The sequence below is a fragment of the Meriones unguiculatus genome, chromosome X (genome assembly GCF_030254825.1).
Source record: "Meriones unguiculatus strain TT.TT164.6M chromosome X, Bangor_MerUng_6.1, whole genome shotgun sequence".
In the NCBI taxonomy this organism is placed as follows: Eukaryota; Metazoa; Chordata; class Mammalia; order Rodentia; family Muridae; genus Meriones; species Meriones unguiculatus.
The window spans coordinates 65,636,296-65,708,384 of record NC_083369.1 but is presented as its reverse complement, the minus strand read 5'-3'; positions in this window follow the sequence as shown (position 1 = coordinate 65,708,384).

Genomic DNA, 72,089 nt, shown 5'->3' with positions numbered 1-72,089 from the left:
AAAGCCCCGTTCTTCTCCTTTTTCTACTCAGCATAAACCAGCCTCAATTCTTCTCTTGTGGGAGGTGGCCTGCATGGATGGCTTAGTTAGGGTGCACGTTCCCTTCTCATTAACTGAACTTTCTCAAGTAGAAAAAAAGACTAGGATCCTATACCTTTAATCCTTCTATTTCCAGTAAAGAATTTCAGTATTCTCACTCAGTCTTACCTTCCATTATATATATATATACACATGGAGCTTGAGTTATAGGCTTTTAAGCTCGTATGTTTCTGTAATAAAACTTAGCCTACTAATTCCTTAGATAATGGTTCAAATTGGCTGATTGATGGCACATTGAATCCCAATATTTTACAGGATCTTTTTAATTACTGTTAGTGATCTGGTAAATGGAAGGAGGTTTCCTATGTTCAAACTTTCTCTCTTCTCTGCTCTAAACCTTTTCTCTGTTCTTCCAGAATCATATATATATATGATTCTTACCAACAACCTATTACGTGACGAACACAGAGGAGTCTGGGAATAGGCTAGAATGCATGTTGATGAGGTTCACCAAACAAACACAACACACCTGGCTGGGGCTGAGGTGGTATTTTACCAGGATCCACAATGGAATTATAATATTCTGGAAGGCATTTTAGCTAGAGGTCAGTTCATGACGTGCCTCCTGGCTGGTCTCTGCAAGACTGCCCTCAAGCCTGTTAATTATGAGAAGCTCCAGGACATCATTCAGGACAAAGAATGAAAAATTGTCTCAATTCATAGAGTGTCTTACAAAGGTCATTTTACAGCAAACTAATCTAGTCCCTAAAAGTACAGAGCGTAAGCAACTCCTGATGACCTATTTTTTTTCTCTCAGAGTTACCCCAACATCAGGGCTAAGTTTAAGTGCTTGGAGAGAGGACCTCTGACTCTACAGGCAAAAGTATTAGTGCTAGCCTTTAAGGTTTAACATGGGAGAGATGAGAAAGCCCAGAAGAAAAAAATACTAAACGTTGGCCAAAGCCATCTGATTGGCTTCAGCAGCTACCCAGGCTCCCTTGCCTCCTTTGGCATGAGGACCATGGGGTCCCTGCTTCAAATGTGGTCAAGAAGGTCACTGGGCCCAGTTTTGTTCCACAAGCTACCAGGGCCATGTCCAAAATGCCACCAAGAGGGACATTGGGGTGTTGACTGTCACCATTTCTCCCATGATATGGGGGCATTATTCCTAGATCATCTTCCTGCCCATATCCTAGCTCTGGCTACAGAAAACTGAAAATGCCTGGGTTCCCTTGACCCAAACACTGCCATCATTAACAGGGAGCCACAATTAGTTATCATGGTAGGCTGCCTACCTCCTTCTTTGTGGACATCAGAGCCATTTACTCAGTCCTGATGGAGTATTGGGCACAAACCCCTCCTTCTAGTTCCTCTGTTGTCAGAGTAAGGGTACAGTCTTGCTGGACTCCACCACTTAATTGTATTTTCAGGGGTGTTCCTTGACTCATTCCTTTTTAGTGATGCCAATCTGTCCAGTCGCCTTACTGGGAAGGGACTTTTTAGACAAAGTGGGAGCCTTTATTTCTTTACTCAACCCATTTGCCTGACCCCAAGCTCACAGAATTCCCTCTCCTCCTTCTCCTAGCTACCCTAACCAAAAGTTGTGACACATCACTTTCTTTACCAGAGGACTCCCAAGACTGGGATGTCAAAAACTCCTCTGTCACTAGGCACCAGTCCCCTGGTCATTCAGCTACAGGATCCCACTCAGTATATCATCCAAGCTCAATACCCACTTCCTTTTGAGAGTTTCAGGGGATTTAAGCCTATTAGTTCTTATAAAAGAAAAAAGAATCCTTTGCCTCACTTCCTCTCCTTTTAACCCGCCTATATTTGCAGTTACAAATACCAATAGAAACCATCACTTGAATGAAGACGCCCAGCTTCTCAACTCTGCAGTTGTCCCCCTCCACCCTGTTGTAGCTAACCCCTATAGTCTCCTCTCTACTATCCCCTCAGGTACCTCCCATTTCTCAGTTCTGGGTCTGAAGGATGCATTCTTCTCTATTCTCCTGGATGCTCAGTCACAAAATATCTTTACCCTCACCTGGTCTGACCCTGACACTCTTGTTTCTACCCAGCTTACCAGGACTGTCCTATCCCAGGGATTCCCAGACAGCCCACACCTGTTTGGGCAAGCCCTAGCCTCTGATCTACTCTCCTTATCTCTCCCTAAATCTAAACTTATGCAGTATGTAGATGACCTTCTCCTCTGCAGCCCACCCCTACAAGTTAGCCAAGCTAACACCTCTGCTCTTCTAAATTTCCTATCACTCTCCAAGGTCCAATTGTCCACCTCTGAGGTCACTTACCTGGGACTAACAATAATCCCAACCCACAAGGAAATAACCCTTGATAGAAAAGACCAAATAGGTCTCTGGAAGTTCCCTCTTTAGGTGTACAGATTTTAGTATGCTTACTCTATATTATATGTCTAATATCCACTTACAAGTGAGTGTATACCATGTGTGTCTTTCTGCTTCTGGGATACCTCACTCAGAATGATCTTTTCTAGTTCCCACCATTTGCCTGAAAAATTTCATGGTTTCTTTCTTTTTAATTACTGAGTAGTATTCCATTGTGTAAATGTACCACAATTTCTGTATCCATTCCTCAACTGAGGGACATCTGGGTTGTTTCCAGATTCTGGCTATTACAAATAAAGCTGCTATGAACATGGTTGAGCAAATGTCCTTGTTGTATACTTGAAGATCTTTTGGATATATGTCTAGGAGTTGTATAGCTGGATCTTGAGGAAGCACTATTTATAATTATCTCAAAAAGTGCCAGATTAATATTCAAAGTTGTTTTCCAAGTTTACATTCCTACCATCAATGGAGGACTGTTTCTCTTTCTCCACATCCTTCACAGCATGTATTGTCACTTGAGTTTTTTATTTTATCCATTGTGATGTGTGTAAGATGCAATCTCAGGGTCATTTTGATTTGCATTTCCCTGATGACTAAAGATGTTGAGCATTTCTTTAACCGTTTCTGTGCCATTCGATATTCCTCTATTGAGAATTCTCTATTTAGCTCTGTGCCCCATTTTTTTTAATTGGACTACTTGATTTATTGCTGTTTAACTTCTTGAGTTCCTTATATATTCTGAATATTAGCCCTGTTCAGATATATGGTTGGTGAAGATCCTTTCCCAATCTGTAGGCTGTCATTTTGTTCTGATGACAGTGTCCTTTGCTTTACAGACATTTTTCAGTTTCATGAAGCCCCATTTATTGCTTGTTGATCTTAGAGCCTGTGCTGTTGGTGTTCTGTTCAGGAAGTTGTCTCCTGTACCAATGAGTTCAAGGTTCTTACCCACTTTTGCTTCTAAGAGGTTTAGTGTATCTGGTCTTATGTTGTGGTCTTTGGTCCACTTAGACTTTAGTTTTGTGCAGGGTGATATATATGGATCTTGTTAAACTTTTCTCCATGTAGACATCTAGTTAGACTAGCACCATTTGTTGAAGATGCTTTCTTTTTTCCATTATATGGTTTTGGCTTCTTTCTCAAATATCGAGTATCTGTAGGTGTGTGGGTTTATTTCTGGGTCTTCTGTTCGATTCCATTGATCCACCATTATGTTTCTATGGCTGTACCACACAGTTTTTATTACTATTGCTGTGCAGTACTGCTTGAGATCTGGGATGGAGATACCTCCAGATGATATGTTGTTGTACAGGATTGTTTTAACAATTCTGTTTTGTTTGTTTGTTTGTTTTTCCACATGTAATTGAGAATTGTTCTTTCAAGGTCTGTAAAGAATTGTGTTGGTATTTTGATGGGAATTGCATTGAATCTGTAGATTGCTTTTGGCAGGATGGCCATTTTCACTATATTAATTCTTCCAATCCATGAGCATGGGAGATGTATCCATCTTCTGATATTTCCTTCAATTAATTTCTTCAAAGACTTGAAGTTTTTTTTTTTTTTTTTTTTTTTTTTCCAAAAAGGTCTTTCACTTGCTTAGATAGAGTCACACCAAGGTACTTTATATTATTAGTGGCTATTGTGAAGTGTCTTGTTTCCCTAATTTCTTGCTCAGCCCATTTGTCTTCCATATACAGGAGGGCTACTGATTTTTTTTTTTTGAGTTAATTTTGTATCTAGCCACTTTGCTGAAGGTGTTTATCAGCTTAAGGAGTTCTCTGGTTGAATTTTAGAGTTCACTCATGTATACTATCATATCATCTGCAAATTGTGATACTTTTATTTCTTCTTCTCATATTTATATCTCTTTTATCCCTTTAGTTGTCTTATTGATCTATCTGGGACTTCAGGTACTATGTTGAAGAGATAAGGAGAGAGTCTGCAGCCTTGCCTTGTCTCTGATTTCAGTGGGATTGTGTTAAGTTTCTCTCTGTTTGGTTTGATGTTAGCTATAGGCTTGCTGCATATTGTCTTTACTATGTTTAGGATGTGCCTTGTATCCCTGATCTCTCCAATACTTTAAACATGAATGGGTGTTGTGTATTGTCAAATGCTTTTTCGGCATCTAAGGAGATGATCATGTGTTTTTTCTCCTTCCTCTTGTTTATATGGTGGATCGCATTATTGGATTTCTTTATCTTGAACCACGCCTGCATGCCTGGGATGAAGCGTACTTAGTCATGGTGGATGATATCTTTAATGTGTTCTTATATTCGGTTTGCAAGTGTTTTTATTGAGTATTTTTGCATCAATGTTCATAACAGAATTATGTCTGAAGTTCTCTTTTTTTGGTTGGGTCTTGGTGTGGTATCAAGGTGACTGTGTCTTCATAGAATGAGTTTGGTAATGTACCTTTTGTTTCTATTTTGTGGAATAATTTGAAGAGAATTGGAGTTATCTTTTCTCTGAAGGTTTGGTAGAATTCTGTGCTTTAACCACCTGGCCCTGGGCTCTTTTTCTTTTCTTTTTTACTTTTCTTTTTTTTTTTTTTTTTTTTTTTTTGGAAGGGAGACTTTTGATGACTGCTTCTATTTCCTTGGAAGATATAGAGCTATTTAATCTATTTACTTGATCTTGATTTAATTTTGGTAAATGGAATCTATCAAGAAAATTGTTCATTTCATTTACATTTTCAAATTTGGTGGCTTATAATCTTTTGTAGTAAGACTTAATGATTATTTGGATTTTCTCAGTGTCTGTAGTTATTTCCCCCTTTCTTTTCTGATTTTGCTAGTTTCTCTATACCTTTTATTTAAGTTTGCTAAGGGTTTAGTTTCATTATTTCTAATTACCTACTCCTCTTGGGCGTGTCTGGTTCTTTTTGTTCCCCTAGGGCTTTTAGGTATGCTGTTAAGTTGCTTCTTTGAGATGTCACAAACTTCTTTCTGGAGGCACTTAGTGCTATGGACTTTCCTCTTAGCACCGCTTTTGTGTCCCATAAGTTTGGGTAAGTTGTGCCTTAATTTTCATTGAATTTTAGGTAGTCTCTAATTTCCTTTTTCATTTCTTCCCTGACCAAGCTGTCATTGAGTAGAGAGTTGTTTAGTTTCCACATGTATGTAGGCTTTTTGCCATTCTATTGTTGTTGAGGCCTAATTTTAGACCATGGTTGTCTGATATAATACAAGGGATTATTTTGATCTTCTTTTATCTCTTCAGGCTTGCTTTCTGCCAGACTATAAGATTGATGTTTGAGAAGGTTCCATGAGGAGCTGAAAAGAAGTTATACTATTTTGAATTTGGGTGAAAAGTTATGTAGACATCTGTTAGGACCATTTGATTTAGGACCTCTGTATGTGTCATTTTTTCCCCTACTTAGCTTCTGTCTAGATATTCTGTCCCTTGGTGGGAGTGGAGTGTTGAAGTCTCTTACTATTAAGGTGTTGGGATCATTGTGTGATTTAAGCTTTAATAATGTTTCATTTACAACTGCAAGTGCTCTTGTATTTGGGGCATAGAAGTTCAGGATTGTGATGTCCTCCTGGTGGATTTTTCCTTTGATAAGAATGAACTGCCCCTTCTCATCATTTTTGATCAATTTTGGTTGAAGTTCTATTTTATTAGCTATTAGGATACCTACCCCAGCTTGTTTTCTGGGTCCATATGCTTGAAAACATATTCCAGCCCTTTACTCTGAGGTAGTGTTTATCTTTGTTGCAGAGGTGTGTTTCTTGCATGCAGCAGAATGTTAGACCCTGTTTCTACAACCATTCTGTTGGTCTGTATCTTTTTATTGGAAAGTTGAGTCTGTTGATGTTGATAGATAATAGTGACCAATGAATGTTTACGGTGGACTTGGTGATGTTACTTTGTTTCTATGCTTGTTCTCTTTTAATTCTTTGTTGTGAATATATCTATATCCTGTGTTTTTTTTGGGGGGGTGTAGTTAATTTTGATAGATTTGAATTTTCCTTTTAGTATCTTCTGTACAGCTGTGTTGCTGAGTAGATATTGTTTAAGTTCAATTTTTGTCCTGAAATATTTTGTTTTCTCCATCTATGTTGACTGAAAGCTTTGTTGGGTGTAGTAGTCTGGATTTGTATCTGTGGTCTCTTGCCGGGGCCAGCCGGGCAGAGTCGAACGGTTCTTGAGTTGGGTGTGAGGATTAAAATTAATAAAATAAACACACAGCACACAGGAAACTTTTTAAAGGTCCAGACTCTACAGCTTTTGCAAAAGGCAGATTGCTGCACCAAGCAGCAAGTCTCAAGTGCTGCCTCATCCTCTGCCTCCAGCCTTCTGACCACTTTATTATTTGAGGAGTTACTTTAGCCAGTAAAACATCTCAGAACAATAGGTTAATTTGCACAAGGAGCCTGAGGAAGAGGTGTAACCCTCACAAGCTATCCCATCTGTTGTCACAAACAAAAGGAGATGGACTTGCAAGTTCTCCTCTGCCATTAGAAAAGGCCTGCTAAAAACCATCTCTCTGCTGAGATTTAAATAACAAAGCAGGCTGCTGAGTCATGGCTCCCGACAGTCTCTTTGAGTCTGCATGACATCTGCTCATGCCTTGGTGGCTTTCATAGTTTCTGTTGAGAAGTCTGGTGTGTATCTGATAGGTCTACCTTTATATGTTATTTGGCCTTTTTCCTTGCTGCTTTTAATATTTTGTCTTTGTTCTTCAGATTTAGTGTTTTGACTATTATGTGATATGAGGAATTTCTTTTCTGGTCTAGTCTATTTGGTGTTCTGTAGGCCCCTTGTATGTCTTTCTTTAACTTGGGAAAATTTTCTTCTGATTTTCTTGAAAATATTTTCCGGACCTTGGTGTCTGGAATCTTCCTTTTCTTCTATTCCTGTGAAAGACTCCCAGGAGCCTATCTAGACGGGGAGACCCCGCTTCCCAAGGAACAGCGAGACCAGCCTTCGGATGCAAGCCGCAAGAGGTTTATTTTGATACACGGGTACCCGGGCGACCAAGCCTATCGGAGGACTTGCGCGCCTCTCGGTTGGGGTGACGGGTTTTTATAGGGCTCGGGAGCAGGAGGCGCGGTTACAGAAGCGAGAAGCATAGTTACAGGGGTCTGATTGGGTGGTTTGAACAAAGCCGTAGTTAAGTCACGTACCCAGAACAGGGAAGGCGGGAAGGCAGATTGTGAGCAGAGTCACGTACCCACCCGGAACCGGAAGGCGGGAAAGAATGCAGCGAGGTAGCTCTTGCTATACCACGCCTTCTCTACATAGTGTTAACAACCGCTGCTTATCTTTTGGTTTCTCATTTGATAATACAGCAAACACCATAATTTATGTTATCAGATGCAGGAATGAGAGACCAAAAGATAAGCAGCGATTGTTAACACTATGTAGAGAAGGCGCGGTATAGCAAGAGCTACCTCGCTGCATTCTTTCCCGCCTTCCGGTTCCGGGTGGGTACGTGACTCGGCTCACAATCTGCCTTCCCGCCTTCCCTGTTCTGGGTACGTGACTTAACTACGGCTTTGTTCAAACCACCCAATCAGACCCCTGTAACTATGCTTCTCGCTTCTGTAACCGCGCCTCCTGCTCCCGAGCCCTATAAAAACCCGTCACCCCAACCGAGAGGCGCGCAAGTCCTCCGATAGGCTTGGTCGCCCGGGTACCCGTGTATCAAAATAAACCTCTTGCGGCTTGCATCCGAAGGCTGGTCTCGCTGTTCCTTGGGAAGCGGGGTCTCCCCGTCTAGATAGGCTCCTGGGAGTCTTTCACCTGTTATTCTAGATTTTTCTAGAATCTTTTCTTGGTGTCCTTGATTTCTTGGATGTTTTGTGTTTGGAACTTTTCTGATTTTATTTTTTCTTTGAGAGATGTATCCATTTCTGCAAGTGTATCTACAGCACTTGAGATTCTCTCTTCCATCTCTTGCATTCTGTTGGTGATGCTTACCTTTGTGGTTCTTGATCTTTTCTCTAAGTTCTCCAACTTCAGGGTTTGCTCTGTTTGTATTTTCTTTATTGATTCTAATTCTGTTTTCATATCTTGCACCATTTCCTTCATTTGTTTGAATGTGGATTCCTGTCTTTCCATGGTGGCCATTTTTTTTTTTTTGTTAGTTTGTTTCCTCTCTATTTCGCAGTACATGTCCCTCTGTTTGTGTCTCTATTTGTTTGGCTATATTTACCTGTATTTCTTTGAGAGCTTTATTCGTTTCTACTTTATGTGTCTCTACTAATTGGATAAGCATAGCTTTAAAACCATTTTCCTGTTTTTCTGTTGGATTAAAATATCCATTTAATTTGGGGATTGCTGGTTAAGCCACACTGTCCTGATTTTTGTTGGATGTGTTCTTACACTGATCTTTAGCCATCTACTTTTCTGTAACCTTTGTTGTTTGTTCCTAGAGTCTGTACTTCAAACTGGGTTCATCTCTCTCTGGTGTCTGGACTATTCTTCAGGAATATGAGAGAGGTCCACCAGTTTGAGTGTGGAAGTTTGTGTTTCAGCTGTAGCTAAGGGAGGAAAGTCATAGGCACATATGTGCAAGCATGGGCGTGTGTGTGTAAGTGTGTCTTGATGGAGAGGGTGCTAGAACATGTTGATGCCTGGAGGGGTGGAGCTTAAGTGCAAGAGGAGGTGTGGATGCTGGTGTTGTTTCTGGGTGCAATGTACATGTGCAGGTGCCCTGGATACCTCAGTGGCCTACAGGCTCTTCCTACTGTCCTCCTGGTATTCAGATCTGTCTGGTCTCCAGAAACTGTTTGCCTGGACTCCACTGGTAGACCCACAGAACAGGGCCATCCATGTTGAGAATGCTGTCCCAAGAGTCCCTATGTTGCCCACAGTGGGGGTGTGGGTGGGAGGGATCTGATATCTGGCTGCTAGCATAGAGGGACCCTGGATCTGGGACTCTGCAAGCACTCATTTGAAGGCTTACTTGTTTGCTTGCAGGCCTGGAAAGCACAGGGGTTCCTCCTGTTCTCTCAGATTTGGGCTCACAAGGGCAAATGAGAGTGTCGGAGATCCATCAGCTCAGGCGTGTCTACTGTTTGGCTGCTGAACAGGAAGCCCCATGCTTTGGGCAATGGGAAGTACATGGGAGTTGAATATTTACCACTGTCAGTACCTGGAGACATCTATGGGTGACCTGGATTCAAACTGTCTCAGCTCACGGGATGTCCCCACTCTCTCAAGAAGCCTCAATGTGGATGTTCTGGCTTTTGCTGCCTTTCTACTCACCAATTTCTGAGTTTCGGTTCCTGTGCTTCTCAGATACGGTACATGCTAGTAGCTGCCATCTTGTAGCATCTTCTTATCTCAAGCTCTCAATATTCCTTGGAGATTTTATATCCCATACCTTCCCGTGTCCTCAGGAAAGACAGAGAGAACTAACTGATCCTTAAAAAAAATACTCTTGTTAAACTATCACAAGAACTTCACCTGGATTGGCTCAAACTTCTTCCCCTGGCCCATTTCAAGCTGCAATATCTCCCCAGAAAACTTCTGTCCATCTCACAGTTTGAGCTCATGTATGGAAGACATTCAACTAAATCTTCACCTCTCTCTGACCACCTACTTACCCCCTTATTCAGTCATCTCCATTCTATTCTATGGAACTTTACTGACCACTGTTTACCATGGCCACACACTAACCTGTCCATCTCCAATTAACATAGGAGACCATGTCCTTCTCTCCCTTCCAGACCAAAGCCCCTCATCTATTTCTCCTAAATGACAAAGCACTTTCAATGTGATTCTTGTTATTCCCACTGCTGCCAAGCTTGAGAGCTTTCCTCACTGGATACATCTATCTCACCTCAAGCCTTTTACCTCCCTTCTTCAAGATAATGCCCCCTCCTACATATAAACTCCAAGAGGACTTTGCTCTCTCAAGCACCAGAAGGTGCCAAGACCAACCACCTTTTCTCCAGTTTCAGAGGAATGAGTCCTCACTACAGCAGCTGTATTTGAAACTACTGGATTGGATATGTATTTCCCTCTTGTCTGTTTCTGTGCAAAGTAGTTCCTACATATAGAGATTAGAGGTTCAAGAAACCATCATTAATGATAAACAGTCTCTCCAAATATGGTTGAGAAATTGCTCTATAGGAGGGAGTCAAGAGCCGATTGAAATAGCCATCACCCCCACATCTGTCCTTTCTCCCTTATTTGACAGAATTTTTGTTTGCTTCCTCTTTGATCAAACAAAAGAGTATTGCAAAAAATGGCCAGACAGATATGGAGGCTGCCCATACTGGTCTTGCCAAATCCACGCACCAGCATAGAAGAAGCTCCTTCACCTGTATAAAAAGACTCTCTACTTCTACATGCAAGACCCTTGGGATCCCAGATGGGAAACAGGAATCCATGGAAAACTCTATTTCTGCTATACACCCAATTTACCGGTAAGCATTATCCATATCCAGAGAAATACGTCCCAATCCCTGCGGATGGGAAAATTAGAGAAGGTAATTAAACACTCCACTAAGGTCATTGCATCTCTGACATCTCCCCTCTTAAATAAATATAAACCTGTCATTTCGTCTCCTACTTTAGACTCTGACCTTGGCCTACATACTCCTTAATGTGATCCAACCCACACATTTTATAGCTTGTTGGCTGTGTGTACCACCTGAGACCAACTCAGAACTACTGCTGACAGCTTCTCCAGTGACCCTGTCAAGTAATCTTACTGCACCATTCACTAACTTCCCTGGCTCTGATGTTGCCACAACCTCCTGCCTTTTTCATTTCACCCTCTTTGGTGTGGCAAGCTGTTTTAAGGGATCCAGGACACACACTGTAGAAATGTTAAGTTCCTTAGACTGTAATAGAACTATAATCCTTGATACCTCATCTCAACCCCAATGGCCTACTTCTAGTCATACCTGGCTTCTTTGTGGTACTCAGGTCTGCCTGCTGGTCTGTCAGGAGTTTACAAGCTGGTGTCCCTCTTCCCCAAGCTGAGGATAATAAATGAAAAGGAGCCTTTACCAGTCCCAATGCCCAGCAGGATAAAAGGGCAATTCAAATCTTGCCCCTCTTTGCTGTTTCAGGAATCATAGCAGCTATCAGGACTGGGACAGCAGGACTAATGACTTCACTAGCTTTGCATTATCAGCTTTTCCCCTGTTCATCCAGGATCTCTAGCATGTGGCTCAGACAATACTAACTCTTCAAGGACAGATCGACTCACTGGCAACAGTAGTACTACAAAACTGATGAGGATTGAATCTCCTCAAGCTAAACAAGGTGGCCTTTGAATCTTTCTCCAAGAGGAATGCTGTTGGGTATGATGAAAGACAAAATCCAACAACTCCAGACAAATCTACAAAAATGAAGGGAACAGCTCGAGGCCTCTAATCCTTGGGCCTTTGAGAAGCCCACATGGAAATGGAGTCTACCCTTTCTCACACCTCTTCTTTTTGTATTTCTGCTTTTGCTTTTTGTATCCTGCTTTATTAACTTCTCTACATTCCTCCAACAACAAATGCAAAAATTCTCTAAACAACCCATTAATCAGTTACTCTTACATTATTATCAACCTCTGTCCACAGAACTGGATGACAATGACCTTCCAGTCAACTCTGATGGTGGTGACTAGCTATGCCCTGAGAATGACAATGCCCCTAATCAGCAGAAAGTAGCTTGAAGAGCAAAAGTCTCCCCTATGACCTCCCCACCATCACCCCATTCTTAGTTCCTCACTTTTTTAATTAAACAAAGATGGAGGAATGTTGGGATACTTAAGCAGGCATCTCTATGGTCAGCCTCCAGGGGACCTACCAAAGGGACACGAGGCATCCATGTGGCCACCTAGGGACCACCTTCATCTGCCCTCACATGCACTGGGTTACCTTATAAGAAGACTCTCTCCTTCTCTCTCCCTCTCTTACCTTGCCCATTGAGGGTCTCTGTGACCTCCTCTTCCCCTACTAAAACCTCCCACATGGAACCAGTTGAGTGGCTTAATTTATGGACTTGCCATATAACTTCGATGTTCAATGTTAACAATACTTTATTATACTTACTTACCTGATCTACAGAAGAACATATTTTTTAATTCTTTTTACTTTTTTAATGTTTTTATTAATTTCAATTTATTCACTTTGTATCCCAACTGTAGCCCCCTCCCTCATCCCCTCCAAACCCGACCCTTCCTCCCTCTTTTCCTCCCTTCCCCCTTTTCCAGTCCAGTGGTAGGGAAGGTCCTCTACCCCTTCCATCTGACCCTAGCCTATCAGGTCTCATCAGGACTGGATGTATTGTCTTTCTCTGTGGCCTGGTAAGGCTGCTCCCTGCTCAGGGGGAAGTGATCAAAGAGCAGGCCACTGAGTTCATGTCAGAGAGTCTCTGTTCCCCTTACTAGGGAATTCACTTGGAGACTGGGCTGCCATTGGGTACATCTGTGCAGGGGTTCTAGATTATCTCCATTTATGGTCCTTGGTTGGAGTATCAGTCTCAGAAAAGACCCCTGTGCCCAGTTTTTTTGTTTGTTTGTTTGTTTTTTTGTTTTTTGTTCTGTTGCTCTTCTTGTGGAACTCCTGTCCCCTCCAGGTCTTTCTATCTCCCCTTCTTTCATAAGATTCCCTGCACTCTGCCCAGTTTGGCTATGAGTCTCAGTATCTGCTTTGATATCCTGCTGGGTAGAGTCTTTCAGAGGCCCTCTATGGTAGGTAACAGGATAAACAGGAAAGCAATTTCTAATTGCTGACTGCTTTGATTACAACTTCCTTCTCAGAGTTATTCCCTGAGCCATCTCTCCAGCTCTATCTATTTAAATTTAACTTAATTAAAATTAAATATAAACTAAAATTCAATTCTTCAGCTGCACTAGCCTCATCTCAAGTGCTCAGTAGGTACATATAGCTCATGAGACTACCTTTATTTGAACAATGCAATTATAGAACATTTCACAGTCATAGAAAGTTCTATTAAATAGTAAGGATTTAAACCCTGTGGCTTCTTTTAGATATGTAGTCCCATGTTCTGAAAATATGTTGCAGTTCTGTTACACCTAATATAGATCTTAAATCGAACACTACACTATCATTTGTTTGAAGTCTTCTCATTTGCATAGTGCCAAGTTAACTTTGATCTACAAATTAATAATATAGACAGGAGTCAAGGAGATTGTTTAATGTACTTCAGAGATCTAAGATTTTTATGCACCATCAAATAACTCCAGAAACACTCACTTAGTTGCAAGGAATTGATATGATAATTAAATATCATTTCTATTTATTTTTTAAAATAGAGATCCCTTAAGGTGCCCTTGTAGAGAATAATGTGGTTAGCCTACTTATTTCTAGTAACCCTTTTGCTATTTCTAAATTCTATGTAAATAATTTTACACTACTGATTTTGCTCTTTTTGTTTGGAACATACAATATGTTGGTAGCAAAAAATACTTTTACACTGACAGTTTGACCAGCTCAAGAACCACTTCCAAACCCCTTACTTCTTCTTTTGTAACCCATGAAACCCCGGAAGGGTGTGGCTCCAGCATACAGCCTCTCTCACAACACAGGTTTTAGATAACTACCTGTTAATTGAGGGATAGGTCTTTCAAGATCCAATTTGTTCAGGTGGACTCTGATTTCCCCAACAGAATCTATGAAGCAAATGAACAATAGCTTCATGTTTGTTTCTTTCTTTTGTACCAGTCTTATGTGGCAGAATAAGGGCTTCTTTCTTATGAAAAAGAAATAACTTCTGGGCATTTGGAAAGGGCAAACAGAGTGTGATAACAAAGAATAAAGGACTCCAAGATGACCTAGGCTCGGTGGTGCATGCCCATAATCCCAGCCCATGGGGAAACAGAGACAGGAGATCTCTGTAAATTTGAGGCCATCCTGGTCTACAAAGAGAGTCAAAGATAGCCAGGGTTATACAGAAAAACCCTGTCCCAAAAAACCAAGGGGAGTATCAGTCTCAGAAAAGACCCCTGCACCCAGATATTTGGCTCTGTTGCTCTCCTTGTGGAGCTGCTGTCCCCTCCATGTCTTTCTTTTATTTAATTTTAATTTTATTTTTATTAATTATAGTTTATTCACTTTGTATCCCAGCTGTATCTCCCTCCCTTATACCCTCCCAATTCCACCCTCCCTCCTATGCCTTCTTCTCTTATGCCCCTCCCCTAGTCCAATGACTTCCATCTGACCCTAGTCTATCAGGTCTCATCAGGACTGGCTTCATTACCTTCTGCTGTGGACTGGCAAGGCTGCTCCCTCCTCAGGTGGAGGCCAACAAAGAACCAGACCATGGGTTCATGTCAGAGACAGTCCTTGTTCTTATTACTGGGGAACCCTCTTGGACACTGAGCTGCCACATGCTACCTCTGTGCGGGGATTCTAGGTCATCTCCATGCATGGTCCTTGTTTGGAGTGTCAGTCTCAATAAAAGACCCCTGTGCCCAGACTTTTTGGCATTGTTGCTCTCCTTGGGGAGCTCCTGTCCCTCCAGGTCATTCTATCTCTCCCTTCTTTCATAAGACTCCTTGCACTCTGCCCAAAGTTTGGTTATGAGTCTCAGCATCTGCTTTCGTACCCTGCTAGGTAGAGTCTTTCAGAGGCCCTCTGTGGTAGACTCCTGTCGTGTTCCCTGTTTTCTTGCTCTTCCAATGCCCATCCCATTTGCCCTTGGGAGTGAGATTTGTTCATCTCATCCAGGGTCCTTCTTCTTGCTTAGCTTCTTTAGTTGTACAGATTTTAGTATATTTATCCTATGCTATATGTTTAATATCCACTTATAAAGGAGTATATACCAGTGTGTCTTTCTGTTTCTGGGTTGTTCACTCAATAGAGAAAATGTCAAGAACACAAATCATTTACGACCTGGGGGAGATTTGGGTCAGTGGGTCAAGTGCTTGCCCAGCTAGTATGACCACCGAGTTTAGATGATCATTATGTAGAGAAAAGTCAGGCATGACAGTACTGTAACTTAGCACTGAGTGGAGGAGACATGCAGATCATGGGGAATTGGTATTCAGTCATTCTAACCTAAACTGTGATTTCCAGGTTAAGTGACACACACAGACACACACCCACTGTAAAGAAGGAAACTAAGAGGACCTGACAATATCAGCTTTTGTCTTTCACATGCACTCCAAATAGAAAGCACACCACACACACACACACACACACACACACACACACACAGAGAAATACATATAAAATACAAACACACCTTGCATATATAAACACTCTTACGTATGAAAATGTCAGGAAGAAACTCATTGCTTTATATTTTAACCTGTCAATTGTAAGAAAAATAATCAAGAAAATCACCTTTAAAAAGGAACAAAAAATCTCAAATAGAAGATACAGGGAAAAGCTTATTGTGGGGCCCAAGTTTCTGGATGCTCTCCCTGCCAGACAAACTGTCACCCTGTGAAGGGTAGAAAACCTAGAGGGAAAAGAGGGTCATTATTATCAAATGCGACTATGGTAAGTAAGACTTTTTTATTGCAGTTACTTAGTTACTTGGGGCTCACATAAATTATAATCATATGAGTGCTCTTTACTGATGTTGTTAAAGGGATTTTAGACTTCTTGGGCATTTAAGGAAAAATAAACACATGCAGAAGTGCTTTTCAAGTTTCATAATTCCTTCATAAGCTATTTAAATGTCATAAGGATATTGCAGAGATCCCAAGATAGACTACCTGTGTAAGAGGAGGATTTGAATGGTGAGCTATAGCATTTAGATAGTCTATTTAGACTACTGACTGTACAGCAGTGGGTGGAATGATACCACCTAGATATGAAGAAAAACCTGGGGAAGCTTAGAAAGATGCTGGAGCAGCCAGTGCCATGGAGAGCAAAGATGTCACTTTAGATGGGAACATTCAAGGACCACCCCTCCACTGGGAAGTCCTTTCTCTAACTGGAGCCTGGGCTAGCACACCCATTCTTTTTTTTTTTTTTTTTAATTTTATTTTTTCTTATCAGTTACATTTTATTAACTCTGTATCCTGGCCGTATCCTGCTCCCTCATTCCCTCCCCAATCCCACCCTCCCTCCCTCATCTCCTTCCTGCCCCTTTCCAAGTCCACTGATGGGGGGGGACCTCCTCCCCATTCATCCGATCCTGTTTTATCAGGTATCTTCAGGACTGGCTGCAAAGCCCTCCTCTGTGGCCTAACAGGACTGCTCCTCCCTTGGGGGGTGGGGAGGCCAAAGAGCCTGCCATTGAGTTTCTGTCAGAAATAGTCCTTGTTCCCCTCACTTTGGGAACCCAATTGGTTAATGAGTTACCACAGGCTACATCTGAGCGGAGGTTCTAGGTTGTATCCATACATGGTCCTTGGTTGAATGTCAGTCTCAGAAAAGACCCTGTGCCCAGATATATTTGGTCCTTGTGGAGCTCCTATCCTTTCCCCATCAGACTAACTCCCCTTCTTTCTTATGATTCCCTGTACTCTACCAAAGGTTTAGTCATGAGTCTTTGCTTTGAAAACACTGCTAGTTAGAATCTTTCAGATGCGCTCAGTAGACTCCTGTCATACGTTCAATGCACATCCCATCTGTCTTTCTAAACGAGGATTGGTCATCTTACCCCATGTCCCCTCAATTGATTATCTTTTTTAGGTGTATAGATTTCATTATGTTTATCATATCTTATAGGTCTATATAAGTGAGTATATCCCATGTTTGTCTTTCTCCTTCTGGGATATTTCACTCAGAATGATCTTTTCTAGATCCCACCATCTGCCTGCAGATTTCATGATTTCCTTGTTTTTAATAGCTGAGTAGTATTCCATTGTGTAAATGTACCACAATTTCTGTATCCATTCCTCCGTGGAGGGACATCTGGGTTGTTTCCAGATTTTGGCTATTACAAATAAAGCTGCTATGAACATGGTTGAGCAAATGTCTTTGTTGGATACTTGAGCCTCTTTTGGATATATGCCTAGGAGTGGTATAGCTGGATCTTGAGGAAACACTATTCCTAATTGTCTGAGGAAGCACCAGATTGATTTCCAGAGTGGTTGTACCAGTTTACATTCCCACCAGCAGTGGAGAAGGGTTCCCCTTTCTCCACAACCTCTCCAGCATGTGTTGTCACTTGAGTTTTTGATCTTAGCTATTCTGATGGGTGTAAGGTGAAATCTCAGGGTCGTTTTGATTTGCATTTCCCTGATGACTAAGTACCTTGAGCTTTTCTTTAAGTGTTTCTCTGCCATTCGTTATTCCTTTATTGAGAATTCTGTTTAGCTCTGTACCCATCTTTTTTTTTTTAATTGGATTGCTTGATTTGTTTCTGTTTAACTTCTTGAGTTCTTTATGTATACTGGATATTAGCCCTGTGTCAGATATAGGGTTGGTGAAGATCCTTTCCTAGTCTGTAGGCTCTCATTTTGTTCTGATGAGAGTGTTCTTTGCTTTACAGTTTTTCAGTTTCATGAGGTCCCATTTATTGATTGTTGATCTTAGAGCCTGTGCTGTTGGTGTTCTGTTCAGGAAGTTGCCTCCTGTGCTTTGGCACAGTTCAAGACTCAGAAGAGCATGTTGATTGAGGTCTTGAAGCATATCACAGAGCCAAGCCAAGAAAGACAACTCCCTTCCTAGAAGCTCTGAAACCATGGCAACTTTGGTTAGTTAGTCACATTCTCTGAAATACACTATTTAATGGTAATGTTAATTAAAAGGCTGTGGGGAGGCAGATTCTCAAGAAACCTATCATTTGACTCTCAACCCTGTGAGATAAGGTTTAATTGGTTTGAAAGACTTGGAGAAACAAAGTGACAGTCAATACACTAACAGTTACTAGGAAGGAAAATAGAACAAGGAAAAACACAGAAATGTATGAAGCAATATAAACATAAAGCAACAAAGAGTTTAATTATTCTTTCTGAATAAATATTTAATAGAAGCTTTACACTAGAAATTTCTTAAGCCATCAGGATCAGAAATGTCCTTTCCATTCTCCCAGAGCAGATGTTGCACAGTGACACAAATGAAACTTTTGATTGTCTTTTCATTAAAAGACGTATTTGTCTTGATCTTTATAAAAATCTTTCTTAAACAGGTCTTTTTGTTTGTTTGTTTGTTTGTTTTTTGAGACATGGTTTCCCTGTGTAGCCTTGACTGTCCTGGAACTCTCTCTGTAGGCCAGGCTGTCCTTGAACTCTCAGGGATCGGCCTGCCTCTGCTTCCCCTTTGCTGGAATCAAAGGCTTGCACCACTGCAGCCCACTTTTGAGTCATTCTAAATGACTTAGCTTTTAAAAAATGAACAAAATTTGCTAAAAAAAAAAAAAAAAAAAAAAAAAAAGAAAAGAAAATAGCTCTAAGAATTAACTGAATCACTGTTATAATTTTGCATGCCTGTCGTGAGACCTACTTACTGTTTTAGCTTGTCCTTGCCAATCTTCTAAGTGGTCTATAATTCTCAATGATGAGTATTTTGTAGACAGTAAATCTAATAACTCTGACATGTATAAAAGATATTCAGTTGGTAAGTTAAATGGAAAATGATGGTGCAGAAATTGAACCTGACTTGGGATAATGATAACACCATGACTATGAGTAAGCAAAAACATTGCACATGATAGTTTTTTTTAGCTCTGCTTCTATTTCAATATTATTGACATTTTTAAAAGAAAGAACATGTAAAATTGTATATGAATATTTATACATACTTATTCAATAGATTTCATTGTAACTTTAGCTGTAAACCCCAAAGAATAAAAATATGGCTCTAAGAAAAAAAAAAAAATTTGCTGAATAATGAATACAACTTTGAATATCTTTTTCCAGAAATTCACACTAATATATTTTCTGTATCAAAACCACCTATTAATCACCACTGCCAGTCAGCAGCTCAAGTATTTTCAACTTTGTAAGATTTCTAATAGATCTGGTTTTGTGTTCTCTGAGCTAATAATCTCTGGTGCTTTGTCGCTTTGTCAGTATTATTTTTTCTTTTAAATTAGGGAATCCTATATTTCCATCTGGACAAAAAAAAAATCTAATAGAGCCACTATTTTCTCTCAGGGCTTTCAGCCACACACATACCCATCCCATGGTGTGTGTGTGTGTGTGTCTGTGTGTGTGTGTGTGTGTGCCGTGCGTGCGCGCGCATGTGTATTTCCCTTTTGTTGGTTTTGCTGTTGTGGGGTTATTTATTTTCTGTGTTTTCTTGGGTGTATCTATTCTCCTTGGGGGAGGGGGTTTTCTTTCTAGTATCTTTTGCAGGGCTGTATTTGTGGATAGATATTGTTTAAATTTGGTTTTGTCATGGAATTTCTTCTTTTCTGGATATATATGATGATTGAAAATTTTACTGAGTATTGTAGTCTGGGGTTGACATCTGTGGTTCTTTAGGGTCTGTAAGACAACTTTCCAAGCCCTTCTGGCTTTTACAGTGTCTGTTGAGAAGTCGGGTATAATTTTGATCGGTCTGTCTGTATATGTTACTTGGCTTTTTTCCCTTGCAACTTTTTCTATTCTTTCTATGTTCTGGTTGTTATGTGGCAGGAGGATTTTCTTTTCTGGTCCAGTTTATTTGGTGTTCTCTAAGTTTCTTGTATGTTTATAAGCATCTCTTTAGGTTGGGGAAATTTTCTTCTATGATTTTGCTGATAATATTTTCTGGGCGTTGGAGCAGGGAAACTTCTTCTAATTCTATTATTCTTAGTCTTTCATAGTGCCCCAGATTTCTTGGATGATTTGTGTCAGGACCTTTTTAGATTTAACAATTTTTTGACCAATATATGATTTCTTCAGTCATATATTCTAAGCCTGAGATTCTTTCTTTCATCTCTTATATTCTGTTGGTGATACTTGCATCTTTAGTTACTGTTTTCTTCCCTAGGTTTTGCACCTCCAGGACTGCCTTCATCTGTGTTTTCTTTATTGCTTCTATTTCCATTTTTAGGCCTTGAACTGTTTTCTTTATTTTCTTTACCTCTTTGGTTGTATTTTCCTGTATTTCGTTACCCTTAAAGAAATACCCTTTATTCATTTACTCTTTAAATGCCTCAAACATATTTATAGGATTGGGTTTAAGGTCATTTTCTTGTACTTCAGCTGTGCTAGTATATTCAGGGCTTGCTGTAGTAGGATAGGAGGGCTCTGGTGGTGCCACATTACCATGGCTCTTGTTGATTGTGTTCTTATGCTGGCCTTTAGCCATCTGCTTGTCCCTGGTGCCAGCTGGCCACCTGGATGTCCCTGGTGCCAGCAGGACTTCTGGAAGCTCCTGCGGCTGACAGGCCAGTTCCAGAAGAAACGTAGATCAGTGGCCTAGACAATGCAGTTCAGAAGGCAGAGGGCAGCTCACCACTGCTGGCTGTTCCCCAGAGGGACCCATTTGGCAGAGGATTTGCAGGAGAGGGGTTTAACAGGTGTTTCTGAAGCCCATAGGCCTTCTTGGGAAGGCAGGTAAAGCAATGACCTGGATGATAGAGCTCAAAGGACAGAGGGCAGCTCATTAATCCAGTACTGTGGTCTTGACTGCTGGCTTATCTCTCCAGTCTCCAAAATTAAATAGCTTTCAGGAGCTCCAACAGAGATATGGCTTCTTCAGAGAATAAGCTGTACTTATTCTGTTCACAGTACTCAGAGTATTGGATTTGCTTTGCATTATATTATTTAATACCCAGGCAAAATCATATCAGTAGTTATTGTTATTATCAAAATAAATGTACATGGTTGAACACATAATACCCAGAGTTCTATACTGAAAAATACAAGTGTTACCAACTCCCTTTCCTTAGTCCCTATGTCTTCTAAGATACAAACAACCATGTCTTTCTGATTGGGTTTTGATTTTGATTGGGTTTTGATTTTGATTTTGCATTTAACTCTAAACTCTAAAATTAGAGCTTATATTGATGTTTGTTGATATTTTATTTTTTAAGATTTTTTTGTTATTTATAATTATGTATGTACATTTGTGTCTGTTGGGGGAGGAAATATATGTACATGATTGCAGCTGCTCATGGAGGCCAGAAGAGGGTGCCAGATTCTCTGGTGCTCTGGATAAGTGCTCAGGCCCTCTTCCAGCAATCTCTCCAGATCTTTTTTATTCATATTTTAATTTGAGGTATTTTCTATTGTTTATTATGGGGAATATGATTATTCTTACCCCTTCCTACATTGTATATATCTTTTTCATAGAATTAATGATTACTTCCATTTTCACTAGTTTAGTGCTGTGTGTGTGTGTGTGTGTGTGTATGCATATGTGTGTGTTTGTGCCCTATCACTAGTAGTCTGACCCTAAAAGACGCAGTGCTGGCTAGTTTTATTTCAATTTGACATGAGCTGGAGTCATCAGAGAGGAATGAACTTCAATTGAAAAAATTCCTCCATAATATCTGGCTGTAGGCAAGCCTGAAAGGCATTTTCTTAATTAGTGAATGATGTAGGAGGGCCCAGGCAATTGTGGATGATGCCATTTCTGGGCAGATGGTCATGAGGTCTGTAAGAAAGCAGGCTGAGCAAGCCATTGGGAGTAAACCAGTAATCAGCACCCCTCCATGCCCTCTGGCTCAGCTCCTGCCTCCAGGTTCTTGCCCTGTTTGAGTTCTTGCCTGACTTGATTTTGATGAATAACTGTGATATGATGGAAGTGAAATAAATCCTTTCTTCCCCATGGTGCATTTGTTCAAGGTGTTCCATCACAGCAATAGTAACTCTAACAAAGATAGACCAAGTATTGACCATATCCCAGATAATATGAGGTTCCATCTTTTTCTTGCAGGCATCTTTCCAGAGCTGTACAGCTGCCTGTCTCTAACCCCTGACACAGATATTTTGCTGACCTTTTATTTCACCTTCTTCCTGGGAATTTTCTTTTGTCCAGCTGTGGAAATGCAATATTTTGAAAATATCTCCCACATTATAAGAGAGTGGAACATTTGCTGGATCTCATGGCCAGAATTAATACACCTTGAGGTCACTGAAGACTTAAGACTGCTAGCTTACTGTGTACTCAGTACTCAAAGAACAATATTACAATCTTAGTTGTCTTGGATTCCCCATGTAGTCAACTTTTATAACCTAAGCAAATGCATAGCTACAGTCTTATAATGTACTTTTCCATGCCCCTGACTCAGAACAACGCATGTGTAAAGCATTTCCTAAAAGCAGCAAATACAAAGGTTGAAAAAACCTTCTAAAAGTATATTAGAAAGGTTGAAAGCATCCATTTCATGATATTGGTTAATAAACAGTGATGTTTGTGGTACTATTTGTTGTATGGGTCAGCTGGAATCAGTTGAAGCCAGGGACCTATTTAATCCCTTGTAAGTAAGAAGTGGGAAATAGTAAGATCTGGAGAGGACAGGAACCCCACAAGGAGAGCAACAGAACCAGAAAATTTGAACACAGGGGTCTCCCCAGGGACTCATATTCCAACCAAGGAACATGCATGGAGATAACCTAGAACCCCTGCACAGATGTAGTCCATGACAGTGTAGTATCCAATTGGGTTCCATAGTAATGGGAAGAGGGACTGCCTCTGACATAATCTGATAGGCCTGTTCTTTGATCACCTACCCCTGAGGGGAGAGCAGCCCTACCAGTTCACAGAAGATGACAATGCAGCCATTCCTGATGGGATCTGATAGACTAAGATCAGAAGGAAGGAGAGGAAGACCTCCCCTATCAGTGGACTTGGGAGGGGCAAGTGAGAAGAAGGGGGAGGGAGGGTGGAGCTGGGAAGGGAGGTGGGAGGGGCTTATGGAGGGATACAAAGTGAATAAACTGTAATTAATAAAAAATAAAAAAGATAAAAAAATAATAAAAACAACAACAACACAATCTCTGTTAAATATTCCTTCCCTATGTAATGTTCTTTGTGCTGTTCGATAAATGCAGAGTGAAGCTTTTTGTGAGGGACAAACACAGTTACAGGCGAACAAACACACACAGACACATAGAAGATACAGTCACAAACATACACAGGGACAAACACATTCACAAGACAGCCTTCTTCAGGCAAGCACAGACTCACACTCATGGAACAGCCAGACAGAGAGCAGAAGACACAGGAAGTAGGGAATTCGAGTCTGAATAGACAGAGAACAGAAGATGCAGGAAATAGGGAATTCAAATCTGAATTTGCTCTTGGTTAAGTGAGAACAAAGGGAAGTGCTTATTTTTTTTCTTAATGTGACATTAACTTGGGGTTAAGCACTAATGTGCATAATTCCATGAATCCTGCCTCTTGTGCTAGAACCTCTATTTTCTAGGTCCTCTGACCATATCTTTGTCTAATGGACCAAAAATTTCAATGGCTTCTCTGGCATTCTAAAGTTTCATGATGATGTGCCTTCATGTGTCATATGAAATTATTTCACCAAACAAAAAGATGTCTATATAAGAATGTTCTTTACAGCATATTTTTAACATGGTAAAAACTTGAAGCACTCTGTATGTCCAATATGAAAGAGTAGTTATAAATCCCATGGTATATTGCCACACTAATATAGTGGGTAGGTATTATAAATAGTCTAATGGCTCTGTGTGCTGGAGTCAGCTAACTCTTAAAGAGCTACTTGACATTCCCTTTCAATGAAACTAGTCTTACCTTCACTCTTACTCTAACCTGCCACCAAGAATTGGATTAAAAAGAGAATAGAGGATGCCTATTGAGAATTGTAATGATGGGAAGATAGAAGATCTCTGTCCCCAACTCCTTTCTCTTTGCCAAAGGAAGGTAATTATGCCCTAGCAAATATTTAACAAATTCGTTGAAGCACCTCCATAGTATAAGCATGTTCACCATGGCCAATTTCAAACTACCAATGTGACATTATATTTAATCGTATTTTTTTAAAGTTTCCAACTTAGTTTTATGAGTTGTGGTGAACACACTTCAGCAGACCACTTGAAGGAGGCCCCAGAGTACTCCAGTAGGTAGGCATGCACTCAGCCACCCTGTCTAAGCACTACAGTGGTTGGACATATACTCAGCCACTAGTTCTGTGCAGCAGAATAGCTATTTACCAGTTGGAGGGGTGTCAACTTCTAGAATGGAGGGGATGATGGAATTGTCAGCTAAAGAGGAAGCAGACGTTTCTTGAGTTTCTTTTTTTTTCTTTTTTCTTTTTTATATTAATCACAGGTTATTTACCGTGTATCCCAGCCATGGCCCCCTCCCTCATTCCCTCCCAATCCCACCCTCCCTCCTTCATCTCCTCCCTGCTCCTTTCCAAGTCCCCTGATAGGGGAGGACCTCCTCCCCTTCCATCTGACCCTAACTTATCAGGTCTCTTCAGGACTGGCTGCAATGTCCTCTTCTGTAGCCTAGCAAGGCTGTTCCTCCCTCAGGGAGGGTGGTGGTGGTGAAGAGTTCGCCATTGAGTTCATGTCAGAAATAGTTCCTGTTCCTCTTACTAGAGAAACTACTTGGATACTGAGCTACCATGGGTTATATCCGGGCAAGGGTTCTAGGTTATATCTGTACATAGTCCTTGGTTGCAGAAACAGTCTCAAAGAAAGACCCCTGTGCCCTGATATATTTGGACCTTGTGGAGCTCCTGTCCTCTCCAGGTTTTACAAATTCCCCCTTCTTTCATATGATTCCCTGTTCTCTGCTGAAGGTTTGGTTATGAGTCTTAATATCTGCTTTTATACACTGCTAGGTAGAGTCTTTCTGAGGCCCTCTGTGGTAGGTTGTGGAGAAAGGGGAACCCTCTTCCATTGCTGGTGGGAATGCAACCTTATACAACCTCTTTGGAAATCAATCTGGTACTTTCTCAGACAATTAGGAATGGTGATTCCTCAAGAACCAGCTATACCACTTCTAGGCATATATCCAAAAGATGCTCAAGTACACAATGAGGACATTTGCTTAACCATGTTTGTAGCAGCTTTATTTGTAATAGCCAGAACCTGGAAACAACCTAGATGTCCCTTAGTTGAGGAATGGATACAGAAATTGTGGTACTTTTACACAATGGAATAGTACTCAGCAATTAAAGATGAAGAAATCATGAAATTTGCAGGCAAATGGTGGGACCTAGAAACAATCATGCTGAGTGAAGTATCCCAAAAGCAGAAAGACACACATGGTATATACTCACTTATATAGACCTATAAGATAGGATAAATATACTGAAATCTATCCACCTAAAGAAGACAAACAAGAAAGAAGACCAAGAGCAAGATTCTCAATCCTCACTTAGAAAGACAAATGGGATGGACGTTGGAGGTAGGAGAAAATAAGTTTCTTGAGTTTCTTATCTCCAAGAGCTATGGAAGCCAGGATCTTGGTGGAGATTGGGACCTAGAGGTTTTCTATAGAGAACATACATAGTCTAGCATCAAGAATCATACCTAGGATGACCTGTGATTAATATAAAATTATATTAAAAAAGAATCATACCTACAGTATGAACATTAGGGAATGCACAGTTGGGAAATACAAAAGACAGACAATGTGTAGGAGGTATTTTTTACCAATGAGTTCCTCTGCAACTGGCCCCATTTCAGATTTGATAACAAGTGGAAAGTATTCAACTGGTTTTGCTATTTTGTTTTTTGATTCTAAGGCCAGAACAATAACAGCCAAGTGTGTGATACAAAGAGCGCAAATTGGGAGTAAAGAGGAGGACAGTCATGAATCAAACAGGAAGTTTAAGTTGGAAAATAATCAGAGTTAAGTCTTACAAACCAGAACAGAGAGTTGGATGTAGTGGCCCACACTTGTAATTCCAGCGTGTGAGCTATTGAGTCATAAGAACTGCTGCAAGTTTGAGGCCAGCTTCTGATTCAATATTAGAGCCTGTTAACAAAAATATATAACAAAAGCAGCAACAACCAAAATGGGCTTGTTTTTAACAACTCCAAGTTACTACAGTATTATGAATCAGACAGAGATAGCATCAGTAAGCTTGCAGTCCCATAAGGAAAAGAATTATAACAGGGCATAGGCAGCAGTCTTGGATATATTAAACTTAAAATCATAGCACAGAGTTGTCTTTGAATTGTGAATGACTAGCTATTTGAATTATTTCTCATTTAGCCTATGGTCATAGCACTCTGAACATGCCTGATTGCTGAAATCAGTAGTCAGTCCTGATTAATCAAGGTCAGTCCTGATTAGTTCAAAGATGGAAGACTTTTCCTCATTCTGCTCTTTGGAGGTATGGAATTTGGATTAGATAGATTAATAGATGTAGAAGAATTTCTATTCAGAACATGACTGCTCTGGCAAGATAGCACATCCAGGAGACTTCTAGGTCTGTATGATCCAGCTGAAATACAGACACACCTTTAATCCCAGGAGATAGAGGCAAGCATATCTCGACGTTCAAGGCCAGTCTTGTATAGAACAAGTTTCAGGTAAAGAAAAGTTTAGGTTCAGGCATGGTGGTACATGCCTTTAATCCTTGCACTTAGGAGACAAAGGCACGAAGATCTCTGAGTTCTAGTCAGTGTCATTCAGGCAGTATGGTTGAGTCAGGGAGTTGAGAGGAAGTACAGTGGAGCTGAGCTCACGGCAGTTCAGTTTGTGGAATCAAAGGCAGTTTTACTGTAAGAGTTTTACAGAGAGAGGTTGAAGAGAAAACAAGCTAGACACAGGTGAAGACAGAGTGAGCCAGAGAATGAAAAGGAGATTAAAACAGATTGCTAGAGATAGTTGAGGCCAATTAGAGCAATTCAGTGAGAAACTGAGAGAAGCCAAATTAAATCAGTCAGCTTGGAGAAGAATTTGAGCCAGAAGAGCTGAGCTGAGCCAGCCAGCCAGCATTCACAAGGACCGAGAAAGAGCAATTGTAGTAAGCCTTAGAGGATGAAAACATTCTACTCCTAGATTAGATTGTACAGAGGCTAGAAGCTTCCTGTACTAGACCTAGGTTAGTAGATGGAGGCAGTGAGCCTCCCAGATGATATTATATCAGGCACATAAAGGTTACTTTAACACATATATAAATGTAGTGTTACTTCATGAAACAGAGAAAGGTAATATAAGTAACAGATGCAAATGAATTTTCTGGTGCATGTAGAGTTCCTGGTAATGCAAGGTGCTGAGGAAAAAGCTGGCTCCAAGAATTCTCAGGCGTACATTCATGAGGACAGCTTCCTGGAAAGAGAAAGTGGCAGGGTCAGAAGGAGGCAGTTTCTAGAATGGCTTTAACCCAGGAATAATCATTCTCTCAGCCTGGTCCTTCCTTCAAATTTTCAGAGTGGGCACTTTGAGGAAATATAGCACAAAGTTGTAAAATGAAAAAAATGTAAAAAAGATTTGAAGTAATACAACAAAGGTTCCATCTTATTAATCTTCTCGTGTAAATAGAAAGTTAAGTCTGAAAAGAAGGAATACGTTTTTCCGTGATATATACGTCAGCCAGAAACATCTTGGTTTTCTGGAATTCTTAATATAAATCCTGTTTTTCTTAACAATGGTATACAGGCATTGCCACAAACAGCTTATTTAGTTTCAGTTACTGAAGCTAACAGGTTTTGCCCTCAGCAAATGGTATTCCTTATCACAATGAATCTGAGTATAAAAGTAAAGTTACCAGTTCATTAGAATGACCACAAACTACCTATTCATATTTCATATACTTAAATTACCCTTTGTTTGCTACTTTACATGATCAAAAAAAGGGGAAATACTGAGAAAATAGATGATTCATCTAAAGAATAGCAGATAGTCCTGGAAAGGAGACTGGTAGTCCTACTCATAAGAGAAAGCCACATTTCTTGAAAGGCTGAGATCAAGTTGGGGAATTTAGTGAGATAATGATTAGTTCATCATGGGTTGGCATTGGACAGGATATCCAATTTGTCACTCCCTGTGAATGTGATTAGGTGCCATCTTCAGAAAGAGCCAAGTATTTGAATGTAACTACTCTGGTCTCATGAAAACAAGGAGTAAGTTAGGGTGCCTGAAGATCTACTGTTACTGCTCCTAAGTAGGAGATAGCTATGGGGACAATCATAAGTGGCAGAGCCAGATGTGGACATGCTGGTCTATTCAGGTAGGCATTGAAATGATTTGGGTAGCAAAGGGAATGGTGGTTTGTAGCCCAGCCTCCTGGGTGAGTAACTGAGGATTATTATCACCTGAGGATTACTGCAGAGATGGATAGCCTCAGACCTGAGGTCATCAGGCAGCTGAACTCTGGAGCCACCTGTCTGCCATGCAGGATTGAGAATTTTGAAACTTGGACCCAGGGGAGCACTTGATTTCCACAACCATTTTCCATGTTCAATAAGGGATAGGCTACGAAAGCACAGAGGCTTAGCTGCCATGCCAAATCTCAGACTTCTGTTTTCTTCTCCCACTCTACAAAGTGTTCAGGGACTTTCCTTAGCTTGGGAACTAGCCACAGAAGGATATATAAACTGTGGCACAGCTAAAACATGGAGAACCTGTTTGGCCACAAGGCTGGAAAGCTAAGTGTGGGTAGAAGAAGCTGCTGGTATATAAAGAAGTGAAGCTCTTAAAGAACATAGATGTTCTGATCCTTTACTGGTCCAAGCTCATTACCAACATGAGTGGTAGACAAGGCAAGAGCACTTTATTTCAATTTATCACTCTTTCTACCTAGCAGACTCCAATATTGGAAGACTCAGAAAGAACCCACACATAAGTGTGATATATATATATATATATATATATATATTTACTCAGAGAAATTGGTAAGATATGTTAAGATTTCCTATGCTATACACCTTAGTTCTGATTTCAGCCCCAATCAACTACTCAGGATATAGAAATAATGCATCCTGGGTTCTCTGACAGAATATAACAAAATGGTCTCTAGCCTAGTTCCCAGTAGAATTCTTATTCCCCTTTGAAACCTCATGAGAACAGACTTTATTGTATACATGACTACATGTCTATTGGCATTTTTGTCTTATGTTGTTCCACCCATTAAGCTTTACCTATCGTATTCTAAGACTTCTCTAGTCTGCAGCTCTAAACGTTTCCACGTTCCTCTCATGACCTGATTCCAAAGGCCTACTGACTGCAAGGTCAAGTTTAGAGTATTAATAATTCCCATCCTTGTACAATTTTTTTGTATTTATTTCTTTTCTCTTTACAATGACAAAATATCTGACAAATGCAACTTAAGAAGTGAAGGGCATATTTTGAATGATGCCTTGGAGGAGCCCCAGCCCATCATGTTGGGAAAGGCATGAGAGCAACAGTGGCTATAGCACTTTTGCACACTATTGAGGCAGCTCCTTACTCTGCCAAAGGTGAAGAAGCAGAGAATGATGAATGCTGTGATCAGTGTGCTTTTTACTTTAATCCTTTTTGTTCAGTCTGGAGTCCAGCCTATTTGATGATGCCATCCACATTCCCCATGCACATTCCCTTCTCAGTTAAGTCTCTCTAGAAATGTCCTAATAGACATGCCCAAATCCAGTTCTAGTTAGGTTGACAATAAAGTTCAACCATAAAAACATAACAAAAGGCTATGTATAACAAGCTCGTCACTAACATTATACTCAGTGGGATAAAGATGAAAGCATTTCATTTAAAATGAGAAGACAAGAAGTGTGATGTGGATAGACCAGCATCAGCCTCACTATGTCTGCCATTTTCAATTTTCAGAGTCTGTTGGCTATAATCGTACTGTTTAAACATATGCGTGCTTATATCCCACCCTTGGAAACTAGCCTCATGGACAGAAATAAAACTGAACTTTAGTGGAATTTGTCACTTATATTAAAGTGACAAAATCAGAATGCTATCGGGGGAAAAAAAGAAAAGAAAAAGACACAGACAAAGGAATAGAAAAAAAGACTCAGAGTAAATCCACTAGGTACAGATTTCTGTGTTTTTTGTTTGTTGTTGTTGAGACAGGATCTTTTGCAGTCCAAGATGGTTTTGCCTTGAACTCCTGAAGCTCTTGCCACCATTTCTCAAGGACAGGAATTACATATGTCCACTTCCAATTGCCTAATTTTTGACAATGGTGCCACAAGCTCACACCATAGAAAATACTACCTCTTCAGCAAATGGTGCTGAGAAAACTGCATGTTCTTATGTAGAAGAATTAAATTAAGTCACTATCTTTCACCACGTACAATAAACAATTTAATCTACTTCAACAACCTTATTGTAAGGCTTTAAACATTGAAACTGTGGGAACAAAATGGGGAGAACACTTCAAGATAAAGGCAAGGCATGGCAAGGACTTTCTGATAAGCGCTCCCAGTGTTCAGGAAGTAATCGCAAGTTTGTTACAATTGTAAAGCTTCTGCTTTACAGAAGAGTAGAGAGACATTTTACAGAATGAAGACAGTTTTTGCTAGCTGAGCACCTGACTTTGAATTAGTATATATGATATAGGAAGAGCTTAAATTAAATATCAACATCCCAGTCATCCAATCAATAAATTGACAAATGAACTAAACAGACAGTTCTTAGAAGAAATACAAATGGCTGATAAAGATAGGGAAAATGGTCAACATCCTAGATAGCAGGGATGCAAGTTAAAACTACATTCTGATTCCATCTCACTCTAGTCAAAATAGCCATCAAAAGCAAAGAAAGTAACAACATCACATGCTGAAAGGAAGGTGGGAAAATGGAACCTTTATATACTGATGGTGGAGATGTAAATTAATCCAGCCACTACGGAAATCACTGTGGAGGTTCTGCAAAACAGTGACAACAGAATTGCTACATGATGTTGCTGCACAGCTGCTGGCCATATATGCAAAGAAATCCAACTCAGTCTATCACAGAGAGACATGTGAGTCTCTGTTTCTTTTTTGGCACCATTCATAATTAACTGAGTTATGAAATCATCCTAGGTGTTCATTGGCAGATTAATGTTTAAATGAAATTCAATGTGTCATAAACACACAGGCATACACAACACACACACACACACACACGACATGAAAAGGGTTGAATGATTATTTGGGGAGAGGAAGGAGACTAGCAGGAGGTGGAAGGGGAACAAAGGAATATGAACAAAGTACAATAATATACATGTAAGTAGTGAATGTCATGACGAAACACGTAACCAAATGAAAAATGTTAAATAATATTCTATCTACAGTAAAAAGAAGTCTGTTTATTACCTTTTACAGAGGTGTGTAGGATAGTCAGCCCTAGGAGGGCATCATAAAAATCTTGCATCTATGTAGGACTATTCTGAATTTTTTACATCTTCCAGTGATGTTTGACTGGCTGTTATGATTCTGAGACTCAGACAAAGTAGCATTCAATTGTTTAAAGGAAACAGTTCTTAAAGGGATCTTTATTTTGATTGTTTCCACAGACTAGACCTATCTCTGTCTCTCTCTCTCCTCACTCCTACTGTGTGTGTGCTATAAGGTGAAAAAAGCTCCCTTTTATTTGCCCCTTACCACTGTATATGTGACCCTGAGAAGAAGAGCTTATCTTCTAAGTGAACATTGCTCACATTTACCAATGGTGCTTTCTGACAAGGCAGATAATTGACCCAACTATTCCATTAATTTTAACAAAAATAAAGTGTATTGTAGTTTCATATTTTAATCTAAGATCTTAGTTTTAAGTATGATTTTGTTTTAGCCCAGTCTAATTACACTTTCAACCTGGCCTAGAATGTTTGTCCAAAATATTTTTATAGCTGTAAGTTCATTATTTATAACATGGAAGACTGTAGAAATATGATTTGGAAAATATTTGGAAGATGCCTAAAAAGTATAACATTGCATAAGAGAATTCTTCTCTGGCTATAACCTCCAGAGTTATTGTCCTCACTACATTGCCTAAGAAGCTAAAAGTGGCCAGTTATAGTGGCTCATGCCTATAATACTAGCTCTTGGGATATAGCAGCAGGAGGATCATTAAGTTCTAGATTGAGCTACATAGTAAAACCCTGTCTCAAAACAAACAAAGGATCTAAAGATGAAAAAGGCAGAGTGGGGAAGCACACTTCTGCTGGCACTTGATAAGTAGAATTAGGAGAACCAAGATTTCAAGGTCATCCTTGGCTACATTAAGTAAATTCAAGGCCAGCTGGGGATGTCACAAAAAGAAAAAGAAATGGAACTGAAAATTAGTAGAAATTTGAGACTGTATCTCATTTACATTTTTGAGGCTGGCCTCAAATTTTGTTTGTTGTACAGGCTAGTCTCAAACTCATGACCTAGTGCTTATCTTTCCTGGAGTTCTAGCATTACAAGCTAGCAATAATAATTCTTTCTGGTCCTTTTGCAGATGGGACATGTATTGCCTACTTGTGCTGCTTCACATGGTACTCAATTCTCTAGTTTTCCTTCTATGTAAAATCAGACTTCCTTTGATTTGATCTTAGCTTACTTTATAAACCTGAAAGTAATTATTTTCTTTCTTTTGGCATTCATTGTTCACTCTACTGAAGAATCTCTTTATGGTTGTAAAGGTTTTGAAGGCTCCCTTGTCCGGCCTTTCTGATTGAAGAGCAGCTAATCTCTTTAATCACACTTCTTTTATGCCATGTGGCAGCCCTCCATCTCCAGTGCCCCAAATCTCTTTCTCTAACCTTTTCTAGTTTTGTTTTCTAAGCCCTCCTCTACCTCTGTTAGGCAAATCTTTTGGAAGGGTAGTCACCCAAACCTACCTCAGTGTATAGGTAAGAGGGTGATTGCCTGATCTTGTGCTCTGGGTGTTCTCATTCAGCAGCAGAGAGCTGAGAGCAAGTGATTGGTGGGCTGAATGAATGCAGAGAGGCAAGGAAAGAAAAAGAACCTAGAGGCTGTGGCTTGTAAGTTAAAAGGAGATCAATGTGCTCATGGGTGGATTTAAATTAAGCTGATAAAGTAAGGCTAGCTGCTAGAGCGATACAGCAATTTCCTCTTCCTTTTACTCTTTGCTATTCTGTTTCAGGGTACTCCTTCAGGAGATTCCCCCTCACCTTTAGCTTCTAAGATTCCTCTCAGTGTTTAGTTAGCACATTCAACTTGAATGAACATGGGAGGGGGGAGAAGGACATAAGGCCCATGGTTTCTGGGGATAATATGCTGATGAAGAGATGTCCTGAAATAGATGCTTGGATGAAAGGAGGAGACAGGTTCCTGGCATCTGTTGGGTAGAGAAGATAAAGACTCCTTGACCACTTTTTGTGTCAAATAGCTCCATAAGGCTCTGCTTATGAGCCCTGGTGACATGAGTGATACTACGTGCTCAAAGCCTACTCAGAAAAAAATGGAACTGAGAAGAGGTAGCAAAGAATAATAACAGTATCATGCTTCTGGGGATAATTTACTAACCGGTTCAAGCCACAAACTGAGTTAAGGATAGCCTGAAGGACAGCTTTGCAAAATGACTCATAGCTTGATTCACTAAAGGCTTGTCTGGGGTAGGCTTAGAAGTGAGGGTGGAGCTGAGTGTGTGGAAAGTAAGGGAGAACTTGAGGTGTTTCACAGATGCTCATGAAGCACAAATTTCCAGGACATGTCTGATTCCATCACCCTTACAACAAACACACACGTGAGCAAACACACATAAACACACACTGAGAACAAAAGTAGTAGTGTATAGAATGGCTGGCAGCATAATCTCTTCAACAGGTTTTATGACTCATTTTCCCCCCTGAATCTGAAGTCTGAGTTTACATTTAAATGGATTTCTCAGGAGCAAAGGCATCTTTCCCTTCCTGGAACTTGAGCTGTGTAAAGCAATTAGAAGTCCTCCACATTACACATGCAGGGAAGCCTGCCCCCATAACATTTATCCAGCAGCCACCTCTCTCCCTCTTTTTTTTTTTAATTTAGTACAATTTATTCACTTTGTATCCCAGATGTAGCCCCCTCTCTCCTCTTTTCCCTCCCTCATTTTTTCCCTTGCTGTTCCCCCAGTCTACTGATAGGTGAGATCCTCCTCCCCTTCCATCTGACCCTAGCGTATCAGGTCTCATCAGGACTGGCTTCATTTTCTTTCTCTGTGGCCTGGTAAGGCTGCCCCCCCCCGACCAGGGGGAGGTAATAAGAGAGCCAGTCACTGAGTTCATGTCAGAGACAGCCCCTATTCCCCTTTAAGAGGGCTGAGCCCAGCAAACACAGGCATCAGAAGAGGGCGAAAGCAGCCACCTCTCTTAAATTGTAGGATGTGCACAATGAGCTTATGAAAGCAAAAAGCATCTCGCAAGAATGAACTCCTGAAAGAACCTTTTGCAGATGTCATTTGAACTTTCCCCTACTTTTCTAAAGTGGTCTTTGTCCTGATAGAAATAGCACAACAGGGTAAAGTGGGTACCTTTTGATCCCGTGAAGTGTTACTTAAGACATTGATCTATGTTTTAGCCAGAATTCTTGAACTTTTGCTTTCAACAATAAGTTCTGTCAACTGAGTAAATGTGAATTCAAACGTTAAGGTTCATACTTTCCAGTGAAATGTCTCCAGGGCCTTTGGTAGCTACACATGCATATTAGATTCATATTTTAAAATTATTACATGTACTTACTATTAAAAATTTCAATTATCTGAGAAAATTCACTGTTCTTGCATTTGATGAGTAAAAAACATAGGTTTATAAAAGCCACATATAAAAACAAAACAAAAACAAAAACCACTTTTCTATGTCTGTAGCTGGAAAATCTAAAACTTTACTAACTGTGAAACTCAAACAGAAAGATGTCTGTGAACCAGACTTAGTACCTCCTCTTTTATAAGTTCAGGGAAAGTTCTATTGAATGTTCACATGCTAAGTCATAGGCTAAGGAAAATGTTCAGAAGGATTTTCCATGTAGATACTCAAAACTGTCTTATCTATTCTGACCCATTTATGAGGGAAATACAACAAGCAAGTAGAGAAACAGAACCAGGAAAATATGTAAGAATGAAGGCATACTAAAACAACAACAATAGAAAAACAATCACACCAAAACAACAAGGTAAAAAAAATAAACAAACCAACATCAAATGCTCTCTAAGGTTTCCACAGAATGGCTAAAGAGGAGAGAAACTAATTACAAACCAGGAACAGCCAGCTAAAAGCCAGTTGTCTCAATCACAGTCTGGTGGTAGGCCCAAAAGGGAAGGAAAACAATAATGGCACAGTAGCTGGCGTTTGTGTGTGTGTGTGTGTGTGTGTGTGTTTGTGTGCACTCTGCTAGCAAATTCTATCTTGGAGGACTCATTAAAGTGGCTGGCATTGACTTTTGTTCCCTCACCCAGAAATCTTGTAATCTAATATTCTCAGTGGTGCTGGAAACAAGATCATAGGGGCATGGCTTGTCTGGAGAAGGAAACTGAGCAGGGCCAGGCTGGTTGTCTAAGGTGCAGGCCTGATGTCCCTCCCCCAAAGGTCATCAGTCAGAAACAAGGCCATAAAATTCCCTACCCAAAGGAACAGCATGAGGATAATCACAAGAATGGGAAGGTACCTTATCTCAGGGTGGGCATCTGTGAAGTCTATAGATAGCTCGCTCAATGTTAGTTATGTTGGTTAGCCAATCACTTTGTAACAAGCTTGCCCTTGCTGAATATCATCCAATTGTGTAACTGCTAGGATGGGAATCCTGGGTTCTTACTCAAACCCCAAATAAAAGCCCTGCCATGTAGCTGCTCAGGCTCTCCTCTCTGATCCACTGCACTGGTGAAGATGGAGAGACCGAGCTTAAGCTCGAATAAAGCTCTTTGCTTGTGCATACGTGGTCCGGCTCCTGGTGGTCTTTGAGGACCTTAAGATCCAGGCACAACACCTGGAAGAGCTCCAGATGCGACCTGTGGTGCTGGCTCTTCAGATTGCCTTACCCAGAGAACAGAGGCTTGAAGCACTTCTCAGCACCTTGTTACTTGTGACTTTATATCAATTATTGTGCCTCCTTAGGCTTTTCAGTTGTAAATTTGAGATAGATATGGTCACGAGTCAAAACTCTAACATGCTTTTGACCTCGGCCAATTAGCCACTATAAATACCTGTGGATGTTGTCACTTCTCCATTCAAAAAGTATAGGAAGTAATGCTATGTGGATCTTATGTATATGAGTATAATTATACATAATTTACATATAATATATGAGTATAATGTATACACTTATTCAACAATAAGGACCTGTCAAATCAATTAATGAATAATTTGATCTACCACATAGGAGGTGATTTTGAGGTGTATGTTAATTTTCTTTCTTCCTCAATCAGATATTATATGACACCAATTAACAAGACAAATTATTCTCTCTGGAGCAGCAACATGGCTCAGGAGGTAAAAAGGTTCTTGCCACCAAGCTGATGATCTGGGTTCAATTACAGGTCCATATGGAGGAAAAAGAGAACTGACTCCCATAAATTGCCCTCTGACCTCTACTCATGAATCATGGCATGAATATGCATACACAGATACACACAAAATAAATGATTGTAATAAAAATAATTCTTTCTGGGATGCAAGATGCAGACATCAGAGGAGTATATTAGCTAGCATTAGCTCTGCAACTTCGGTGTTTTATTCCATGGAAAATATGTTGACCAGAAGTATATACCTTGAAATACTGGTATAAAATCATCATGGTTAAAAGTAAAAATACCAACTAATGCTATGATTACCTAAATGATATAAAAAGAGAAACAACCACTCCCTATGGGTGGGGGGGGAAACCTGTGAATGCATCCATAAACAAACAGAGGATGCTATGTATGATCTCAAAATATCTCTAAAACCCCAAACTTCAAACTTCTAGCACACAAGATGGAAAAAAAAAGGCAGTTAATATAATAACCCTGTAAAAAATTTTCCCCAAAACCTTAGGTCAGGATCAGGGCAGAGTAAATAAAAGCATCAAATTTCCCACCTCCATTTTAAAATTGCTTTGCTTTCCACATTCTTAGTTCCCATCTTTTAAAATCTCTTCTCTCTGAAGATGGTAAGATGGTCACAAGTCTTTTTATTTTTTTGTTTGTTTTTTTTATGAACATCAAAGCTAGATTGACATAACTCTGTGCAAGTTAGAAGGATCTACAGTGGGTGGTTAATAAGTATTTTGAATTTTCTTCTTCCACATGTTGTTAATATTCTTTGTTTGTTTGTTTGTTTCTTGAGGTAGGGTTTCTGTGTAGGCCTGGCTGTCCTGGAACTTACTCTGTAGATCAAGTTGGCCTTGAACTCACAGAGATCTGCAGGCCTCTGCCTCCCAAGTTCTGGGATTAAAAACATTTACCACCTCACCCATATAATTTTTGTGGTAACCATGGATTGGTCTCAAGTTGCCATGTCTATCTGTACACAATTATATAAGCAGATCTAAGCCTAAGATGATCAGAAACATTTACCCTCCATATATGGTTTGCCCTTTGATTTGTAGTTCTGTAGTTCTGTATTGTAGTTCTGATTTGCATTCTGTATACCTTGGCTCTCTCAAGACTCTTTTGTAAAACATATGGCCACAGTGCTAATTGTGGCACACCTCATATTTTATCTGTTGCAATTTCCTCTCAGAGATTGCAGTCTACCTTTTAAAGTGATGATGCATTGATAGCATCTTTTTCTGTTCACCCAGCTTGTCTAGATCCTGGTTTTCTCTACCATATTGCCTGTGTGTGAGTGTTTGGCAGTTATCTATTTCCACCCCAGTGGGCTGCCATTAAGTGAGTACTATTTCTTTGCAAGTAGAGTGGCTTTGTTCTGGGAACTAATCTACCATTGAATATTTCCCAATACAGTTCCTGGGATGTCCTAGCCAAGCAAAGGCACGTCACTACATCCTGTATTTACACTGTGATTCTGAAAACACATGTTATTTTATCCAGGAATCAATTTCAGATTATATCTGATGGTAAGTCTCATTTCAGAGGAAGGCATAATAGCTGCTTTAGACAGCTTTTGTTCCCGAAGACTAGGATGACAACAGATTCCCTGCTTACTCTATCAGTGGTCAAATGCACCAGAAAGAATGTTCTAACCAGTTAAACTTTTCATTTGTGAGTCACTTCCTTTTCTGCTGTCTCTTCCCAAAAGAACTGCCTCATTCCTAAGCTCAAATTTTGTATACTTTCTTCCAGGAACATAAATGACCCCATATAATCTTGCCACAGACATGAAGAAATACACAGGCAGCTTGAAGGTTCACTCACAGAGCTTTCTGAGAGCTATGATATCAGCTAGTAAGACTTCTGCCAGACCAAATGATGTCAATTCTAGCCGAAGCTTGGCATGTGCCTACATTTAAGAGTTGTACAGGCAAGGACAATGTACAACATCTCATACTTTCCTCCCTTCTCTTTCACCTCTTGTGTTACAATGTTTGCTATGGAAGGACACAGCTCATCAAAAGACTTTCTCTAACCTAGGGCCAAAGGGGCTACACATTTTTAAACATCAATACTTTTTCTGATGGGGAGTATAGTGTTTAAGAGCATGGACTCCAGTAATAAACCCCTAGGCTCAAATTCTGGGTCTGTATCTCCCTGGCATACATCCTTTGGGGCAATTACTCTACCTGAAACCTCCCCCCCCCTTTTTTTTCTTTTATGGTGTGGCGTCATTGTGTTCTGATGATTATACTAAACTTATTATACATGTATGTATGTACATGTGTCTTAAAACAACATTTTTAATAATGATTTGGGGCTGGAGACATGACTCAGCAATTAAGGGTGTACCACTCTTCTAGAATAACTGAGTTCAAAGTCCTAGCACCCCTGTCAGGTGGCTCACAACCCCTTATAATTCCAGCTCCGGGGGATTCCAATACCTCAGGCCTCTGACATGCACATTTGCACACAGAAACACAGAAGTATACACATGCACTTATAATAAGAAACTCTAAAAATAAATTTTAAAGATATCAATAAATCTTAAAAATAATGATGACATTTTATGTGTATGCGTGTTTGCCGGCATGTATATAAGTGTACTATGTCCATGTCTGGGAGAGTGCCAGATCCTCTAGAACTGGAGTTACAGCTGGTTGTGAGCTGCCCAATGCAGGTGCTGGGAAATGAATCGGGGCACTTTGTGTATTGGCTAGTTTATGTCAACTTTACACCAGCTAGAGTTATCAGAGAGAAGGAAGCTATAATTGAGACAACCCCTCCATAAGACTGAGCTGTAGGCAAGCCTGTAGGGCATTTTCTTAATTTTTGATTGGTAGAGTAGGGCCATTGTGGGTGGTGCTATCCTTTGGCTGGGGGTGGGTCCTGGGTTCTATAAGAAAGCAGCCTGAGCAAGCCATGGGTACCAAACTAGTAAGCAGCACTCCTCCATGGGCTCTTCACCAGTTCCTGACTCCAGGTTGCTGGCCTTTTTGAGTTCCTGTCCTGACTTCCTTCAATAATAAACAGTGCTATGGAATTGTAAGCCAAATAAATCTTTTCTCCCAAGCTTACTTTGGGGCATGGTGTTAATACACAGCAATGCATACACTAAGATGCTCTGTAAAAGCAACAAATGCTCTTATCTGTTGAGCCATCTTGCTACCCTCCTATTATCATCACCATCCATCATCATCATCATTATCATGACCCAAGTTGAGGGCTCTTGAATACCCTGTTTCATAACTGTCATGGATTTTCTATATTACCTTTGGACTTCAGTGACCTGTATATTGTTCCAACAGTATCTTTAACATCCTAGACTTAGACTTTACTTATTGAAGTCTGTGAGAGCATTTGCAAGGCTGTCTTCTCTCTCTCTCTCTCTCTCTCTCTCTCTCTCTCTCTCTCTCTCTTCCTTTTTTGGTCTTTTTGGGAGTTCCCAGGAGGCTGAAGCATAATAGCAAAACCCAAACTCCTGAATCTACAAGGGAATAAGTAGAATTTAAAGAGCAAGAGAAGTGAAACTGAGCAACAAATGGAAGGCTACCTAACACATCAAAGACTTCCTAGGCAAATAAGAAGCAGAAAAGCAGAGCCACCCTTTGGTTTGTGATATGCTCACTTTGTTCCTTTCCTTATGCCCGTCCTTTTTCCCATCTCTTCACCCTTAAAAAAAAAAAGTCACTGTGATAGGACTGCTGACACAGAAAGGCATGTGGTGTTTCTTAGTAGGTGGTGACTCACTGTGGAGCAGGGATCCTTTGCCACAGGGGGAGGAAAAGAGAGCTCGATATGTGCAGGGTTTTGGGGTGGGGGGTGATATGCAGTGTTGGAGGATGGTCAAATGCTGAGAGATTGCCTTTCAGGTAGTTAAAAGAAGCAAAAGTAGACCATGAGAACATTGGGCAGCTCTCCCAAGAGCCCCACCCCAAGGCCCTTGGCTATGGTATTGCCTACATGTGTAAGAGGAACAAAGGAAGGCCAAAATCCCATCCATCAAGTGTTGAAGGGAAGAGACTCACAGATGGCCTCAAAACAAAAGGTCTTCTTGGAGACTTAAGCTTAAATCTGTAAGATTTATAACAATGAAAGCAAATATTATAAGAGTAATAGTAAATGAGAGACATTAGTGCTCAATGCTTTCCTCTCCCTAGCCTCCAGGGACTTTGGGTTTTCAGGATGCTTGGTGATTTTTCTGAGCAACTTTCGGCTATGCCTCAGTGTTTGCAGGTTCCACACAGTTAATCACCATGAAATCACAGTAGGAAGCTTGACTGCCTCCACAGCATGGTCTTAGTCTCTCTTTGTCAGACTGTTTTGTGTGGACTCCATGAACTTTCAGTGCTCAGTCATGAGGAGCAAATTTATATAGGAAGCTATAATTTCCCTTCTTTCCCATGGGGTATAGGCAGTTCCCTTCCCATCCCCTACTCAATTTGTTGCTAAAATTTCTTTCCAGGGGGAGATACCATCAAAAAAGTCTACCCCCACCACACAACCCCTACTCCTAAGGTTCATTGACAAATAGAGGCATATTTTTGCCAAAGTTCCCTCTGGGGAAACAATGAGTTTATTGGGTTCCCTCACAGAGCTTAGGTGACGGGTTACTTAGAGAGGCATGGGTGTCTCCCACCACAGAATGCACTTGGAAAGCCTTTAGCCTGAAGTTGAGGCTTTCCAATAGCCTCATAAATGAAGACTCCTTTTTCTTGTACACCCACAACCTCCCCATATACTCTAGCCCCTCCCTGGGGCCACGTCCAATTAAGCCAGAGTTGTATACAACAGGTGATAAGGAGTTGGATATTCAGGTGTGGCTATCATGGCCCTTCCCATCCCTCCGTAAGGGAGTGTAAATAGTCAACAAGTCCAGCTCTGATGGTCCTTTTGACAGGTGGGCACAAATGTACTACCCAAGATAGCAGTTGCTTGACTCAGAAGACAATCACTCACAACATCCCTCCCCCACAGTCTTCATTTGCCAGGTTCTTCCTAAGTACTACTATCCTCTCTCCCTGGCTTCCACTCATGACTTCCCATTGGGGTCATAAATTTCAATGATGCTTTGATACAGAAGTCAGGTTTGAAAGGAACTCAGGACAAATGTGATGCCTACGATGCCAAAGTGCATGTTGATATCTAGTCTCTCTCAGCAAGTTCTTGTTTCAGAGTTCCTTGCTGGCTGACATTTCTGGCTCCTCACACACAGCTATTCTTTTCTTTTCTCTTCTCTTCTCTTCTCTTCTCTTCTCTTCTCTTCTCTTCTCTTCTCTTCTCTTCTCTTCTCTTCTCTTCTCTTCTCTTCTCTTCTATTCATTTGGTTTTTCAAGACAGTGTTTCTCTCTGTAGCCTTGGCTCTTCTGAAATTATTTCCTAGATCAGGCTGGCCTCGAACTCACAGAGATCTGCCTGCCTCTGTCTCCCTGAATATTGGGATTAAAGATGTACACCACCACATTCAACAGGCAGCTCTTCTTACACCATCCCTTATCCTAAACCTTCCCAGTCCATAGGCTTCCCTTTCCCAGGCTTCTCTTTCCCATTTCAACCATGTGCTCTCTTGGCTCCTTGTATCTTGATCTGCTTGCTCCTCTGTCTCTTGCCCTTCTCTTTTGGTCCTCCTCCTCTTCCTCTCTCTCTCTCTCTCTCTCTCTCTCTCTCTCTCTCTCTGTCTGTCTCTCTCTTTCTCTCTCTCTCCCTCTCACTTTCTCTCTTTTTTCCTCTCTCCTCCAATAGACTGGTTCATTCTGCTGGACATGCTCAATCTACTATTTTCTCTCCTTTCCTTGACTCTTCCAGATGCCTCTGGTTGTATTTGCCCTCATGTCTATAATTTTTAAAGAAAACCTCCGAGTCAACCATACCCAGGGATGGTCATGTCTTAATTTCATTTACATTTCTTTCTTTCCCTTTTAGAATTTGCTTTAATTTATAGTTTTCTTATATAGGTCAAGGAATAAAATCTGAGTTTGAGTAATGGTCAGAAATACCACCTTACTCTGAGACTTTTCCCATGCAATTTACACATTGTAACAGTGTAAGTTATAATCCTAGTCCAATGATATGTAAGCATAAACCAAATAAACCCTTTTGTCTTCAACATGACATTTTATCACAGCAATGGTAACCCTAACTTAGAGAGCGAAGTATGATGTAAGCAGCTAAAATGGACGGGCAGAGCCCTCTAAGCCCTTTGGCATCAGGTATAGAACTACAGAATTTACATTTTGCCCTGCCGGGTTTTGGTTTTGCTTTGATCCAGTATTTCTCCACTATGTTCTGATTTCTTTCTGTTGGAATAGCACTAAAATGTCTATTCTGTGCCATTAAATGTTGGAAGTCTATAATTTCTGGTTTGATTTCACAAGCGGTTATATATAGGAGAATTTCTTGAGTTTCAGGAGTGACTTTGAATTTTTTAGCAATCTTGAGCTTGAAAGACAATGGAAGCCTTTTAAAGTTTCACTAAGTTCATTTTGGAATTATCATGTCCCATAATCTTATAGGAGGCAGGGAGTGTAATGTGGTGATTTGAATTGCATATCTCCTATAAATCTCAGGTATTTGAATACTTGGTCCCCAGTGGGTGGGAAAATTTGAGAAGTATTAGGAAACGTGCCTTTTTTGGGAAAGGTGTGTACTTGGAGGCATGCATGAGGTTTCAAAGGATTCATGCCATTCTCAGTGTTCTCTCTCTGCCTCCTGGTTTTGAATACAGATGTGAAATCTCAGTTGTCTCAATAAAGCTGCCATCATGGCTTTGCTTTGCTATCATGGACTCTAAACCTCTGAAACAATACGCAAAAATGAATTCTTTCATTTATAAATTGCCTTGATCATGGTGTTTTATCACAGCAGTAGAAAAATAATACAATGCTGAAGATATAGGTAAAATTTCCTGGTAAAATTTCCTACTTTAATGGAGCTTTCATTCTAGTGATGAGTGACATCAAGCAAATAGGCAATTTTTAAGTAGTATTATTAACTGCTGTGACATAGAGAAGATACTGTTAGTCAATTTAATTAATTATAGCATTATTAATAAAACCACCCTTGCATACCAGTGTTGTTGTAATAAAATTGTTATCAGGCTGGATATTGCTTATTATTAGCCCTATGATTATTTAGGTAGTATTATTTTACCAGCTTTCACAGTTAATAAGACACAAACACCTGTTAGATTTTATAATTGCCTTATTGACCTTGGGCTGGGCAGATGTTTCCACCTACACTAGCTCAACAATCTCAACACCCACCTCCCAGCCTCCATCCAATGTCATCTGCCTTAACCATTCCTGTCTGGGCTACCTTTCATCTGTAATGTTGTAAATATGTGCTTATATTGTTCTTCTTGATGTTTTCTTCATCCACACCATCCTCATCCACACTGGCCCACGTGGTTACATTGTGGTGTCCTCCTTCCTAATGCTTTCTTTTCTGTCTGTTTCCAGTGATTCTCTTGAAACCCAACCTTGGCAACACTTAGCCATGCCTACCCCATTCTGCCTGCCCAGATTTGAGGCCTTTTAATCAACCAATCAGGAATAATGTTTTAGGCAGGTTTACAGAACAAAGATAGTGCGGTAACCAGATCTTGAGGACCAGTAATTAGCATCAAAATACAAACATCAGACCAACCCTCAACCTATCAGTGACTCATCACAAACAAACAAAAAAAGTTGTGTATTTTGTCACAGGCCTATGGATGTCAAGGATGCCCTCTGGGTACATATCCAAGCAATGACTCAGGGTACGAGATTTTTTTTTTTTTTTTCATATGGATTCACTATTCCATAGACCACTTTAGAGTCCTGAATTGGACCCACTTTACTCTGTGAACTAACATGCAAAACCAGTTGAAAGAGAACTGCATAGAAAGATTCACAGCAGGACTTGAAAGTGACCAGAAGCCAATCCAATTGTAGGAGAACCTGAGAAATGTGATCCTTCTCTTTATTTAATAAGGAAATGAAGAAAGTTAGTTTTTGCTACTGATGAATTGCTCAAATAAAGAGTTAATATTTACTTGAGACATGTTCGTGGATGAAGTAATATTGAAGGTAATACCTGAAGGGTAAGGAATAATTAACCTCCTAAAGTGGAGTTAAGCATATTCCAAACAGCATGCATGCCTATAGTCCCAACAAGGCAAACAGACAATAAGTTGAGACTAGCCTGAGCTACCAATGAGAAGATGCAAGGAGAGAGAAGAGCAGGTACTAACAACAAGTGAGAGACAGTATGTTTATAACAGGAGCAGGTTTCAGCAGATCATGAGTAGATCATGAAGTCAAGAACTACAAGAGATGGTGATGAAAAAAATGTCAAAAATGAGCAGCTCCCCACCCCCGAGGGAGAAGTAGCCTTGCCAAGCCACAGAGGAGCACAATGCAGCCTGTCCTGATGAGACCTGATAAGCTAGGGTTAGATAGAAGAGGAGGAGGACCTCCCCTATCAGTGGACTTGGAGAAGGGCATGAGAAGAGATGAGGCAGGGAGGGTGGGATTGGGAGAGAATGAAGGAGGGGGCTACAGCTGGGATACAAAGTGAGTAAACTGTAAATAATATAAAAATAAAAATTTAATTAAAAAAAATGAACAGCCCTCACTGTAAATGCTTGTAAATAGAGGTGACAAAGATTTTTTAGGGCAGCTGGTCCCTGATGAAGGCACCAGATGTAGGCATTAGAGTAGAGGCCTCCAACTTCTTGGCCTCTGTGAGGCTAAACAGAGAAAAGGAGTTGGAGAAAGGAGAGCATTCCTATCTCCAAGGAAGTGGAGTATGTGCACTGTGCCTTAATGCATCAAATGTAAGCATAATCCAGAACAAGTGAAGCATGTCTTCAGTGGATCTTGGCCATGGTCTTAACTTTGTATCTCCTGTTGGGAGTCTTTTTTTTTTTTTTTTTTGGCCTTTATCTACTTTGTCAAATACATATTAAATTTTTCATGAATGAAAAGCTTATATAACAAATTTAATTTAAAATAAAGTTATATTGAGCTTTTTTTTTATTTTTTTTTATCAGTTACATTTTATTAACTCTGTATCCCAGCCGTGTCCCGATCCCTCATTCCCTCCCAGTCCCTCCCTCCCTCCCTCCCTCATCTCCACCGTGCCCCTTTCCAAGTCCACTGATGGGGGGGACCTCCTCCCCATTCATCTGATCCTGTTTTATCAGGTATCTTCAGGACTGGCTGCAAAGCCCTCCTCTGTGGCCTAACAGGACTGCTCCTCCCTTCGGGGGTGGGGAGACCAAAGAGCCAGTCATCGAGTTCCTGTTAGAAATAGTCCCTGTTCCCCTCACTTTGGGAAACCAATTGGTTACTGAGCTACCACAGGCTACATCTGAGCGGAGGTTCTAGGTTATGTCCATACATGGTCCTTGGTTGAATGTCAGTCTCAGAAAAGACCCTGTGCCCAGATATATTTGGTCCTTGTGGAGCTCCTATCCTTTCCCCATCAGACTAACTCCCCTTCTTTCTTATGATTCCCTGTACTCTGCCAAAGGTTTGGTCATGAGTCTTTGCTTTGAAAACACTGCTAGTTAGAGTCTTTCAGATGCGCTCAGTAGACTCCTGTCATACGTTCAATGCACATCCCATCTGTCTTTCTAAATGAGGATTGATCATCTTACCCCATGTCCGCTCAATTGATTATCTTTTTTAGGTGTATAGATTTCATTATGTTTATCATATCTTATAGGTCTATATAAGTGAGTATATCCCATGTTTGTCTTTCTCCTTCTGGGATATTTCACTCAGAATGATCTTTTCTAGATCCCACCATTTGCCTGCAAATTTCATGATTTCCTCCTTTTTGATTGCTGAGTAGTATTCCATTGTATAAAAATACCACAATTTCTGTACCCATTCCACCGTTGATGGACATCTGGGTTGTTTCCAGGTTCTGGCTATTACAAATAGAGCTGCTATAAACATGGTTGAGCAAGTGTCCTTTTTGTGTACTTGAACAAACTTTGGGTATATACCTAGCAGTGGTATAGCTGGGTCTGGAGGAAGCACTATTCCTATTTGTCTTAGAAAGCGCCAGATAGCTTTCCAGAGTGGTTGTACCAGTTTACATTCCCACCAGCAGTGGAGCAGGGTTCCCCTTTCTCCACAACCTCTCCAGCATGTGTTATCGCTTGAGTTTTTCATCTTGGCCATTCTGATGGGTGTAAGGTGATATCTCAGGGTCGTTTTGATTTGCATTTCCCTGATGGCTAATGAGGATGAGCATTTCTTTAAGTGTTTTTCTGCCATTCGATATTCCTCTGTCGAGAATTCTCTGTTTAGCTCTGTTCCCCATTTTTTAATTGGATTACTTGGATTGCTGCTTTTCAGCTTCTTTAGTTCTTTGTATATACTGGATATTAGTCCTCTGTCAGATAAAGGGTTAGTGAAGATTCTTTCCCAATCTGTAGGCAGTCGTTTTGTTTTGATGACGGTATCCTTTGCTTTACAGAAACTTTTCAGTTTCATGAGGTCCCATTTATTGATTGTTGCTCTTAGAGCCTGTGCTGTTGGTGTTCTGTTCAGGAAGTTGCCTCCTGTGCCAATGAGTTCTAGGCTGTTCCCCACTTTTTTTCCAATTGATTTAGGGTATCTGGTTTTATGTTGAGGTCCTTGATCCACTTTGACTTTAGTTTTGTGCAGGGTGATAAATATGGATCTATTTTCATTTTTCTGCATGTAGACATCCAGTTGGTCCAGCACCATTTGTTGAAGATGCTGTCTTTTTTCCATTGAATGGAATTGGCTTCTTTGTCGAATATCGAGTATTCATAGGTGTGTGGATTTATTTCTGGGTCTTCTATGCGGTTCCATTGATCCTCCTTTCTGTTTCTATGCCAGTACCATGCAGTTTTTATTACTGTTGCCCTGTAGTACAGCTTGAGATCAGGAATGGAGATACCTCCAGATGATCTGTTGTTGTACAGGATCGTTTTGGAGATTCTGGGTTTTTTGTTTCTCCATATGAAGCTGAGAATCTTTTTTTCAAGGTCTGTAAAGAATTGAGATGGTATTTTGATGGGAATTGCATTGAATCTGTAGATTGCTTTTGGCAGTATGGCCATTTTCACAATGTTAATCCTACCAATCCATGAGCACGGGAGATCTTTCCATCTTCTGATATCTTCTTCAATTTCTTTCTTCAGAGACTTGAAGTTTTTCTCAAACAGGTCTTTCACTTGCTTGGTTAGGGTCACACCAAGGTACTTTATGTTATTAGTGGCTATTGTGAAGGGTGTTGTTTCCCTAATTTCTTTCTCAGCCTTTTTGTCTTTGGTATATAGGAGGGCTTCTGATTTTTTTGAGTTGATTTTGTATCCTGCCACTTTGCTGAAGGTGTTTATCAGCTGAAGGAGTTCTCTGGTTGAATTTTTGGGGTCGCTCATGTATACTATCATATCATCTGCAAATAGTGACACTTTGACCTCTTCCTTTCCGATTTGTATCCCCTTGATCTCCTTTAGTCGTCTTATTGCTCTGGCTAGGACTTCAAGTACTATGTTGAAGAGATATGGGGACAATGGACAGCCTTGTCTTGTCCCTGATTTCAGTGGGATTGATTTAAGTTTCTCTCCATTGAGTTTGATGTTAGCTATAGGCTTGCTATATATTGCCTTTACTATGTTTAGGTATGTGCCTTGTATCCCTGATCTCTCCAAGACTTTAAACATGAATGGGTGTTGGACTTTGTCAAATGCTTTTTCGGCGTCTAAGGAGATGATCATGTGGTTTTTCTCCTTCAATTTGTTTATGTAGTGGATTACATTGATGGATTTCCGTATGTTGAACCACCCTTGCATGCCTGGGATGAAGCCTACTTGGTCATGGTGGATGATATCTTTGATGTGTTCTTGGATTCGGTTTGCAAGTATTTTATTGAGTATTTTTGCGTCAATGTTCATAAGAGAGATAGGCCTAAAGTTCTCTTTTTTTGTTGGGTCTTTGTGTGGTTTAGGTATTAAGGTGACTGTGGCTTCATAGAATGAGTTTGGTAGTGTTCCTTCTGTTTCTATTTTGTGGAATAGCTTGAGGAGAATTGGAGTTAGCACTTCTTGGAAGGTCTTGTAGAATTCTGCGCTGAAGCCATCTGGTCCAGGGCTTTTTTTGGAGGGGAGACTGTTAATGACTGCTTCGATTTCCTTGGGAGATATAGGGCTATTCAGTCTTTCTACCTGATCTTGACTTAGTTTTGGTAGATGGAATCTTTCAAGAAAATTATCCATTTCATTTAGATTCTCAAATTTTGTGGCATATAGGCTTTTGTAGTATGACCTAATAATTGTTTGGATTTCCTCAATGTCTGTGGTTATGTCCCCATTTTCATTTCTGATTTTGCTGATCTGGATAGTTTCTCTCTGCTTTTTAGTTAGTTTGGCTAAGGGTTTGTCTATCTTGTTGATTTTCTCAAAGAACCAGCTTTTTGTTTCATTGATTCTTTGGATAGTTTTATTTGTTTCTAGTTGATTGATTTCAGCCCTTAGTTTGATTATTTCCAGCCGTCTGCTCCTTTTGGGTGTATCTGCTTCTTTTTGTTCTAGGGTTTTCAGTTGGGCCATTAAGTTGTTTGTATGTGATGTTACGAATTTCTTCTTGCAGGCACTTAGTGCTATAAATTTTCCTCTGAGCACTGCTTTCAGTGTGTCCCATAAATTTGGGTATGTTGTGCCTTCCTTTTCATTGAATTCTAGGAAGTCTTTAATTTCTTTCTTTATTTCTTCCTTAACCCAGCTGTCATTGAGTAGTAAGTTGTTTAGTTTCCATGTGCGTGTCGGCTTTTTGTTGTTTCTGTTGTTGTTGAGGTCGAGCTTTAGTCCATGGTGGTCAGATAGTATACAAGGGATTATTTCAATCCTTTTGTATCTGTTGAGGCTTGCTTTGTGGCCCACTATATGGTCTATTTTGGAAAAGGTTCCATGGGGTGCTGAAAAGAAGGTGTACTCTTTTGAGTTTGGGTGAAATGATCTGTAGACGTCTATTAGGTCCATTTGATTTAGGGATTCTGTGAGTGCTTTTATTTCCCTATTTGGTGTCTGTCTAGTTGATCTGTCCCTTGGTGAGAGTGGAGTGTTGAAGTCTCCCACTATTAAGGTATTAGGATCAATGTATGATTTAAGCTTTAATAATGTTTCATTTACGAATGTCGGTGCTCTTGTATTTGGGGCATAGATATTCAAGATTGTGATGTCCTCTTGGTGGATTTTTCCTTTGATGAGAATATAGTGGCCCTCCTTATCTTTTTTGATTAACTTGGGTTGAAAGTCTATTTTATTAGATATTAGGATGGCTACTCCAGCTTGTTTTCTGGAACCGTTTGCTTGAAAAACAGTTTTCCAGCCCTTTACTCTGAGGTAGTGTTTGTCTTTGTTGCATAGGTGTGTTTCTTGGATACAACAGAATGTTGGATCCTGTTTCCTTAACCATTCTGTTAGCCTGTGTCTTTTTATTGGTGAGTTGAGTCCATTGATATTGATAGATAATAGTGACCAATGCATGTTAGTTCCTTTTGTAATGGAGTCGATGATCTAACCCTGATTCATTGCTTGTTTTCTTTTCATTTTTGTTGGGACATTATCTGTATGCCCTGTTTTCTTGGGTGAATTTGTTTTCATTGGATTGGAGTTTTCCTTCTAGTATCTTCTGTAGGGATGGTTTGCTGTGTAGATATTGTATAAATTTAGTTTTGTCATGGAATATTTTGTTTTCTCCATCTATGTTGATTGAAAGCTTTGCAGGGTATAGTAGTCTGGGTTGACATTTGTGATCTCTTAGAGTCTCCATGATACTTGCCCAGGCACTTCTGGCTTTCATAGTTTCTGATGAGAAGTCCGGCGTGATTCTGATAGGTCTACCTTCATATGTTACTTGGCCTTTTTCGCTTGCTGCTTTTAATATCTTTTCTTTGTTCTGTAGATTTAGTGTTTTGACTATGATGTGACGTGATGTGTTTCTTTTCTGGTCTAGTCTATTTGGAGTTCTGTAGGCCTCTTGTATATTTATGGACATCTCTTTCTTTAAGTTGGGAAAATTTTCTTCTATGATTTTCTTGAAAATATTTTCTGGACCTTGGAGTCTGGAGTCTTCTTTTTCGTGAATTCCTATTATTCTTAGATTTTGTCTTTTCATAGCATCCTTGATTTCTTGGATATTTTGTGATTGGAACTTTTCTGATTTTACTTTTTCTTTGAGAGAAGTATCCATTTCTGCAAGTGTGTCTTCAGCTCCAGAGATTCTCTCTTCCATCTCTTGTATTCTGTTGGTGATGCTTACTTTTGTGGTTCCTGATCTTTTCTCCAAGTTCTCCAGCTCAAGGGTTTTCTCATTTTGTGTTTTCTTTATTGATTCTAATTCTGTTTTCATGCCTTGCACCATTTCTTTCATGTGTTTGAATTTGGATTCCTGTCTCTCAAGGATGGCCTCTATTTCTTTTTTCATTTCCTTCTTATATGCCACTAATTTTTCCTCTACTTGTGTATCTATTTGTTTGGCTATGTTTGCCTGTGTTTCTTTAAGGATATTGTCTATTTCTTCTTTCTTTGCCTCCAATTGACTGGCCATCTCTTTGAAAGACTTGTTCATTTCCTCCTTATGAGCCTCAAATAATTGGGCAAGCATGGCTTTAAAATCATTTTCCTGTGCTTCTGCTGAATTGGTGTATCCATCGATTTTGGGGTTTGCTGGTGAAGTCATGATTTATGTTGGAAGTGTTCTTTCGCCTACCTCTGGCCATTGGCTTATCTGAAACCTTCCCTGTTTGTTTTTGGATTCTGCAGATCAGACTGGTGCTGTCTCTCTCTGATGTCTGGAGAGTTCTTCAGGAAGCTGAGCACTCTCAGCGCGTGCTGAGGACTAGCTGTACAGGCAGGTCTCTTGGCCGAGATCGTGGTATCCGGGGCTCTCTGCTCTCTGGTTTGGCCCTGCTTCTTTGATGTGTTCCGCCAGTTCTGTGCTGCTGTCACTGCCAGGTTCTGAGGTCTTGCTGCAGCTGGAGATTTCAGGGTGGTCACTTCAGCAGGGATGGGGTAATCAGGCTCTCTGTTCTCTGGTTTGGCCCTGGTTAGTCTTAAACTGGAGGGCTGTGGTGCCCCGCCAGTTCAGTACTGCTCCGCTGCCACGTCCTGCTGTAACTGGAGACTGGCTTGCTAGTCCCAATGCTTTCTGGGAAGTCCTGGGATCTCTTCGTTGTGCTCTCCAAGCTTGGGAGGCCCAGTGCCTGGTGTGTCCAGGTTGTATGACGTTTCTGCCTGGTTTCGATGAGTATATAGCGTATTCTCTGTCACTGTGGGATTGGGCGGGTCGTACCGTCAGTGATGGCGATCCTGTGGAGCTAGTATGGTGTCTAGCAGATTCGCGCCCTGGGAGGATGGTGCAGCCGCTGCGCGAATCTGGGACTCCGGGGTACGTACTGCTGGCTTTTGTCTGCTGCTAAAGTGGTTGGGGCTCCGTCTCAGCGGTTGTATACCCCAGGCAGTTAGGTCTGCGCTGAGGAAGATGAGTCCGCTGTGCCGCTGTGCCGAGGAGGAAGGAGGTCTGGGGGAAGGGAGTGCAGCAAGAACAAAGGATCTTTTCTCTCCCTCCCCAAGCAAGTCTCCGGGTGACCGGAGGCCAAAGTTTTCACCTCCTGCGATGTTCTCTGGTGTTCAGAAAGCCTCGCTGTGGTTTTCCTGGGTTGGGGGTCCTTCCATTCTCCAACTCAGAAGATCAGGTATCCCACTGCTCAGAAACTGTGTGTGCTAGTCGCCATCTTGGCTCCGCCCCCCTGTTGGGAGTCTTTAAGAGAATGTCTCAGTAACTAAGATAAAAAACATGGGCAGGAAGACTTCAGAAACAGGATTTCCATCCAAGACTGTTGTTGACAAGATGCTAATTCACAGATAGTTTCACACTCTCTCTTTTCTGTTTTCATCTAATTCGATGACATGATATGACCCATGAAACCTGGCTTATTTAGCTTAAAAATAACAAACAACAATTAAAATGCCATGCTCTGCTCTAAGTGGCTTTCTGAATCCATCATTTTTTTTTTTTTAACAAGAAAACCGAGAGAACAACTTTTAAGTCTAAACCCCAGGACAAAGGGCTAACTAAGGTGTTTAGTAACATATCAAAGTAGATGCTGGTCACCAGGTTCTCCCAGCATCCCTCAGTCTCTACCTGCTTCAGGGCCCTCTTGGCATATCCTGATCCTTATCCTGAACTCTCCAGCCCGGAAGCTGGGCTGCACTTCTCCTAGCTCTTCTGGCCCCTATATAACTCAGCTGTTTTGGCCAAGCCAGTGTCTTGGCCACCCCTCTTAGTCTGCAGCTCCTCTCTTGCTCTCTGTCCTCATATGGTCTGCCTCAGTCTGGTCATGTTCACTCAAGACCCTTCCAGATTATCTCTTCCTCTGGCTGTTTTCTTCCTCAAATCTCTAATAAACTTTCTCCTCAACCCATACCTAGGAGCAGTCATGCTTTCCTTCCTTCTTTCTTTCTTTCTCTCTCTCTCTCTCTCTCTCTCTCTCTCTCTCTCTCCTTTTTCAATTCAGTAACCTCATAGTGACTTGCTACTGGTCACAGAGCTTATGTTTGAACAAAATGAAACTGTCACTAGAGTACATGTCCTCTATACTTCCTCTAAGCAAATACTTCCTGGACTCTAAGAGCACTGGGCTAAAAAAAAATAGCTTTTTGTCCTTAAGGAGTTAGAAGTGTATGGCATGGTCCCAGCCATGTTTACCCTACTACAAAAGATACATAAAATGAAATTTCAGTATTCATACATATTACCAGAGCTCTACCACACTCATACGTTTTTGTATTATCTGTGACTGCTTCCCAGTATAGCCAGCAGAGTCAGTCGTAGTAAAGACCATGTGATTCACAAAGTCTGGCTATTTACCATCTAGTGTGTTGACTAAGACAGCATTCTGACCCTCTGGAGTGCTGAGTAATAAAGGTACATTAATGTAATTTCAGTATAAAATAAAGGAAGGCAGTACTGTTTGGCTGTGGATTTGACTGTTAAATGACACATTTGAAATTTTGTATTAATTTTATCTAATGAGGGTTAGGGATGTGTGATGGGGGTACATGTGCCATGGCTTGTGTGGAGGTCATAGAAAAATATGTAGGACTTGTTTCTCCTCTTCCACCATGTGAGTTACAAGGATCAAACTCACCTCATCAGGCTTGGTGGCAAGTGCCTTCACCTGCTTGACCAGCAGCTGCGGATTTGAATTTAAAACCCAGCCAGACCCATCTCTACTAGTTGTGTGATCTTGAAAAAGTAACTTATCTCCTCTGAACATATTTTGGAATAGAAGGGTCAATACTACCTTTTGGCATACATTTGTAAGCACTATATATAATGTGTGAATAGTGTACACACAAAATACTCAAAATGGGAATAATGTTATTAATATGCTATGAGAGCAGAAGAAAGTACAACATGAACATCTTTTATGAACACATAAAGCAATATGCAGGGCTTACCAAATTATTCCTAGACAAGAGGGTAATTTACATTAGCTTCAAAAATCAGCAGGACTTTTGTTTTCTTTTACTTTGCTTTGGTCCTTTTTTGTTTGGTTTTGTTTTTGAGAACAGGTCTCATGTATCCCAGGATTGCCTCAAACTTGTAGTGTAGCCAAAACTACCCTAAAATTATTGAGAGAACCAACTCCAAAAAGTTGTCTTTTGACTTCCTCATGTCCACAGTGGGCTGCATAGCCCCCCATGCACATCATACATTTATATTAACAATTATTTTCAAAGTTAACCCTTGTTATTGTGGGTGGTGCTTATAGTTTAGGGAACTCAGGTTTTGGTGGTAGAGAGATCTGGGCTTGAATTCTGATCCTGAGAAAGCTGCTTGATGTCTTAGTCCATTTCAATAACTGCAAAATGGAAGATGGTGGTAACAACACCAAGTAAACAGGACCTCATCTAATCAAGATTAAATGAGATACAATATTTAGCCCAATATATGACAAGTAGTAAGTGCTCAATAAATGACAGATATTATTATTTAGCAAGACTGGCAACATTTATTGCCAGCACTCAGCAACAGTTTTTGAATGAGCAAGTAGTGGGTTAAAGTAGTGGATTCCTGTAAAGTAGCTGAAAGAACGAAACACACCAACTTCAACTTTGTCATTATAAAGGACACATGAAATAACCTCTGAGTAAAATGTAATATATACACTAAAACCTTCTCAGAATTTCCTGTTATTTCATAACTGCTAGCCCTAGGACAACTATGTAAATAAGACAAGTGTGTGTCTGTGTGTGTGTGTAGAAGTTACTAAGCAATATGGAAAAATAGTGCTCCTCTTTATTTTTCCATCAGTAAATAACCCAGGCTTTGATAAAACAACAAGCTCATTCCTGAAAAGTAAATACCAGAAAGGATGTTACCCAGAACTTTAAAAATTCCCATTTAAACATAAGCCTTTACTAAGTATATATTTAGATAATGATAAACCAAGACCTTAAGCAAGATTCACAGATTCCTCCTCTTTTGAGCCTGTGGTGATGCAAGAATATGAGGAAAATGTTTAAAGAGCCCAAATGCCCTAGTCCAACATTTGGACTCCTTGGATTTCCTAACTTCACCTCCTTCCATGGCTTTCCCCTGCCAGGCTAAAGGCCTGTATACAAGACTGATGAAAAGTTTAAAACATGCTAGCATTGCTTCTCTCTAGCCTCTCTTTCCCTCTGTGCATTTGTCTCCTTTCATACCCTTTTCTCTGACTGATCCAGTCTCTCATGGCAATGCCCTTTGTGAAATAGTTTCCCAGGGCATAAATTGTGCATGCATTCCCTGCTATCAATGCTGATTTATCTTATGGTTCACTCTATTGGAAAATGATCCTTCCAGTTTTTTTTGGAGGGATCTGTTCTTTGCTTCTTGGGGTGATGATATAAAACTGTAAAAAATACCTACTTCCCAATGTCCCAACTCTCGAAGATTAACTACCACAGTCAGTGCATTATCTCATGAATTGGGACCTTTATGGCACTCTGTTAAGAGAAGTAGGGTTTTTAGTATTGCAGTGAGGTTGCTGCACGAACTCCATAGTACATGGGTAGTGGACATTCTTTTCATATCAGTGGGTTGGCTTTTAGGGTGTGTTATCCAGATACAACCAAGCTCCACTCCACCAAATCAACTGGGAAAAGCCTGGGATGCTGGTGTAGTGAAGATGGGAATAAAACAGTACCAATCTCCCAAGGATATTGTGAAGATTAAATGAAACAGTATTCAGCTATATGTAGCCATAGCTGTTACATCCATAGTTTCAACGAACCATCGATTGAAAATATAATCAGGTAACTGATGGCCTTATCTGTAATGAGCATGTAGAGATTTTTTCCTTGTCATTATTCCATAACCAGTAGTCTAACAAGTATTTACCTTGCATGAGGTATTTTAAGTAACTTTAAAAAATTAAAGTTTATGGAATTAAGTATTGCTCACTGATAGAGCACCTGCCACGAGGTATGTACAGGTCCTGGATCCTATCCCCAACATGGGGAAAAGTATATGACAAGATGAACATGGGTTACATGTAAATAATATGGGATTTTACTTAAGAAACCTGAGAATTTATAAATTTTAGTATGTGTGTGTGGAGTCCTGGAGCCAGTACTTCAAAGAGATTTAGGGACAATTGTATATGTAAAAATTTCAAAATAACCCCAGGAACCATGTAATTGTCCAATTTGTGTTTGCTATTTTCACCCATTGACTCAGAGGCAGCAAGGATTTTGATGAATCACTGCCTCTGAGTCAAAACAATACCTGGCATATGCTCCTTTTTGCATCTACATTCAGGGACATACTTGTAACATCTGTTTCTCCTACCTCTTGGTCTCCTGCACTCTTGCTGACCACCTCCTCTACTATCCACACTAAAAACCTTAATGCTTTCTTTTCCATCCCAAGAGCCCAGAAGTCACACACTGGCAACAGATACTTGCTGTAAACATATATTCATTGGCTCATGGAATATATATATATATATATATATATATATATATATATATATATCTTTGTTGACTACATTTAGGATTGGAAAATTCAGCTGGGCATGGTGGTGCATGTCTTTAGTCCCAGAACTTCGGAGGCAGAGGTAGGTTTAACCCTGTGGGCTCTAGGACAAGCAAGGCTATATAGCGAAACCATATCTCAGAAAAGAATTGAGAATTTTACTGTGAAACCTGGAAAATTGAATTCTTTATTTTTATTTTTTTTTTAAATAATATTAAGATACAGCAACACAGACCACATTTCATTGTCTTCTGTCATCTCTGAGTGGTAGCTGACACCTATATACCTTTTAAATTCTTTGCCACTGTTTCAGCCCACTTTCATGTTTTACTGACACTAATATTAGCACTTGTGAGGCCACCAGGAATAACCAAATTGACTTATTAAAATAGGACCCCAATTCAGTTACAAGAGGAAAGGGTTTCTCTTCCCAGAGGACAGGGAAGGGATTCAACCCATTTGCCTGTCACTGTTTCACAGAGTGAAGAAAGGGATTTCCTTTCACTTTGGGTAAGATTACTCTTCAGTGGTGATGAGACTTATGTCTCTTTCTTAAAATGAAAAAAAAAATGCATAAACCATCCCAGTGTGTGTGAATTCCTGTGTTTGTGTGCGTATCTCTATGTGCATCCTCTGCCTTCAGACAAAGATGCCCCGTTGTCTCAACTAAGCTGTCTTTTTTTTTTTTCTGTAAGTACTAAGGTTTTACTTACACAGTTTGCAAGATGTATATTATTAAAATGCTTTTGGCTGCTTTGAGGATACATAGACGTGCATTCTCCTGGAAAACATTCAAGATGCTCATGGGGAGCTGTATATTAGCTAGAACTTTAACTGGGTCAACTCCTGCAAGGGGATAATCAAGCTCTGAAATAAACTAGAGTGGCTTCAAGTCTTTGTGGTTGGGCATAAGGCTTATAAATGAGTCTCTGCCTAGAAGTATCTTCAAGATTAAAGAAGAAAAATAAGGCATTAGCTCTTCTATAGTTAATGGTACTTCCTGTTGCTGTGATTTAAAAAAAAAAATCTGAAGAAAAGTAATTTGAAGAGGAAAAGGTTTATTTGATTTGCAGGTTACACGCCATCATTAAGTTAAATCAAGGCAGGAATACAAGGCAGGAACTGAAACAGATATCATGTAGGGAGTGCTGCTTATTGCCTCACACTCCATGGCTTTCATTCTCAGCATCATACTCAACATATATATATATATATATATATATATATATATATATATAAAACTTTCTTTCTTATACAATCCAGTACCTTCTGGTAAGGGGTGGCACCAGTCACAGTGGGCTGTTCTCGTATTAAACTTTAATAAAGAAAATGCCCCACAGACATACCTACAGGTGAATCTGGTGGAGACAGTTCCTCAGTTGAGGATCTTTCTTCTCACATGAATATTTTGCAGAGGACTGACAAAAACTAACCAAAATGGATGGCAATATAATGACCACATAGCTTAAGAAGGGCTAAGTTTAATTACCCACTCAGGTCCAATGAGAAAGGTTTTGTTACTATCTCCATTATTTTCTGAAAGAAAACAACTGATGCATAAAGACCAAGTTTCCAACATAAAGCTAGTTAGCAGTGAGAGAACTAGGCCTGACACCCCAAAAAGTCACCAGGAACTAATGACCCAAGTCCCAGGTCACCAGGAATTAGGCCATAGGACACCAATTCCAGAAACATGGTCATAAAATTCTCTACCCAAGGAACAGCATGAGGATAACCACAAGAATGGGAAGGTATCGTATCTCAAGGTGGGGCATCTGTGTTGGGCAGCCCATACACCTTGTAGTAGAACATTTCATGGCACAGAAAATACCTACCATTCCTGAGGTCTATAGCTAGCTAGCTCAATGTTATGTTAGTTAGCCAGTCACGTTCTAAGAAGCTTGCCCTTGCTGAATGTCAGCCAATTGGATAACTATTAAGGTGGAAATTCCCAGTTCTTCCTCAAACCCCAATAAAAATCCTGCCATGTAGCTATTTGGGGCTCTCCTCTCTGATCCACTGTGTTGGTGAAGACAGAGAGACTGAGCTTAAGTCCGAATAAAGCTCTTTGCTCTTGCATATGTGGTGTGGCTCCTGGTTATGCCCAGAACCTTATTATCTGGGCATAACAGAAGCAGGGTGGAGATTCTAACCCAAGTGGCTTAGCCTGTGTTCTTGAACATTACACAATGGGCTTAAATTATAAGTGTAAGACTAGCAACAGCAGCATTAACTTGGAAATAACTGGAAATCTGAATTACTGAGTTCTAGATCAGACTACCCGAATTAGAGTCTCTAGAGTTGGTATAGAGCAGTTTGTGTTTCTGGCAAGCTATTCTGATGTAAAGTTTGAGAACTAATGTTCTAGGGGATAAGGAACCCCAATATTTTAATGGAGTACTGCACATGGTCTGTTAAAAAGAGTTGAGTTGCCATAGTATACTCTCAGTTGAATAACAGTAGAGAGGAATAAGGGGACAATGGACCCAAATGGTTTTCTTGTCACCATGATCCATATCTGACAATTCCATTATTGGACATTTCTTCTTTTGAATTATGAAGTCATCATGATTTAGAGAACTTCTTTGTTGTTTTTGAGACAGGGTTTCTCTGTGTAGCCCTAGCTGTCCTGGAACTTGCTCTGTAGACCAGGTTGACCTCAAACTCAGAGATCATCCTGACTCGGCCTCCTTAGTGCTGGGATTAAAGTGTGCAACACCACACCTGGCTAATTAGAGAGCTTGTTTATTGCAAAGCAAATGACCTGATGACAAGAATGCCATAGTTAATTGCTAGCTATGGCATCATATAAAATGTTGCCACCTATTTTGCTTATATCATCTCTCCTTTCAGAAGGGGTATACAGTCTTGGCACAGGAAAAAGAACACAGGTTGGGAGAAGGTCACAGTTGCTCAACTCAACTTCTATGAAGGGTTCTGAAGACCCATTTTCCTGATCCATTTGTTCTACATATAACCTCAACATACTTAAGAGTAAATATTGAGTATATTTTGTCTCTGAGATAGCATGGCATTACATAAATGTTTTATTCTGTAGCACAGCTACAACTCAAAACTATGGTCCCTCATCAGACACTGGCTGGATGAGCCTTGAGTTCTGAAAGAAGAGATTCAAGTTTTTTGTACCCTTGGCAAGTTCACTGCCCTCTCACTGAAAGCACATAGAAACAGTGGAAAAGCTGGGAATCCTGCCAACTGCCCTGGTGAATGCAAATTCCTTCAAAATAAACTTGGAAAGGCCTAGTCTAAAGTGAAATGCAAAAGTGCTATGGTTGCTCTCAGTGCAAACCAAACCGGTTTCCTCTGCTTTCCCTTCACTCTGCAATGATATATGACATTTACCTCTCCCCAAACTGGGCTTCCTGACCTCAAAAGTCAGAAAGGTAAAACATAGTATCTCTATCCTTTTACAGAGGGATGTGCCTTCAGGAAGACAACAGGAAGCAAACAGTCATCTGGCTACATTTTCTGCAGGAGTAACAATAACTTGGCTGTTCCTCTCTCACCCTTAATGACCCAAACAGTTCAGCTATTAACTGATAAATCCTTTGAGTATTCATGACTGGCTGCTTTAATTCTGTAGTCCAAACTGTAACAATCAAGATAATTGACCAAAGTCAGAAGTTGGGGAAGCCAGCTGATGAACAAGGCAGACCATAAACTCCAACTGGCAGAAATCCTTTTCTCCAGAAATAAATGCTGAAGCAAGAAACCAAACAGGATGAAAGCTAGAAACTTGAAACTTTCAGAAGGTCCAGTGGAAAAAGAAAGCACACAAGAAAGAGTTTTTGATTCTCTTCCTATTCTCCCATCTCCTCCTTTTAGCCTGTATATTTGCAACCAGCTGAAAGTCAGTGGAGTTTTCTCCAGTGGCTCAGCTGAGGTCATAATGAGCTGGTGGGGGAATGGGTAAAAGGATGATAAAACAGCTACCTGTTAAGAGAGATACAAACAAAAGCAATATATATATATATATATTTCCAGAAAAGAAACACAGGAAAAAAGGAGAGATTTTATTTGTTGGTACTGAGCTCTTTCATTTTGTGAATTTTGAATGGTGAATAGTTGGATAAACAGATGACATTAGAACAATTTAGTGGCAGTGCTGCCTCCTCCTTTTTGGGGGAGACAAAAATAACTCTGTAGCATACATTGGCCTTGAACTCTGAATTGTCTTTCCTGAGCCTCTCAAGTACTGGGATTACAGAGATATACCACCACACTCCACTTGGAAAATGAATTGACTTCCATATGTCCATCACTGATGTAGGCATATTATATAATTATATACTTACTCACTTGTTAGAGATGGTTGCTCCAGGCACTATCCGTATGGCTATAGACCTTTAAGAGATGTTACTTCTGTGTTTTCTAGGACAAATTTGGGTTTACTTATCCAACAACTGAACTTATGAAATTGCTCATAGCATCTTTATAAACCAGTCAGGGACTGACTCCCTCATCTCTGGAGAGCTGAATGTAAAATCACTCTCCGAGTTCCAAAAACCAAATATCTTCATCCAGCACTATAATTTTTGGCTCATACATTGCACAAAACTAAAAATCTTCTATGCTGAAAATTTTGAGAGTTTGTTCACCCAGGGCCAGTCTCTGTTCTGTATGAATCAATTTTAAGGGACTTAAATAAGGAAATATCTGCTGGGAATGCGTTTTTCTCATCTTTTCTGAAGGATCATTATCTGCACAAGACAATCCCCAAACCAACTTCTCAGCATAATGGATAGTTATTTGCCACAGAGAGACAAAGGGCAGAGAATAAGAAACAAAGATAGGAGATAAAGGAAGATGGAGGAGGGGAAGGGGACAAGGGAGAGAGGAGAAAAGGTGAAAGGGGGAGGGGTAAGGGATATTTGTCCAGGGGAGACAAATGACTGCCTCTGAAAACAGAAGAGACAGATGTGACCCAGAGGCAAGTGGCAGTCTATGAAGGTAAAAGGGGAATTTTCTGTGTTAGGATGAGGGATTTAATTTTGATTGGACAGGTTAATTAGGGTAGCAATGAGGGGCTTTGTTGATTGCTGGACTTCAATACTTTGATAGCTGGACCTTGGTTGTTAGCCCCAGAAGGAGAAAGTGGCCAAATAAGGCAATGGACCTTGGTGGCTAGCTTCAGGAATGTAATGTATATCTGACCCAAAAGCCATAGGTTTTACTATGGTATTTTTAATGTTTGTCATTTCTGAGGTAGATTTTACACAGTATTTAGGAATATTGTAAACATATTCCTTCTTGTTGCTTTGTTAAGGAAAGTCTAAGCATCCAGGGTTTAACACTAAAGCTATTGATGTATATCTGCCTAACTTTCCAGTGTGACATGGAGGTGGGGGCTAAAAGTAGATGCTGAGTGTACAAAAAGTGGCCGAGCTCTGTTGGTACCAATCTATGTGCCAATAAAAAAATGACAGTGATACCTAGCCAGTCCACCACCTAGGCAGTAGTCCCTGACTCCTGTGTTCTCATGGTATCATGAGTAGAGGCAGTCTGGCCATCAGGCACAGAAGATGAGAGACTATTTCTGTGGAAAAAAGAACACGAGAGACTGACCTCACCTTGCCTTCAGCAACATGAAACAATGACTCTCCAGGTGTCCACAGCTTTGTCCTCAGTTTAGGCTGGGCCCTAGCAGTGGGCCAGTGGGGCAGTCTTGCGCAGTGGTTAACATACCACAATCCAGAGTAAAAGTCATCTGTTGTTGTGTCCAAATCTTCTCAGAGACCTTGGGGGAGTTACTGCCATGATTTTGGGACTCTCCGTCATAATGAGCTTACACATGCTAAGGCGCCATATTCCAGAAATCTCTGACAAGCTTGAGAACCAGCATACGAGTCACTCATTGCTTATCTTTATCATCTTCTCTAAACTGCATCCTGTAAAACAGAATGTTAGAATCTCTAATACTGGCATATTCCTTAGATAAGTTTTTTAAGATCATGTCTATTTCAAGTAGCTCTACATAGAAAAACTTTATAGTTACCCATCCTAGGCTTAACCTTGAAAACATAACAGACTAAAAAGCTCAATCCTGTAACCAACTGCAGTCATTAGCATAACTTTAAATATATTTCTGAACTAAAATCAAAGAAAAACCTTCAATCAGTTCATAGAGGGGCTGACAAATCTTGCTGATGCTACCATATCATATTAAGACTGAACAGCAAAATGCTTAAAGACAGAAGTTGCACTTAACACAAAACAGAGAACTGAACACAACTGGCAGCCCTCAACAAAGATGGTGGTAAAACCATGTCTATACCCTCTTTATCCCTGACCCAACATGGCTGCTAGCCATGTGTTGTTACAGGCTCTGGCCAGCAATTAACAAAACCGTCAGATAATGCTGTCTCTCATGGAACAGCACTGTGGAGCATTTACAGCTTCCCATAACCAAATTCTAACATTGTAATCCAATAAGTTTTAGAAACAACTGCATAACAGAATAGTATAGAACAATTTCTAAACTGTACTTGAACTATTTTGGCTATACCAAACTTATCGGCCAGAAAGAAACAGCATTAATCCTTTTTATCAGGAACTGGCAAAAACATAGGCTACCAGGCACACTTCAAATCAGCTTGTTAATTTGAATAGACCTTTACAAACCAGGGCTGAATCACAAAAAGAAAAAAAAATTCTGAATTATATATATATATATATATATATATATATGTATTTCATAAAGATATTATTATAAAATAACTGATTATTATAAAACTTTAAAATGTTTAATAACCTTAAACTTATTTTTAAGAGAAATCTATTTTTGCAATATCAAAATAAAAATACCCTTTTTAGGAGTGAAATCACAAAGCATAACCATAATTTTAAAAGTCAAAACCAAATTTTACCAGTGTAAACAATTCAATCTCTAAAATCAATACCAATTTAAAATGAGACTTGTCTTAGTCTAAAAGGAGATAGGATGATAAGTAAAATTCATAGAAATTATAAATTCATAATAATTTTAATTTTAATTCATATAAATTATAGAGGTTCTATAATTTTTTTTCTGTCCTACCCCATACCTAATGTGGCAATTTTAAGATGGCGGAGTCACTTCACATAGCAGGCCATATGGTTGCTATTTAAAAATATTTGTGCTTCTATAGATCTTACAAACATATGCACACATGTATATGTTATAAACAAGAGTCTGAATTTAAATTTTAAACATATCCAATAACTGTTAATTTATAACCAAGACATACAGGGCATATTAACCATTTAAGATCAGTCAGAAATAAACATGTGATGGTCATACATACATTTAAACACACACACAAAACTTTTCTTACTCCATCCAGCCATAATTTCAAGCACTTTCTTATCTGTTAAATCTATTAGGGAGTTTGGGACTTGCTGGCAGTGTTTCCTGGGATGCCACATGATGCAGCCATCTCCTGGTGTGCCAACTCACCTCTTCTCTCTCATGCTGACCCTGAAAAAGTAGTGGGCACCATCGTGGTGCAGTTTACCATTACTGTTTCCCCTCCCAGAAGGCAGGCTTGCACAAGTGGAGCTCTTCTAAGCAGTGAGAGCTCTCTTCCTCTGCCCTCCAAGTGGAAATGTACCCATCAGCCTGGGCAAGCGTGCTCTGCCTGTCCTGCTCTTGGCTGCTCTCTACTGTCCCACCTCGAGGCATGCTCCCACCAGTGACCAGAGGTGCCACAGCTTGTAGTGCTGGGAGCCTGGGGCAAGCAAAGTCACCCATGGTGCACAACTGGTTGGTCACTGGCCTACTGAGACCTTTATAAGCAAACAAAAACACAGAACAACAACACAAAACAACGTACTAGTACAATGTGTGCAAAGAGAACAGAAGAAGAAAAAAAATAAAAACTCTGAATAGTCGCCCGTCTTTCGATGGGCTCCCCATCCTGTTCCATTAGGGGTGGCCTGCCCCGAAATCCGGCTCCACCCAACTACACCAAAGCTTGGAACAACAGCCTGTCATTCTTCCAGACCTGAGACCAGAGAGCAGTGGTAGAGGTAGGTGCCAAGCTTGGGGCTCCGCATACTGTAGCCATCCCCTAGTGCCTCCTCTCTCCTGTCACTGGAGCCTGTGAAACATGGCTTGAGCCTCCCTGAAGTGGGAAAGAATTAAGTCTAGGGGTTTAGAAGGAGTCTATCCCATGTTATACATGATTTGAGTCCAGTCCAAAGAATGAGAACAGTCACCACAGACAGCCAGACAAACAAACACAAAGCCAAACAACAGATTCCTCCAGGCTAGCAGGTAAAACCCCCAAACTAGTACATTGGCGGCACTTCCTGTCTCTGTGGGAGTGACCCACTTACTTCTTGGCTTATCAAACAGACTTGGGACCCATGTCCCTCACAGTGCTACTGGGAAGCCCTGTCCCTGCCAGTATCTGGGATGTTTCCGAGATACCTGTGCTATCCCAGATCCCTGTGGCTGCCGTCTGCCTGCTCATCAGCTAGCATGCTAATTACATGACCGCTCCCTGGCCACCCAATGTGTACCACCTTGAGATCTCAAAAATACACAGAATGACAGAACAAAGACATAGAACTTGGCCAAGACAAAAGCGTTTTCCCGGGGTTTCTGATCCTCTAGCTCAGGGGTCCTGGGGGAGGGTCTTGGGGATACCAGATGAACCCCCAAGTATGTTGTGGCCTATTTGCAAGACCCCAAAATACCACCAGGAGTCGAGTCTGTTGGAAAACACACGAGGATCTTTTTATTACAAGCTCAAACTTGGGCTACAAACCTCCCCTGTCGCAGCAGGTTAGGAGAGTGGCCTTGAGTCTAGGGGAGCAGAGTTTTTAAAGGGAAAAAACCACAAGCACGGAATTCCAAGCCTCGGCATTACAGGATTGGGTAAGGGTTGAGCAAGCGAGGTAACTTTTACTGCTATTGGTGCCACTTGGCAGAGTTGCTAAAGTAAGTAAGCATATCTACAGGCACATTTGGTCCAGTTTGGTAGTTACATGTTTGTACAGCTTGTGGTTTTTCCTGCAACTGGGTGGGTGGAGAGTCATTCTTGGGTTAGTACCTTTTACAAAATAGAACCCTAATTCAAAATGGAGTTTGCTTAGCCCTTATAAGGTCAGAGTCCATGCCACCAAAATAGTAATTGCTCCCATTTTTTTTTTCTGAAGCACACACAGAACTTTCAGTCAGATTCATTCTAAATTGTGCACCATTGCTCCACTTATTTTCTCATTTACTTCTCCAAACTGTATACTTTGCCGGGTTCATGCTGCCCTTTTTTTTAAAATAAATAAATAAATAAATAAATAAATAAACTTTGCTTAAGGACTGAATCTATGTGCACTGAGAATATAGTTGATTATTATGCATGTGGCTCTGGGTTAAATCCTCAGCACTGTAAGAAAACAAAACTCCAAATACCCTAAATGTTTCTTAATTAGTCTTATTGAGATTTCATTATTTTGATTTCTTTATGAATAGATTTGCTTTCGGCTCAGCTGAATAATTTACTATATGGAGATTTTTAAATGTATCCTTATATTTGTAAAATTGTGACAAAATATAAAATGTACTAATACTCTAAATCCTATATATATGAATTTGGCCATTATATTTTAGCACTAAGTGCAACGTGTAAAAGTAGAATCATATGCTTGTTCATTTATCACATTATTTTAAAATTGTTTCAAAACTTGTGCTACCTTATAAACTGTTCAAAGTCTAGTACTTTGCTTAATAAGATATATTATATACACATTAATTTATATAAAGTCAAAGAATATCTATCTATCTACCTACTTATCTATCTTTTCTTTCCTAACAGAATTCCCTACCTAACAGAATTCTACGTGATTAGTAGATAATTACAGAATTCTAGGTGTTTAGAAGATAATTATTTCTATGACCTTGTCAGGAGGCCAACCTCCCTTATTTTACTTTTACCAACAACAATTCCCCATAAGGTTGTCTTATAGCTATCTCTCAGATCTTTTGCTGTTGCTTTCTCAGATATGGGCTAAAAGCAAATTCAATGGGTTGGATCTGCACCTGCTCAGGCTCAGTTGGTTTGGACTACACTCTAAAAAGATAAATATGTTTCTAAAGTTGTTACCATTTTGATGTATCTTGCCAGGCAGACATCTGTGGTTTCTCTCAGTCTTGGTCTGTCTCTTTCCCTCCACCTCTCTCTGTGTGTGTGTGTGTGTGTGTGTGTGTGTGTGTGTTTGCCTGAACACATGTATGTGTTCCTTCATAGCACCCATGGCAGTATGTATGTATTTACTCAGTAAAAACACTTGAGCAACATTGTCAAAATGCTCTGAGTTTGGGTGTTAAATAGTTATAAGAAATCTAGGTTGATAAACAGATGAAGATGGGGAAGAAATTGACAGGTACTTTGAGGCCAAACCAGAGCATATGCTTAATATGAGATATTATTAAAGGCAAGATATCTTAGCTTTTGGTGTCCTCAATGGAAAGAAAGAATGAAGACCCAGTATTAGTTATATTCTTAACTAGAAGTCTGATATTGCTGTAGAAACTTGACAAAATATCCCTTTCAACCTTCATAACAATCTTAGCAGATACCACCTCCTACCCCAAACTTCATACACACTCTGGAAGCCCTCCAGCACTCATTCCCACCTCTAGCCATGTACTACAACTGTTGACAGCATTCTCACTTTACAGATGAAGGAACTGGGGCATAGAAAGGTTAAACAATCAACTTAACAAAGAATAGTTTAGATATTTGAATTCTGACACAGTCCCAGAGGTACATGATTAATCAATATTAAAAATCTGTAGACATAAATATCCTTAGTTGTCGTTAAAGGACAGGGCCAGGGAATGGGCATTGTTTATCAATTAGCTCTGTTTCTTTTCAAAGAGGACCTAATCTTGGCTGGAAAACAGCTACTGTTGATCACAGTAGGCCTCAGTGAGACACTGAAGTCTGAATGCACTGCCATTCCTGCTTCTGGTAATACAACTCCAGGTCTATTGCATACTACTTCCCTGTTCTGGGGCGGTTGATATCATATTCCTATAGTAAAGACTAAGCATGGTGAAGGCCGAAGACATGACTTACCAGGCAAAGTCATTTTCTGTCAAGTCTGAGCCAGGAGATCTACATGGTGGAAGAAGAGAACTGACTTCCCCAAATTGTTCCTTTGATCTTCACAAGTTGCTTTTAGCATGTTTGCTCCTTTACACGCACAAAATAAGTAAATAAATTTAATAACTTTAAAAAAAGCATAATGATTTTGTTGGAAGAATATATCTATATAAACTCTGGGTTTTACACTTGTAATTTAAGGTGGGTCCCATGGAAAGACCATTGTTTTTACAGGGCTTCTTGTTAGAGAGCTTATTTATTTTGCTATAGGAAATGAATAATAGTCAGTGATTTCTTAACTGAGCTGTGAGATTCCAGTTCAGTAACTTGGACACCCAGCCCGTTTTATGTATACGGGAAGAGGCTTCCAGGCGGCTGACTCAGTTTTTAGAACAATATATATCCTGCTGGAAAACTTCCTGTCACAGAACTTTACTGAGCTCCTGAAGTAATTGAATAAACAGCTTTAGTTCAGGTGAGAAAAAAAATCCAGATGAAGCAATGAGGGTGAGTATTTGGGCTAGCAGGAAGGCCTTCTGAAGTTTTGTGTTAGAACAGAACAAGAGTGAAAAGCCATCTGGACAGTGGTGGTGCACCCCTTCAATCCCACTATTGGAGAAGCAGAGGCCTGGTCTACAGAGTGAGTTCCAGGACAGCCAGTGCTACCCAAAGAAAGTAAAAATAAAGTTTGTGTTCCCTCCACACCATCATTCCAAGAATTCTGTCATTTGCTTGTTATACTTGAAGGTCCTAAGATGAATATGACACAAAATATATTAGATACAGGCAATTCTTATTCACAGTTATGAGATTTTTTTATAAATCCGTTTTGACTTTCCTACTTTAATAAGCTGAGTTGGACAGTGAAGGTATTTTAAAGTGTTATTACCCTTCCTTTTAGCCTCAAACTTGGAGTAGACTAAGAACTTATCACCCATCTCTGCTTCCTTTCCCCTGATGTTGCCATTGCTTGGTTTAGTTCTTTTATCTGGAATTTGCCACTGGCATAGGAGACATGGTGGAGAGCTGAGTAGGGAAAAGAAAAACATGGTCTGTGGTGGTGGTTCTTGTCTCATAAAGCTCCACTCCACAAGACAGATATTTTGTCCCCCACATCCTAACCTTGATTTTTATCAGAAAGCTCTCGTGAAGTAGGATGAGGGGCAGAGTGAGGCTTTGCTAACCTTCTCTCAACCATTTCATGTAGTAGCCATATATGAAAAAATCCATACCTGATTCTCGACCTAGTAATGAGCAATAATATATTCAAGGGATTATCTCTCATCCAGCCCTTACTACTAAATGTTTTCTTTAATAAAATGAAATCTACTACCTTGAAATTGGTAGCTACCATTTTGTGTACTGTTCTTTCCATTTAGGTAATATTTTCCATACTGTTAAGAATCTGTTTGTTCGTTCAATCCCCATCCTGAAAGGCAAAGAGATGGACATCAGAAGAAGAAGAAAACAGGAAACAACCTATGAACCTGCCACAGAGGGCCTCTGAAAGCCAGAAGAAAACAGGAAACAACCTATGAACCTGCCACAGAGGGCCTCTGAAAGCCTCTGCCCTGCAGACTATCAAAGCAGATGCTGAGCCTGATGGGCAACTGTTGGGCAGAGTGAATGGAATTTTATTTAAGAAGTGGGAAATAGTAAGAGCTGGAAAGGACAGGAACTCCACAAGGAGAGCAACAGAACAAGAAAATTTGAACACAGGGAACTTCGCAGAGAGTCATACTCCAACCAAGGACTATTCATGGAGATAACCTAGAACTCCTGCACAGATGTAGCCCAGGGCAGTTCAGAGTCCAATTGGGTTACATAATACTGGGAAGAGGGACTGCCTCTGACATGATCTGATTGGCCTGCTCTTTGATCACCTCCCTCTGAGGGGGGAGCAGCCTTACCAGGCCACAGAAGATGACAATGCAGCTATTCTTGATGTGATCTAATAGACTAAGATCAGAAGGAAGGAGAGGAGGACCTCTCCTATCAGAGGACTTGGAGAGGGGCATGTGTGAATAAGAGGAAGGGAGAGTGGGACTGGGAGGGGAGGAGGAGGGGCTTATGGGGGGGCTACAAAGTGAATAAAGTGTAATTATTAAAAAATAATTTATACAATAAAAAAAGAAAAAAAAGAATCTGTTTTCCTTTGCTTTTTTGATGGATTTGTGTGTGTGTGTGTGTGTGTGTGTGTGTGTGTGTACGTGGGGGTGGGGACAAGCTGGGTGAGTTCAAATGTGTGTCTGTATGAGGAGACCAGAGGTTATAATGAATATCTTCCTTTATCTCTTGATGCCTTGATTTTTGAGATAAGTTCTCTCACTGAACCTAACCAAATTGCCTAGAATAGTTGGTGAGCAAGTCCTAGGAAGCCTCCTGTTTCCACCACCCCATGTCCACTCTGGCATTACAGGTATATTCTAGTTTGTCCATCTTTTTATGTGAATGCTGAGGGTCTGAACTAAGGTCCTCATTCTTGTTCCTCAAGCAATTTACTGACTGAGCCACCTTCCCAGTCCTTACCCCTAAAAATCTTGTTAACATAACCCAGATACAGGTATCATATTTCTTTTTGTGTGTGCCCTTTTGTTTGTATGACTTTTAGAACAAACAATACACAGCACCAGCTCTTCTGTGTAACCTAGTGCTTTGTGAGAAAGTAATGTACTATTATTACTCCTTATAAGCTCCTTATAAGCTAAAAGTACTGTTATGCTTCCTATTTATTAATTAACTCACTCCTATACAAGTCTGTGGAAACAGAGGCTTAGGAGAAATGGGTGGTTTGCTCAGAGGGATGCAGGTAGTTAGAGACAAAGCTGAGTTTTAGATATAGGCATGGCTGTGGAGTCTGTACTCTTAGCAATTGAAGTGGCCAGTGGCATTCAACCCTTAAAACAGCCTGCACTTTAACATACACTTTTCCAGTCAAGAAAGCAGTGTTCTTAGGATCAAATATACATTTTAGTACTGGGTTATTTAAATTTGTAAAATCATTTATTAACCATAAATTACACACATTTCTCAATACTGTTAGAGAAAGGGGATACACAGAAGAAAAGCTTTGTTATTTCTTCATATTTTCTAATAAACTTCAGATTTGGTTAGGAGAGAAACTGAGCATCAAGAGTATAATTGCGATATTATTATAAAATATTGGGAAATTTGTCACTTGTATAGTGAGCCTCTATCCAAGTAGCATTTAAAGCATTTCCTTTCTCCATCCAAATGTAGACAATTGTATAACTAAGGGCAAGGGGCCTTTCAGTTCCTCTTCCCTTCTCTTCAATATCTTAAAAGCCTCCCCACTTTCCTGTCCAGTGAGTCTGAAATGTGGCTTTATCCTCCTCTGCTTCCTGCCTGCCTATCTCTGTCTCAGAAATACTGGTGGAGGCATTGCTTCCAGTGAAGGTGGAAGCCTCGCTCCTCTCTTGTGAGAACAGATACCCACAATAACAATCAGCTTGAGTAGCCAAATCCCAAATACTATATTCCCAGTCATCTCCATCCTGACCTCCCTGGTATTTCTCTCTATTTCCCCAACGTTGATAAGATTCCAGACCAAGTGCTGTACTGCCCTGTAATTGCTCCTCTCCAATATCAAGGATCCTCTTAGCTCCGTCTGTCTTGGATTGCCTGATTTTCATAGCAGAAGCCTCCTTCAGTGAGATCTGTAAGGGAGCTATTGCTGAGAAGAAGGGCCCCTCCTCTTTGCCCTCAGACCAAGGAATAAAACACTTTCTTTCTTCTTCACTCTCCAGTGGAAGCCAGTATTCCCACTGTAGAGGCATGTCCTCACTTAGAGTCTGGACTGGTTCTTCTTCTTTTGCTGCTGCTGCTTGAACAGGTGCCCATGATTGTATCTCCGGAAGCCGGGTATGTTCCAGGAAATTGTCCTTCTTTCTTTGCGACCATTTATGTTTCTTCTTATTTTTCTTCTTCTTATTATTATTCTTCTTATTCATCTTTCTCTTACTATTGACATCAGGGGACATCTCCTCCCATGAAACCTGCACTAAAGGTGCAGGTGAACCCAGGAAATTAACCTGTGTACCTTTAGACAAAGTGAGAACAGACACATCATCCTCGATGCCATCATTGGCACCTGGCAAAAATTCCATAAAACCAGTCTTTACCAGATCTGGGCTTACAAATGAAGCCCATGCTTGAACTGTCACAGGCCAAGGACTAGAATCAATCTTTTGGTTCTTCTTAGCAATCCTTTTACAGTGATGTCTCTTTTGTGCTTTTCTTTCCTTTCTGGCTTCCACAGAGATCTCTTCTAGAGAAGGCGGAACTGGACTTGCTTCAGGAAGCAAGGCGCCTGCTGGTTCCTGCCAGAACTGAGCCAGGACTACTGCCTTCTCCTTCTCATTCTTTCTTCTTCGCTCCTTG